Below are 57,860 nucleotides of genomic sequence, written 5' to 3' on the forward strand. Positions count from 1 at the left end.
GATATGATGTGACATGATGCATCCTGGATCTATGGGGGATTACATGAAGACAGAATAGATGCCTACTGTCTCAGTGATGCTCATAACGTATATGCCAAGTACCTTGAAGAATTAAGTGAATTAATGATGTTTACAAAGCAATGGGTGGTCACACAAGACTGGCGGTAACCTGGCAGTATTTTCTGAAAGTATTTTAAATCATTTTAATCATTAAACCATTGCACATGGTCTATTTCTATTAAGTCCATTGTTATATAAGTTGATGAAACATGACTGCTGTGCAAAATTTGACACAAACCATAGTATTAAATAGGCAGATGACCAAGCAGTTCTGGGGCTCATCCAGAACTATGATGATGAAATCTACAGAGAAGAGGTGGAACATCTCATAGACTAGTGCCGCAACAACAATTTGACCCTGAATGTCATTTATTCATCACATCAACATTTATTGTATTTACACCCTCTTACCCACTTGTTTTTTTACTTTCAAACTATATACATTCTCAGCTGTTATCTACACTACACAGCTGTTATCTACACTACAGTGAGCATGAAATTGAAATTTCATGCTCACTGCATCCCTGAAGTGCTGTTTAAATGACAAAAAGGAATCTTCAATCTTAGGGTTGAGAAATTGTGTTCAAATCCTAATAAAAGTCTCACCCTCTGTTAAACCCCCTTTTAGATTTGTTAGAGGTTTAGCCATGAAACCAAAAAGACAACAAAAAGTGATATCACTTCTTTCTCCAGGCAATAGACCAGGTGTTTCTTTAAAGCGTTTACTGCCAGACCTGAACCGGAAAAGCATGTAGACTTCACATCAATATCATCTGGTTCATCATATTAAAAAGCTTCATTTAATCCTACGGCTGCCTTAAGAGAAATGTCTAATCATTATGAGCAGCAATTACGTAAAAAAAACAACAACATTTATTTACTCTCTCAGCATGACCCAGACAAATACTTTATATTATTTTGAAATAAAAAATAAATAACATGTAAGTACTGTGTATTGAGCTGTAACAACACTTAACAAGTTCCAGATAAGTTGAAAGAATTACAAGCTAGAAGACTGAAATCTGTCAAAGTAACACGATACAAGCTGCATGAACGCGGGAAACTTGAAAAGTAGAAAACACTGTAGTTAAAATAAACTTTAAAAAAGTTGGAGCCATCTCTCTAATGGGTTTCCCTGATAATTATGCTGCTGTTGCCACGTAGCTGAGCCAACAAGTCTCTGAATCCACTCGCCTTTTTTAACGTTTTCTCAGTGGGGGGGACCTCTGCTGACCCAGTGTTTTCCATGGGGACAGTGGATGGAACCAAATCAGAAGTAAGACACCTATCTATTTCTTTATCGCTACAGTCCTCAAAACCACTTCTGCTGCTGTGACTACTGGCTCCATGATGACTCCTGACATCCTTACAGGTGGCACTGAGGTGTTGAAGGTAAGTGGTGCTGTGGAGACGCCGCTGTTTGGCAGCACGAGAACCCTGAGAATCATTTCTTGTCCTCTTCCTCCTCGTGTTTGTCTTTTTCTCCTGTTTCATTGGCACTTTGACACAGCGGCTGAGGTTCCTGACACAAAAACACATCACACACAAGTCATGTTTGATGTCAATAGGACGACTGCTTTGCAGCAAAAAGTGTAAGATGAATTACCTTCGTAAAAAAATGTGCGGCCTTGAGCAGGATGATGACTCTCCCACATGTTGTTGGCTTTGCTTCACACCTTTCATGACCTTGAGTCTTTTGTTAACCAGCTGTATAAGGATCACAAGCTTCCTGAGAAAATAGGGATGTGTGGTTGCTTGACTACTGTTTTTGCACCTTAAAAAGCTAGAAATCTCACACACACGCACACTTACCCTCTTGCCTTTGGCAACCTTCTCGGTTTCCACTTTTTGATCAGGGCCCACTGGTCACATGTTAGGGAGTCGGGATCTAAAAAAACAAAACAAAAAAAAAACAAAAAAACAAAAGAGTTAAGATATGCAATCTGACAATATCTGATGGCTAATTATAAATCAGTAGATGTAAAATCCACCATTTCTTGTATTGTATTCAATAATACATGACTTGTATGTGCATAAAAAAAGTATTTGCATAAAAAGTGCAATGCTGGTCAGGAGACATGCAGTGAGGCCAGCTCAGTCAATCTGCAGCACATCACAGTCTATAGTGGTTTTTGTTTAGAATGAAATCTCAAAATCTCAAAGGCTTTTGTGGCTTTGCATTGATAAATACAGAGATATCTAGGTGCTTAAAAAAAACCAAAACATACATTCATACATAAACTTCACTACATCTCAGAAGTCACATTACACATTACTGTCCAGTATGTGACAATGAAAAATTTTTTAGACAGGTAGTCAAAAATGCCCTGATATTAAATATCTATGGTGGCACTAAACATCAATACACTGTATCTACAAACCCAATTCCCCCAAAAGTTGGGAAAAGTTGGGTAAGAACATAAATAAAAACAGAATGCCATGATTTGCAATCTCATATTCCATTTCATGGAAAATATTAGGTCATTTCGAATTTGCTAGCAGCAACACATTTCAAAAAAGTTGGGGGGCAGTAAAAGTCTGGAAAAGTGATTGCTACAATAAAAACAAAACAAAAAGGAGGAGGTTGACAACTATTAGTTCAATTGGCAACAGATCAGGAACATGACTGGGTATAAAAGCAGAATTTCAGAGAGGCAGAGCCTCTGGAATGTAAAGATGGGCAGAGGTTCACCAATCTGTGACAAACTGCACGTAACAATTGTTGAACAATTTCAGAAAAATGTTCCTTAACGTGAAATTGTGAAGATCCCACCATCTACAATATGTAATAATATCAAAAGATTCAGAGAATCAGCAGGAATCTCTATGCACAAGGTCAAAACTTGATGCGTGTGCTCTTTGGGACCTCAGGCGGCACTGCATTAAAAACAGGCCTGATTCCATACTGGACATCATTGCACCGTCTCAGCAACACTTCCAGAAATCACTGTCTGTGGACACAGTTCACTGTACATTACACAAATGTTAGTTAAAGCTGTATCATGCAAAAAAAGAAGTCCTATGTGAACACGATCCAGAAACGTTGCTGTGTTCTCTGGGTCAAAGCTCATTTAAAATGGTCTGAGGCAAAATGGAAAACTGTTCAATGATCAGATTAACTAAAATTTGAAATTTGTTTTTTGAAACCATGGACACTGTGTGCTGCAGACTAAAGAGGAGAAGGACCATCCAGCTCGTTATCAAAAGCCTTCATCTCTGATGGTGTAGGGGTGCATTAGTGCCTCTGGCGTGGGCAGCTTACACATCTGCAAAGGCACCATCAATGCTGAATAGGTTTTAGAGCAACACGTGCTCCCATCCAGATAACATCTCTTTCAGTCTTGCACATTTCAGCAAGACAACACTAAACCACAAACTGTATCCATCACAACAGCATGGCTTCACAGGAGAAAGTCCGTGTGATGAACTGGTCTGCCTGCAGCACAGACCTTTCACCAATAGAAAGCATATAGCACATCATAATACAAAAAATTCAGCAACAAAGGCCCAGGACTGTTCAGCAGCTTGAATGACTCTGTTTCAACATCTAATATATTGTTTATGAAGTGAATAAAATATGGGTTGATGAAATTGGCAAATTATAGCATTCTGTTTTTATTTACGTTTTGCACATTGTCCCAACTTGTTTAGCATTGGGGTTGTATGTAGTTGAGATCCACTGTCACTTCTTTTATCATGTCATAACATCATCGTGTATTTTTGTATTTATAACATTTCATATTTTTAATACTATAATGGAGTTAACTCACCATTGTCTAAGAGTTTGTTTTTGGTCGTTGCCTTCATCCTCCTTGCCTTCTGATAGAGCTTCTGACAGGCTGAGCATCTGACTTGTGAGGATGTGGAGTGATATGAGAGGGAGGGACCAGAAGCTATGCTGCTGGTGACAGAAACACAGTCTTCATCTGACTCGTCCACTCCTTTATCAGCTACCTCTACAAACCTTCCTTCATCTTCTTCGACTACAAGCTCTGCTTCATGTGTGGTGTCAATGAACTCAATTATGTCACAGTTTCTTCCATCTGTATTTTCTATGCCATCGGCACCCTTGGACTTCCTCAGCGCTGTCCCCTGTCTCTTACCCTTGAACTTGCGCTGGATAACATCTTCATCTGGGCTGGGATTTCTCTCAGGGCTCTTCTTGGGGCCCTTTGGTTGTCTGGAGGAGCGTCTGGTATACATGGGACTTATCCACTTCAGACTATACTTAAATAACCTGTGACAGAGAGTAACAGTGACTAAGTGTAGTGAACCATCTATACTCTACACAGTTCATGTGGCCTTACTTGTAATATTGTACTGTTGTGGAAACCAAACTCCAAGCCATCTGCCTGCTGTCAGTTTCAGTCCTGTGAATTTAAAGTCAACAAATAAACTCAAATGAAATAAATGAAAACAATGGAAAGGAAACAGGAGGAATATGACAGCAATCTAGATATGTGAGCAAAACTGTATTTTGCCTTCAGCCCACTGAGCTGCACTAAAAGTCAAAATTACGCTTAAATACAATTAAAAACGTCCTAAACACCGCCTTAAACTGATTAGCTTTTTTGATTGTACCGATGCATATTCCCAAACTATTTAATTGTCAGGGACTAGGACTGGTAATTCACGTCTGAAGAAACTCGATACGAAACTGTCTACAGTTTGTAAAATAACATAACTAATCTCGTTGTGCTGGGTTTGCGATCTCCGCTGACCGTCATTCAGGATAGAAACTAGGCTACGCTAAACTTAAAACTTACGTGATCTCAGATCGTTCACAGCTTGTCACTGTCTAAGCAGCTTTATTTCGGTACCTAACGTTAAGAGGTAAAACCACAACAGTTAACGTTAACAAAGACCGCGCACTTACTTTCTAACATAATGGCTCGTGCCCACAAAACTCACGGAGAGAATGCATGTTGATGGCCTCGAGGAACCAACATCAAAATGCGCGCGCAGTAAGTGTCTGTTCTTCTTCTACTGTTTTTTTTTTTGTTTGTTTGTTTTTGTTTTGTTTTTTTGGCTTCCACAAAAATGTCCACCAGCGCCACCGTATGGAATGAATCATCTAAATGTGAATCACGAGGACCAAACGTTGAAACGCCACATCCAGATCGTGTTTTGATTAGTGGTGGAAAAATCAATACCAAAAAGTCTTCACTAACGTTCTTCAGCTAAGCACCGATCATATCATATTCATAACGAATTCCACGGCTTTTCCTACCATCTTAACAGCGACGGGCCTCGGCTGGTAATTACAAAAAATTTGTAGTATCTGATATAAGCCTACAGTACAGTACTCAAACCTTTTTTTGAAAGTTCAGGAGTGTTTGGAGTTTAATTGGCATGGGACATATATATTTCTCAAGAAATTATTTGCAGTATCAATTACCATATTTTAAAATGCTTTACATATATAAGTATGCACATTTTTAATCAGCCTTCATAGTTACTTCAAAAAGTGGGGAATAATTGTACTACAGTCTGAATACTTGCATGTCATACACCAAATGTTTCCACATGGGCTGAAATTAACAGAAAACGGCTGCTGGTTGCTAATCAGCAAACATCTGCTGATGCATTTCAGGGCTGCTGTGACACTCCAATGCCTTTCCCTGATTTCACAAACTACATCTGAAAACTAGAGAAACAGGATTTCTAGGTATGGTCCGTATGTTACAAAAACTGTTTGTGTTAACAATTGATTTCTTAGTGAAAAAAGGATGGTTTGGTGTATCACCATGAGTTACACATGTATAACTTGCCCTACTACTACTACTCTCCTTTCGGCTTTATCCCGTGAGTTCGGGGTCGCCACAGCGGATCATTGTCCGCATGTTGATTTGGCACAGGTTTTACGCCGGATGCCCTTCCTGACGCAACCCTCCCCAATTTCTACCGGGCTTGCCCTAAATACACTAAAAACTACTTAAAGAAGACAGATTCATAACGTTCTGTCAAAACACTACCATTTCCTCCACTGAACTTTTCCCCATAAATCCAGATACAAAATCTTTTGTGGTTGGCTTACTTTTGTTTATGGATACTACAAAACTAAATTACACAATAAACTAAATCCCTGAGTCTCATATTCGTAACCTACAACTGCTAGCCATGACTACTTTGAACACAGACAACAGTAGTTCTCTCTCTGCAAAAGCAGAGAGAGAAACTTGAGGGAGGGGATGGTTTATAGGAGCATAAAGCAGAAACTTGGGCGTATTTGTCTGTTTTACCTGTACTTTGCCTCTAAAATTTCCTGTGTCAGTTTCCCTGAGTTTCTTCCTTATGTGAAAATTAAGTGTATATGGTCAGATAATGGCAAGGCGATGACAGCAAAGGCTTTCAGTGACTGCTTAGTAACTATAACTTAATCAATTATTATGTCAACCTTAGTCACCCCATCAGAATGAGACACTGAAATGGCAAGGTGCATGCCAATTGAGAGTAACCTACATAAAAAGTTGGATGTATATTTTACGTCCAAATTATATGACATCTGCAAAACATGTTACAGTACATGCTGACAGGAAGAAAACCTGATCTCTCACAGATGAAAGTGTTTGGACTAGAATGCTATTCGAATAAACAGGCTAGGAATGTAGGCTTACAGTTTTATTTAAAAGAATTAAGTGGAGCTACCAATGTGGAAAAATAGGGAATTCATTTTCTATAGCTTCCCATCAAACCTAAAAATGATTACAATTGCATTTTAGCCATGGACTTGGGGATCACTTTTGTGGTCATTATATATATTTTTTATTTGTGGCTTTATTTGTAAACAGACAACTAGGTATCCAAGTTATTTCACCTCTTTTTAAACCTACGAACACTGGTTGCATTCAAGTTGAGCCTTCTGTATGTTTGTTACCTAGGACAACCTTAAGGCATTAATGGTGATCTTCCCAGGAGTCATCGTAGATTATCTGCTGTGGCAAACCCTGAACTCAAGGGATGAGTAAATCACTGACAATCAGTGAACTCCAACTGCTAGCTGCAAGGACTTTGAACATACACAACCAGTTTTCAACAACCCAGAGGCAGGGAGAGGAGACAAAGAGTGTGGATAGTTTTTTACAATCATTCAAAGCAGAGAGTAGGGGCTGTTTGGTTGATTTCACCCTTACTTTGCTCCACCCTTTCTTATTGTTAGACTCACTTTGCTATGGACACTCAGGAAAAAAGAACAATGTGGAGAGCAGTGGTTTGTGTGCTTCTGCTGCTAAACATGGTGAATTCTGCTGTAGATAAGACAAAGGAGTCTCCGGCAGAAAACTCCAGGCCAGAGAAGGTGAAAACAGAAGATACTGAGGCCACTGATATCAGTGCTGCAAGAAACACCAGTTCTTCAGGTTTCTTGGGTAACTTGTTGGTGATACCTATGGACGGAAGCCACTGGGTGGGTATAAAGGCTATTGCGCAAGAAGTGGGTCGCCGTGGACATCGGGTCACTGTGGTCATACCAGAAATTAACATGCGGATGGGCCCTGGAAAATACTACAACACTTTGACCTATCCTGTTCCTTATGACAAGGCTCACATTGAGTCTGTGATGTCCATGCATAAGGAAAATATGAAAAAAACAGCACAGCCTTTCATGGAAAAGATTAAGACACGGTTCTCACAAATCCAGAAAATTATTGAGTTCATTCACACCACTGCAGAGAGTCTACTATTCAATGCCAGTCTCATCTCACATCTGGAACAGCAGGTGGGTGCACATAAAGAGCAATTTATTAAAATACTCTGGGCTATACTAAATTTGTGACACATTTATTGAGACAGATTTGTTGATACAGTTTCTACAACTACTACTTAAAGGCTCGTGCTGCTTTGAATTGCTTTCAAGTGGGTTTATTTTATTATGGATAACATATCTACTGATGCTGGAAAACTGATAGAAGAAGTGGTTATAGCTTTTACTACTACTCATTCAGAAAACAAGCCCCTCTGACCTATAATATTAACTGAGACATTTTACCATTTAATGTAAAATATTAGCTGATTTTGAATTTGATGGCAGCAACACACAAAAAGGTTGGCACAAATCAAAAACAAATGGAAGAGCATTTGAAAACTAATTAGGTTGACTGGCAACAGGTCAGTAACATGACTGGGTATAAAATAAACATTACAGTAATTTTAAATGTAAAGATGGGGAGAGGGTCACCAATCTGTGACAAACTGTGTGTAAACATTGTGTAACAATTTCAAAAAAAGGTTCCTCAACGTCAAATTGCGAAAAAGCGATTTGTAGAATACAAAATACAAACACAAAAACCCAGCAACTAGTCTCCTAAATTCCTCCTAAATTTACAAAGAAGAGGATATGTTACACAATGACAAGCATCACCATGTTTCCACTTTTTTGAGATATTTTGCTGCCATCAAATTTAAAATTAGCTAATGTTCTACTTTTACGTTTCCTTCATGCTTCCTGCTCTTTGGCTCTACAGGGTTTTGATGCCGTCTTGACAGACCCCATGGTGCCTACAGGTTCAATAGTAGCTCGTAAATTAGGTTAGTTTTGCCACATGTGGATCATCTGTGTGCTTGTGTGTCTGCACATTTTCTCACCTCTCATTGCTAAATTATTTCAGGTCTCCCCACTATTAATTTGCTGCGAGGTATTCCATGTTCCTTGGACATGAAGGCTGCAGGTTGTCCATCCCCACCATCATATGTGCCTCGTTTTTTCACTGGATACACACATAAAATGAACTTTATGGAGAGGCTTGTCAACACACTGGTGAGAATGAAGGACGACTATGTTTTCTGTAAAATGAAATCTACTCCAGTTCATTAAGTAAACCACTGTCACACTATCCTGCATCATCCACATAGGTAGCCCTTAGTGTCTGTCTGCTGTGCTGAACTCTACTGTACTTTATACTATAGCTAAACCTACATATACGTACCTAATACAAATAATATAAGTAATACTAGAACACAACGCAATTCAATTTCAGAGCTGATAAAATCTGACCCGCAAAAACTAATTTCTCAAGCACACAAATAACTATGCATTTTTATGGTCCTGTGTTCTCTCCACCCCACAGGTGGCTTGGCTGGAGCCACTGTTGTGCCGACTGCTGTACTGGAATTTTGACCATATAGCCTATCAGTTCTTGGAGCAGAAAGAGGGCATAGCTGAAGTGCTGTCACACTCTGATATCTGGCTGATGAGGTAAGGTTATATATTGGAACGTGGAGGATTATTGATAGTTTGGAGAACAAACATGTGGTTTGTTTTATAATAGAGAAATTAAACTACATATATATATATACTTAAATAGTGATTCTGTCTGTAAATAGGTTTGACTTCACGCTTGATTTCCCACGTCCACTTATGCCTAATTTTGTACTAGTTGGTGGCATCAACTGCAACGTGAGAAATCCTCTGCCTGAGGTAAATATTTCTGGTTTTGGAAAAAAATTACCAAATTTAAGATTTTAATTCACTTCTGCAAACTTCTTTATTCTTAACACAGGGAAACAGTGAAATGATTAGTTAAAGACAAATGAATTTAAATCCGTAAACTAGGTTTGTGTCTTTGCAGGATTTAGAGTCCTGGGTGTCAGGAGAGCATGGGTTTGTCGTATTTACACTGGGCTCTCTGGTGTCAGATATGCCGGAAGAAACATCCTCTGTCTTCCTAGAGGCCTTCAAACAGATTCCACAGAAGGTACAAATTACATATGTAAAAAGGCATATTATTCCATACAAAACATCATTATGTAAGACTCTGTATACTTTGGTAGGTGATATGGAGATATACTGGACAGGTTCCTGACAATGTTCCAGATAATGTGAAGATTATGAATTGGGTGCCTCAGAATGACCTGCTAGGTTTGTAAATGTGTCACATTTCATAACACCTGACAGAATGAGCATATGCCTTTTGAACCAACTTTGTGTGTGTGTCTGTGTTTTAGCACATCCTGGAGCTCGGGCTTTCATCACTCATGCTGGCTCACATGGTATCTTTGAGGGACTGTGTCACGCTGTTCCCATGGTGATGTTGCCACTGAATGGAGACCAGCCTGACAATGCACGGAGGTTAGCGAGCAGGGGAGCAGGAGTAATTCTGGATATTTTTTCTATTTCTAAACAAAACCTTCTCTGGGGACTGAATGAGGTCATCAATGACACTAGGTGAGGAGTGTGAAGGTCACTCACAAAGTGTGAGATAGTTTTGGGATTCGTCTTTAGTATCTGATCTAAATATTACATTCTTAAAATCTTTTGTTCTGTGTTTGTATCCAGGTATAAAGACAATGTTCTGAAGCTGTCAGCCCTCCATAAAGATCGACCACTTGATCCACTCGACCTTTCAGTGTACTGGACAGAATTTGTGATGCGCCACAAAGGAGCCAAACATCTTAAATCTGCTGTCCATGAGCTCAACTGGTTCCAGTACTACTGCCTGGATGTTATAGGTCTACTGATTACTGTAGTGCTGTTTTTTGTTATACTGACAATAAAATGCTTGAAACTATGCATCAGGAAAGTGAGCAGGAAAAACAAGCAAGACTAATTATATCAACTGTTTACTATTTACCTAAAGAACAGCCTCAAATCATAACGGTCTTTCCAGTGTAAATTATCAGTGGGATGATGTTTTTATGCTAGTATCGAGTTCCGTTTCATCAGTCCAGAGAAGAACACCATTTTCCCAGTAGCACTGTGGTGTGTCAAGGTGCTAGTATTTCCAACTTCAAGTAAACTGCAACATTTTAGTTTTTTTTTTTTTTTTTCTGAGAACAAGAATTTCCTCCATGGTGCTTTGGACAACCATGCCTATTTAGTTGTTTGCATGCAGTAGTTCACAAAAAGAGATCTAAACCAACTACAATAGTTCCTTTATGGTTTTTAGATTTTACTCTCTGGTTCTTTATCACCAAGCTCTCTGCATTGGGCCTTTTCTGGGGAGCATAAACCAACTCCATTTATAGAAAGTTTATGTAACTGTGGACTGGTGAATATCAAAATGACTCTGTAACTCTTTCTGCATTTTTGCTAATCTCTCTTTTTTTTTTTTTGAGGTATGGTTTACATCAGCTAATGGTTCTTGTAAATACCAAACTGTAGTTTTACTTCACACCTATAATTTTATTTCATTAATTGAATTTTGCCAACTCCATTTACTCCATATACCTTTTACTGGAATAATGCAAAGCATCACTTGTCCACCAGCACATTAAACATTTAAAGGGTTTGTTTAATAAAAGATCATAAGATCATAAATGTTTGTGTGTTATTAGCTTTTTTGCACATTGGATATACTTGCAAGCTCAGATCAGAAATTATAAAACATTTGTGAGGAGCAAAATTCTTTTTCCAATGAAGCATTTGGTTCAACTATGAAGACACCTGTTAGCCACTTTCTCTTCATAAATAAAGAGAACCAGGTGCTCCAATTCAGAAGAATCCCAATGACCTTTCCCATTTTGTTTCCTCACCCCTCCACCATTCCCCCACCAACAGTGTCAAGACCCTTTCAGGCTAATTATAAGGCCTCCATTACAATTTGTTCCACATCAAGGGAGTCAAAACCAATTTGTTTTGTAAACACAGTAATAATACAGATGGCATATTAATGTTAAATTGTGCATTGCTATTGTGTTAGATTCCATTTAAGTACATACAGGAGGAATGAGTGCACTCACCATTGTGTATGAGTTTTTTAAACCAGTGCTTTAATCGTGCTTGCCTTCTTCAATTGACCAATCAATCAATGATCTTTATATTTGCTGTGTTCTACAACAGCAGTAAGAAACATTGCCCTCCCATGATAAAATGCATGGCTTTGTGTATAAACCACCACATGCATTACACTTAAAACTACAAGTCTGAATTTAAGGACGTTGCTTATTACTTCCTAAAGTGGAAATAATAGGATAATAGCATATAACACTACCTGGCAAAACACTACAAATGTCTCCATTAAACTTTTCCCCAGTCCCACAGGTATCAGCTTTCACAGGCTTTCTTTAATGTATGGAGAGCAATTAATCAAATTACACAGTAACTAAATCACGGACAATTCCATATCAGTGACCTCCAACTTCTAATTGTGTGGACTTTGAACACATATGACTTTGCTTATTTATAGGGGATTTTCAACAACCCAGAGGCAGAGAGAGGAACATAAGAAAGAGAATGGTTTAAAGAAGTATTTAAAGCAAAGAATAGGGTGTGTTTGGTCCATTTTACATTTTGTCTCACCTCTTGGTTTATGCTAGATTCACTTAGCTCTAGACACTCAGGAAAAAAGAACAATGTGGAGAGCAATCGTTTGTGTGCCCCTGTTGCTAAACATGGATACACTGGTGAATTCTGCTGTAGACAAGGCAAAGCAGTCTCTGGCAGAAAACTCGAAGCCAGAGAAGAAGGTGAAAACAGTAGATGCTGGGGCTACTGACACCAGTGCTGCAAGAATCACCAGTTCTTCAGGCTCCTTGGGTAACTTGTTGGTAATACCAATGGATGGGAGCCACTGGGTGGGTATAAAGGCTATTGCCAAAGAAATGGGACACCTTGGACATCGGGTCACTGTGGTCATACCAGAAATTAACATGCGGATGGGCCCTGGAAAATACTACAACACTGTGACCTATCCTGTTCCTTATGACAAGGCTCACATTGAGTCTGTGATGTCCACACAGAAGGACTTAATGAAAAAATCAGCCCAGCCTTTCATTGAGAAGATTAAGATACAATATTCACAAATCACAATGATTGTAGACTTCATCCGTACCACGGCAGAGAGTCTACTATTCAATAGCAGTCTCATCTCACATCTGGCACAGCGGGTAGGTTTTAATAACAACAAGTAGCAACCAGCAATTTGATCTCTATACTAAATTTGTAACACATTTGTTAGGATACTTTCCACAACTTTTACTTTTTAGCTGGTTGCTGTATTAAATTGAATTGAACAGTGTCCTTTGTTTTTGGTAACATCTGTCTCAACGAACAGGGACGGTGGAAGAAGAAGTTTTGTCTATGTGACAGATATGTTACTATGATGATAGTATTATAAAGCTGATGCTGATAAATCAAAAATAATTTTACAAGCTGGTTTAAACTGAGCTTAGTTGTTTCCAATCTAGGATCACAAGAAAACTCTATATAGGAAAGAAAAGAAGAACAAATTAATGCTGCACATTTTTAGCAATATAATGGAAAACCTTTTACCTTTAAACAGTTATTTAAATGAAACCATGTCAGAATGTGTGAAATGGGAGGAGAAATGTTTCTAATGAAAATACGAAGAAATAATCCTTAGAAATTTGAATCAAGGCTGAATTATGCTTCTGTGAGCTGCACATAAGTGAATGTGTGTGGGTTACATTTGGAGATTATTGTTTATCTTTCTCTTATACTTGTAAATCACAATAAACCGAAGACATATCAGGTGTAAATTTCTGAATGGAGAGAGGGAGAATGAAAAAGACAAGAAGTGTTTATTTTAAACTTTCTGATTTGGAAGGTATAGAAGCTGGTTCTTCTTTGACTCTCTATGACTTGTGATCACCCATTACAACCCTCTCTGTAGACTCACAGTCTTCTTACATGTACCTTTGGAGAAGCATAATTCCAGCTTATTACTTATAAACTATACAATGCTTTTAAGTGGAGGTTATGCATAAAATCTTTCTTTGCGATGTATACTGAAATGTAAAATATGTGGCATGAATCAATAAATCCACTTTTTATTATCTTAAAATTTCACAAAGGTGTATCTATTTCTCTCTCTGAGCAACACAGAAAATGAATGCATGCTTATATATTCGGCAAACAGGACTTTTGGAATCATGGCTGAATTATGAAACAAAGGGCCCCTGAGCAAACACCAAAAGAGATACAAAACTATAAATAAGTGAGTGTTGACTAGAACTTAAGCGCTTCTTACCTATTTGTCGTAGATCCAACGTATGAACCAGGATAACCTCCCAGATCCAGTGATACAAGTCTGTTAGCTTTTCCAAAGTGCAGGACAAACATTTTTGGTGAGGCAGCCTTCTCTTTTTATGCTCTGAGCAGTTGGAACAGTGTGCCTTTCTAGGATCTGATCCTATTTTTCTGTGTATGTGTGTATAGGTCTCTAAATGATTTCTTTATTGTCCTTTTCTGATCACATTTTTTCACATTATGCACATTCAGTCAACTGTAAAACATTATGAATTGCACTTGTCTTATAGCTGCCAAACAGAAAAAAGAGTTTCAGACAATGAAACCAAACGTTTCGTTTGAAATAAGTGTGAAGTTTCTTGGTCTTTCTGACTTTTTATGAGCCATTCATGAGTCCGTTAGGAGAAAGGAGACGTAAATATGTTTAACAACTTCTGAGTTACTATTAAGACTCATTCTTTTTATTTTACCTACAGTATTTGTCTCTTATCCTTTCACTCTAGGGTTTTGATGCTGTCTTGACAGACCCTGCAGTGCCAACAGGTTCATTATTAGCTTACAAATTAGGTGAGTTCTGCCACATGGGGATTGTCTGTGTGTTTTTTTGTCTGAACATTGACTCTTTTTGCTAAATTACTTTCAGGTCTCCCCACTATTAATTTGCTACGAGGAATGCCATGTTCCTTGGACATGCAGGTTGCAGGCTGCCCATCCCCACCCTCCTATGTGCCTTGCTTTTTCACTGGATACACACATAAAATGAGCTTCAAGGAGAGGGTTGTCAACACACTGATCAGCAACAACAGCCACATATGCTTGGGCAATTGCATGCACGAAGGAAGGATTTGTTTTACATACAAGAAAATCTAGTCCACTTCATTAGGACAACCACCATCAGACTTTACTGTATCACTACCATGGGCAATGTAGCAGAACCTGTCAGAGTCTGTTTTTCTACTTTACTGTACTGTATTTCCTAAGCCATGATGATCTAAACGTCTACATGTATACATGCATGTCTCAAATAATATAACTTCAGTTTCAGTTTGGTTAGTTCTGTTCTGTGTGTTTCTTTCTGCCCTACAGGTGGCTTGGCTGGAGCCGCTGTTGTGCCGACTGCTGTACTGGCACTTTGACCAAATAGCCTATCAGTTCCTAGGGGAGGAGGTGGGCATAGCTCAAGTGCTGTCAGAGTCTGATATCTGGCTGATGAGGTGCAGTATGATTAAAAGTTATCAATTGATGTTTGGGTGAAAACACAAGAAGACAGTTAGTTGTATGATGAAGAAATAAGAGACAAATGAACAATAAACAAATAAGCAGGATTTATAGTTGCTAAACATAATGGCAGTGCAATTTGGAATTTCCTAGTTTTTTGCATAAATTGGACATTAAATGTAAACTGGACTACAACAAAATCACGAATATCAATCAAATACAATGTAATTATTCTAAAGAAAGTGTCCTCTAAACTAATCATTACCTAATCTTCCACAGTATTTCATAGTTACTCATCATTATTTGCTATATACACCTTAATTATTTAACTACTCATTGAGTATTCATTGATTAACAGGTTGTTCTTCAATTGTTTCTGAGTAACTACTCATGTTTTTGTGTACTGTATTGTAAAGTGTTACGTAGGTACATTTTTCAAACTTTTGACTTTAAACCGAAGTACACTAAAAGAAAAGCTTAACAGCTTGTAATATGACTGTGTTTAAACAGGATCGACTTTACACTGGAGTTCCCACGTCCTCTCATGCCTAATTTTGTACTAGTTGGTGGCATCAACTGCAATGTGAGAAATCCTCTACCAGAGGTAAATATTCCTGTTTTGGTAAAAAAAAAAATTACATTTACAGTTGGATGCAAAATGTTGCAATCCCTTCTATTAAATTACATTCCCTTGCCAGGCATTTTAATGTGAAGGGATGACAATCTAATATTAATCCTAACAAAATAATAATGCACATATATGTAATATATATATATATATATATATATATATATATATATATATATATATATATATATTTTATTTAATATTAACTAATTAATTACTGATTAGGGAGCATTTTACTAGGGGAATGTGCAATATAGATTAATTGATGAAAATAAATAGTTTTACTCTTATTGCCATTTCAACATAAAAGGATGTAAACTTTTGCACCCTACTGTTTTTGTGTTTATTTCCTCATTATTTTTAACACAGGGAAACAGTGAAATGATTAATTAAAGATAAATGAATTTAGGTCCATAAACTAGGTTTGTGTTTTTGCAGGATTTAGAGTCCTGGGTGTCTGGAGAGCATGGGTTTGTCGTGTTTACACTGGGCTCTATGGTGTCAGATATGCCAGAAGAAACATCCTCTGTCTTCCTAGAGGCTTTCAAACAGATTCCACAGAAGGTACAAATTACATATGTAAAAAGGCATATTATTCCATACAAAACATCATTAAGTAAGACTCTGTATACTTTGGTAGGTGATATGGAGATATACTGGACAGGTTCCTGACAATGTTCCAGATAATGTGAAGATTATGAATTGGGTGCCTCAGAATGACCTGCTAGGTTTGTAAATGTGTCACATTTCATAACACCTGACAGAATGAGCATATGCCTTTTGAACCAACTTTGTGTGTGTGTCTGTGTTTTAGCACATCCTGGAGCTCGGGCTTTCATCACTCATGCTGGCTCACATGGTATCTTTGAGGGACTGTGTCACGCTGTTCCCATGGTGATGTTGCCACTTATTGCAGACCAACCAGACAACTCACTGAGGTTATCAAGCAGGGGAGCAGGAGTGGTCCTGGACATTTATTCAATTTCTAAAGAAAACCTCCTTTGGGGACTGAATGAGGTCATCAATGACACCAGGTGAGGAGTTTGAAGGTCATTCATAAAGTGGGAGACAGTTTAGGCATTTGTTTTTAGTATCTGATCTAAATATTGCATTCTCAAGCGCTTTTGTTCTGTGTTTCTATTCAGGTATAAAGACAATGTTTTGAAGCTGTCAGCCCTCCATAAATATCGACCATTTGATCCACTCCACCTTTCAGTGTACTGGACAGAATTTGTGATGCGCCACAAAGGAGCCAAACATCTTAAATCTGCCGCCCCTAAACTCAACTGGCTCCAGTACTTCTGCCTGGATGTTATAGGTCTAGTGATTACTGTAGTGCTGTTTTTTGTTGTACTGACAGTAAAATGCTTGAAACAATGTTTTTGGAAGTTAAGCATAAAAAGGAAGCAGGACTAAACACCTAAAGAAGTAAACTAAACAACTTGGTCTCTCTGACAACATACACTGTCAGTAAAATACTGATGCAAAGTTGATTATGTGTAAAGGAGGGACCTGGTGTAAGAAGAATGAGCAAAGTCATGTAGTGATGAACAAGACATTTAATAAACAAAAATACAGAATATTATTAGACTCAATAATGTGAGGTTTGGGCTTGACAATGATCATTATTAGTGGCCACCCTTCTTTGGTGGGAACAGGGTGTACTCTACAGCCAGAGCAACGGCAAAGGCAGCAAAGCCCCACTTAAATCCTCTCAGCAGCACATCTGACAGAGTCACAGCACGAGCGAAGCCACCTGAATATCTCCATGCCTCATTACTGGAGAGTGACAGGAAAGAAAGGCAAGGAGCAGCTTTAGCACTCTAACTAGATACAAAGAGATGTCAGATAATCATGTACTATAGACAGAAATACTGACCGTGCCCATGGGTCCTTGAGGCCCCTGGCTGCCAGCCTCTGCTGTGTAAACTCCAGTGGTGTTCCCTCTACCTTCCACTGGCGCCAGTCTGGCATAGAGAGCTTGCTGTGGCCGTGGTCACCTCCCATGCTGAAATCAGATATAGATATAAGCAAGATGTAATTATGGTTTTAGGTAAACAACTCACTTTGTTCTTATAGTGTTATCAAAATCTGAAATACATCTACAGGTTTGAATAAAGTCAGAAATAAGCCAAATTCTGTGATGGTTCAAATCAAGTTCAAAGTAGTTTCTCTGGTGGGAGTCAGATTTCTGAACTTGTCTCCAAAATGAAGTTTTAATTTAACAATATGCCTAGTTTTGACAAGGATTGTATGTAATTTTCTATATATATATAAAAAAGGAAAATTACCAAAGAGACAGAGACACCAGCTTAGTACACATTAGAATATGTTGACATACCTTACAAACAAAAAGTGACTCAAAAAATATTATAAACAACTATTTGAGGTAGTTGTTTAGCATTTGAGCCTGTGGAAGTCAAGCACTAACGTATGACCTTCTAAAAAGAGTCAATCATAAAATGAGCTTAAATTCCATTTATAAATGATACATTGGAAAACGGTTAAAATAATCTTTGGGTTGTATGGAAACAACAAGATGCACAGTAGTTACCTGCCTATCAGTTAAAATATATTTCAATTAGAAGACACTATGTCAGTGTTGTCTATGTCAGTGTACTTTAATATGTAGTAATGTGTATCAACCATAGCTATTACAAAACAAAAGATTTTACCTTTCAGCTTAAAGGGTGACTGTACCAAATTTCAACCAGCTTCCTATGGCTTTAGTTTAGGTTGTCAATCTGCATTAATGGTTTTAAACTTCCCTCTGACTTTCCTATATTAGAATATTTTCCAATTTTGCCAGAAAAAGTCCTCCAGATGAAATCACCCGCAGGAGTTTTTCCATCATGCGTGCAGATGATGTCCTCTGGGGGAGCTTTGGAAGAGCGTGTTGACCATGATTACAAACTCCATGGAGTGAGTAACAAGATAACATAATCTGAACTAAAGGTTCCTCCAAACGATGTCATCTACAGGCATTTTTCAGCTAAAAGTAAAGAGATATTTTGATATAGGGAAGTCAATGGGAAGTTGACATTTACGTACATGTACTACCCAAACTAGATTCATGAGAAGCAAGTTCAACATATGTGAAGGTGTCCATTTGACACAAAGCTTGTGTTATCCATGACTGAAACTGAATTATTTTGTCATTATTTTCTCATTTAACTTTCCAAACATGACATAAATGATCATTGGGTATATAATTTTAATTAGGTCAAACATAAACTACATCAACTGCTCTCAATACATCCATTATATATAAACACACCGCTGTGTGACTTAGTAGAAAACGTTTCCTCAGCTAGCATGACGTTAAGCTAATACTAGCTACGCTTCCTCGTGAAGAATGCTAAATTAAACAGCAGCAATTTAAACATTTTTATGATTTAATATAGAGTTGTCACCCACTCCAAAAAGCAACACGACACACAGCTCAAATTCAGGGTTTTATGAAGAGAACATACAATACCCACTTGGTTTGTTGTGACCTCTGGTACTGAACTAAATGACTACGACAACCACAAACGTTTTATGGCAAGCTACGGCAAAGCATTCGGGACAAAATAACAACGCGCCAAAAAAAAAAGTAAAGTAAAAAGTCAAAGTAGCCATAATTAAATCTACTTAAGATGCGTGAAAAAACTACTATTAGTATCCAAATCATTAAACTTATAGTAGATTTGCGTTCAGTGACACTGTATACATTTTACAATTAATGTATCCATTATGATTTATGAACCTGTTTAGTTATCCATTAACAATAAAAATAAAGGGAAAATCATGTTTCATTATTTTAAAAAAAAAGTGTTTTGAAAAATGTTATTTTGTGTCAAAGACAATCAAAATTAAGGATTTTGATCCAACTATGCCATACATTTTACTAGCAACTTTATTAATCAGCCCACTGTAAAAAGCATTTTTTTTTTCATTCCATTCGCAGTACTTTACCCTAAAAGCCACATATTTAAAAATAATGTACTGCTCTTTTCTGCCTTGATGTGTATTTGTTTAGTCGATTTTGTTTCCATTAGTAAGGCAAATTTAGTCACCATACAACTGTTTGTCAGAAATTAATTTTCAGGAAATTAGGCATGTATTTATGTAAATAATTATATACAATCATGTACACTACTGACATGATATATTGGCCAAGTTTGCATTTATGCATTAGGCTCAGAGTGTATGTTACAAAACTATATTAAAGTTTGCTTGGTGGGTTGAGTAGCTGCTTCAGGGCTTCGAGGTTTTCCCCCTCTGGAGCCTCAGGCCATGCACTGTGGTCTGGAGACAAACACACAAAAATTTATTATGCTGCATACGGCAAAGCCTGTAGCATGTACATGCAGTATCTGTGAAATAACAAAGTGTACATACTGGGGATCTCCCACATTGTGTGGTATAGACTCTGTCCTGCATCCACCCGCAGAGTGGCTCCAGAGATGTAGGAGGCAGCAGGAGAGAGAAGGAAACACACTGCTGATGAGATCTAAAAATAGAAAAATTTAGTTTTGTATTTAGAAAAAAAATAGAGAGAAAGAGAAAGAGAAAGTAATGTTCAGTGCAGCCAATAATGTTTGTTTAAGGTAAGTTAGGGGTAGGCAAATAAAGCACTTTGTTAAGGTTAGCAAAATTTTCATTCAACATGAATTTTAGATGTACTGCCTGGAGGATCAGTTCTGATGTTGACAATGAATGTGTGTGCTAAAATTTAAAATCATGGTTCACTTACCAACTTTTTCTAGTGCATTTCAGAAAAATCACAAATCATGGGAAAAAAACTGTGTGTCTGCAATAACTTAGCATAAATACTGGAAATGTTGTTCATAGCAGTGGTGAGAACACTAGCATGCATGGTGAAAAAAAGAAGACTTTTTAGATGCAACAAAACAGCCCACAGTGCCTTTCTTCAAGGTATTGTGAGTATCCCTATACAGCTACATACCTCTTCTGGTACTCCCAGTCTCTTGGCAGGGCAAAATGGAACAGACATCTTGAAAAGATTTGGTCCAAGCTCCTTGTAATTCTCCATTGCAGTTTTGGAAAAGATTGTTCCCTGCAACCACAAACATGGACAGGCTTGAAATTACCACACAACCAAAGAACTCCAACACATGGCCGTGCACTCAGTCATGATCTGTACATACAGGTGCTATGGCGTTGACTCTGACCCCTGAGTTGGCCCACTCGATGGCCAGGCTCTTTGTTAAGTTATCCACTGCAGCCCTCGCTGCTCCTGTGTGGCTGTCAGGGGGAGGAAAAGGTTTTTCAGTGAAAAGAAAAAGACTGCCTGGGTTTGTGAATTTGCATGTGAACTTAGCGGTAAGTGGTGCTTACGCCATGCCTGGGAAGCCTTTCCACATATCAGCGATTATGTTGATGATCACACCTCCATGCTGTTTCATCCATGCAGTGTAAACTGTGTGGACAGCAACATAGTCAGAGTGAAAGCTTGAAGGCACACTGAAATGGTGTTAACCATCAGCAGCTTACCCTCTTTGCAGCAGTGAAAAGTTCCCGTCAGGTTGGTGTCTATCACTGCATTCCAGCCTTTGGAGGACATGTGCTCTGCTGGGCTGCTGAATTGACCGCCTCCGTTGTTCACCAGAAAGTCTATCCTGCCAAACTGCTTTAGCACTGATGATATAAGCGCCTTCACCTGCCAAGCGGGGAGTAGAAACATCACAATGCATTCAGGCTCAGACAAATGGCAAGAGGCAACAGAGAGTGTGTGTGACCTACCTCTTCCTCATTGCGGATGTTGCAGGCCAGAGGAGTGACGCGTGCTGGGCTGGAGGGGGGAATTTTTTGTCCCATCTCCTGGGCAGCTGTCTCCAGCCTCTCTGCCTTTCTGCTGGAGATCACTACACTGCAGCCTGATGACAAAGTTAGCCATGACATAGTTCTGACCATGCCTGTTATGACTGATGCAGTTTAAGATTTTTTGTAAGGAGAAAGAGTGGATTGCTAAATTTCACTAATTGTATTTATAATGACTGTTGGTAATTAAGTCACTGACTGCACGATGGTGAGTGATATTTCAGATGTATGAGGAAACTGTTTCTGTATTCTGATTACTGTATTTATTCAACAATAAACTGGGAACAAATGTTTGAAAGTCAAAGGTGGTATACCAACATTAGCACTATGTTGGTATACAGTGACTCGTATTTTCTCACTTATTTTTAACAGCTGGTCGGACACAAATGTGTGTGTGTCAAAGTTCGCTTGGTCCTTGTCATTCAGTTGTTTTTCACTGCAGAACGTGTGCGCTTTGAATAATGAAAACTGACTGGGCTCTCACACTCAGCATTACTCACCCAGCTCCAGAAGCTCAGCAGAGATCGCTTTACCGATTCCTGTCCCTCCACCCGTTACTATTGCAACTTTGTGGTTGAACAAGCCCGGTCTGAAAACACTGGACGCCGCCATATTTGTTACTGGATCCTGCGCCCTCTACTGGAAGCTTTCCGGATGTCAGGAGTCTATAATGTCACCATTATCCAGACTTGACACTCGGCTGGCATCCTCAGAAATTCCAGTTTTGTAGGCATTCACTGATGACACCTGTTGAAATTGATGCTAAAGCCTTCCAGTTACAGTACAGATTAAATAAACTGCTTATTCTGTAGCAGAAGTGGAAATGTTTCTTTAAGACATTAAGATATCATACTTGTAAGGTGAAATTATAGTGGTGTGTGTGTATACACATACACACCACATCATTTTAGTGTTTAAATGTATATTTAGACCTGTCTTGTAGCATGAAATTGTCATGCTGTATATATCTGCCAGTTTCGGTGTGCTGTTATATTGCAAATGTCACTGAGCTATTCTTCATGTAATTTGTGTGCATTTCCTGCAATAACTAATCATAATCCTTGCTTTGAAGAATGATTACTGGTAGTAGAGAGGTAGCTACTTGTGCCATGTATTTAACAGTGATTTTATTTTTGTCAGAGAACAAAAATGTTAAATTATTTTACCTCAGTTGTGTCAGTGACAGCACCTGGCTTTTGGCATAAAATTATGCCAAATCAAAAATATGGATTTAAAAATTGAGTTAAATAACGAGTTATATAACTGACCACACGGTGGCGCTAGAGAGCCCATACTGTAACGATATACATTTCATCATGGGGCAGCTGTACAAAGTTTCTAGCTGTACACAAGAGTGTGATTGCAATCACACTAATTAATTTGGGTTTCAAAATAGGAACCTGAGGGAAGAGAACTGTGGGTCCTCAAAGGATTTAATGCCACCTAAACTCAAACCAAGAAAACCCTATTTTTATGTTATGTCTTGTATGTACAGCTAATGATGATGTACAACTTTGTCTCCACTGAAATTTCTCACCGAGGTATGTCTGGTGATGCATCTCCTTACAGGAACAGCAGACACCTTTTCATTTTACTGCTACATTATACACCACATGTACAAAAACACAAACAAAGGATTCCGCTCCAGACTGCTTTATTTCAGAATACAAAGGCCAAGTCCAGGTTGGTTAAATTATAGAAAACAAAGTCCCAAATCCACAAGTGATCATCGCACTAGTTTACTGGTCCTTCAACTCCTTCAGTCTCCTGATTGCAGACTTGACTGTGACAGCAGAAGTTGTGCTGAGGGGGGAAAAAAAACAAAAAACAAACAAACAAAAAAAACTTTACTCAGGTCATTGTACAAGTATACCAACTTAAGATGCCTTTAAGAGTCACTGATCATTTTCTTTTTCCACAGAAGTTGGTGTAGCTTCATTTACACAAAAGTAAAACAGATTTAAACATCCATGAAGTATTTATTTGTTGAATAAAACAAATAAATCCAATCTCTGACACATTATCATGATCAGTATTTAAAAAAAAAAAAAAAAAAAAGCTCTTTTTGCTTGGCAAAGCAATCTAATCTTCATTTTCCATATTATGGGTCTGCACAGGTACGTCTTTATTTTTAAATCTAACTTCATAATGGTTGGTTTCTGGAAAGGTCATATAGCTAAACATGTCTACCAAAATTAGTGCCTAAATGATCTGAAGTAGGGATGTCCCTATGACAGTATCTGGGATTGGGTCTGATGGCACCCTTGTCCACTCACTTCAAAATCTATGGCAGCTGGAAGAGAGTGCCAATACAGTTATGTGAAACTCATCTATTTAAGTTAAAACAACTATATGGCTGACAGTGGTGTAAATAGCATACTGTTACCATTCTAAAAATTAGAATTCCACTGACAACACCCATAGATGAGGGAGAACTGCAGCATGCTGACAGCATAATGTAATTGTTGATAGTGAAGTACTAGTGTTTGATGACAAATGGAAATATTGCCCTCTTTAAATACTAACGGATACAATCAAATCCACCTCAACAGCTTCAGTATGGATGGCATTATCAGAAAAAGCTGAATTTAGGATCACAGCAAAGCAAAAACAAAACCTACTTGTATGTCCAGGCACCTCCAGCAACCGTCTTCTTGCAAGAACCACAGTGCCAGATACCGACAGCCCTCCTCTTCATCTTGGTCTGCAAGTATAAATTTAACAACATTAACAAAGTTTCAACAGCAGTTGACACAAGGATGTTGCCATCACTCGAATATCAACATCTGTAACATCTGTCCATAATGGACTGCTTTCTACATATTTTAATTGATTAGTTACATCAGTCTTGGTGTTCCTTTGGGTTTTCCTTACCTTGCCACAGAAAGAGCAGGTGTATTTAGCATGCTGGGAGATTTCGATTTTCTTCACCATCTTCCTCAGCGACGCACCGTAACGGGTGCCATATTTACCAACGATCCCCACCTTCTTGGTGCGCTTGGCCTGTGGATTGCATTAACACATACTAATTCAATAACACAAACTGCAATCAATGCAATGTACACAAGTAAGCCAGAACATCTGATACAATGGGTTAAAACTGACCCCAGAACTGCTACTATAGGGGTTGATAAACCTGTCTAAGCAATTTTCTTTCAAATATTCATATAGTTCCCATAGACATGTACCAAGATAACGAGGTTCCAATAACATTATGACTACCAAGCAGATGGGGAAATTCACCATAACTACACCTATATTATACAGACTTTACACCAATGAGCTGCAAAAGACGTAACACCAGCGTGAATAAATTCTTCTCAGCTGTAATGTGAATAGCTAACCAGCACTAGCTTCCTTATAACTGCTAGCCACTTTGCTATTTTCAGCCAATTTCATAACTGTGACCGAGTTTAGATATGACAAATTCTGGTTACGACAAGCAACATGCCACCTAAATATATGAACCAACACCGTCTTTGGGATCTAGAAACCAAAGGCAAGCTGAAATGCCTAGCCCGCCCGGCGCTTGGATTCAGGGAACACAGTAATAGTGGCAGCCATTTCTGTATCATCGGGACATGGAAACATCGTTTTAGCTATCGACAAAATCTCTAAGTTGACACAAATGAGAGTCAGGTCTGGCAAAAAAACGACACCGAAGAATGTAGGAATCTGTATTTATACAATTAACAACACCGAAAACGTTAGATTAACATGGATTAGAAAGGGGACAATCGCAGCTCACCATCGTTTCAGTGGAGACGTAGGTCCAAAGAGGGATTGCTTAACGCGCAGGCGCGATTTACCCACTCGATTCCGCTGCATTATGGGAGTTTGAGTTTTCGCAAACTGCATTTAATTACACATTGCAGTAACATTTGGAACATCAGTACAGCCTTTTGTTGCAGATTTTAAATATCCACAAATCATTATAAACTCAAAATTATATAGGACATTTAATTACCCGTAACTAAGGACGCTTCGATTAAAATGCGCATGCGTGTTCATATGGCGGACGTCAACATCCTGGTGTGCTGCACTAAAATGTTTGTATTCGTAGGTTGTCATAATGCGGCAATACGGTTTGTAAATATATAGCGCATTACACTATTATTTCTCGTCGGATACATTAGATGATGTGCTATGAAGCTAACACGGAAATTGGTTCTCGCTAAGGCTAAGGCCTCGGACTTGGAAAGCGTGAAGAAACTGAACTGCTGGTAAGTTCTTCAGCCCATCACAAATATCGTGAACCGTTTTACCGTTTGCTGATTCGTGTCGTATCTGGTATTTTTGGTAACGTTTTGTTTATCATTTTGCAGGGGATGCGACCTAACTGATGTGAGTAATTCAAGATTCACTGGAAATCGTATTTGTCCCGACACTGAATCCGCTGTTTATTTTTAAATGTATCTTGTGATTGGTTTGATTTAAATTGTATGCACATAAATGTTCCTCTTTCTTACCAGATTTCTATCTTTACTCAAATGCCCAACATTAAGGTGCTGACACTAAGGTTGGTATATGTTACTCTTTGCAGTTTATCTCTGCTACACACACTATATACAGCCATGTCAGTGACAACATTGAGATTATGTTTCATTTGCATGGAACCATTTAAGATGAGCAATGAATCCTGACTGCAATGTTTCTCCTTTTCTCTCTCTGTAGTGTCAACAGCATCTCATCTCTTGCTCCTCTGGCTGGCTGCCTGTATCTGAGTGAGCTCTACCTGAGAAGGAACATGATTCCCTCACTCTCTGAGCTCTTCCATCTGCGCACACTGACACGACTCAGAGTGCTCTGGTTGGCTGAGAATCCCTGTTGTGGAACTGACTCCAGCCAGTATCGTCTCACTGTACTTCGATGCCTTCCTCGCCTTCAAAAGCTGGACAACCAGGGTGAGATCACGATGTCCTATTTGGGAAAGAGTGAAAAATAGAAAAGTAGTGCTAATCAGCAAAGCATTCTTTCCTCATGTGTCATTTTAGTTGCTGATTTGGAGATGCTTCATCAGCCAACATTGCCAAGTTCTCATGAAATTGTAAATGTTTAATTTACCATCGTATCTTGAAACGTGGAGGGTTGATTCATGACCTTGGAAATATATGCTGAAAAGCAGCAAAGCAGATAATGTACAGCAGTTAACACATGTATAATATATTCTGTGTGCAGTAGTGACAGAGGATGAGATTGCACTAGCTGTCATGGAGGGTGAAGTGGTCACCACTCCACCTGGTAGCACCCAAAACCAGATTTCCACTAATGGACTCCCAGATGCAGAAATAGAGAATGACCCGCTTAACTATAACATGGTGGAGACCAAGTAAGCTTTACAAAATAGACACCAACACTCATAAAACATTGACACATTAAGATAAAACATTTGTCTTTTTTCTTTTCAGTAAAATTAGAGAAGAGTTGGGGATGAAGCCCCTCTCCAGAGACAAGTTCCCCTCTCTTTCTTCACCATCAGCAAGAGACAGCAGATCATCTATGAGAAAGGTAATTTATTGCAGGCCATAATTTCCTAAGAAGGACTTCAAATGTTCTATACACGTCAGCTATTAGCTAATCACTGTGTACTTTACAGTCACACACACTTGATGCAATTCTGCTGCTGCTAAGAGATTTGGATGAAGAGGAGCTTCGCATCGTACACACAACTACGCAGAACAGACTACAAACCTACACTATGGACTTAGAAACACTAAGAGATTCACTGCAGACAGAAAACTGACAACATTCAACACTGAAATGTTTTACAGCATGCAATTAGGGCCAAACCTCTCACTTCTCCATTTTCAAACCCAAACATCACTATAGGGATTTAACACTCCCTTTAATTTTATTTATTATTATTTAATAATAATAATTAGCAACATTTTTCGTTTTGACATGTGGTTGGATAGTCTTTGCTTTGAATTTTTGATAGCAGCATGCCTTACTGCCTTGTAAGAACAAAAAAAATGTAAGTTTTGCTACTGTAAATGTAAATCTATTTCTGTAATTAAAGACAAGAAAACGCTACATTTACTCAGATTTTAATTACACATTTACTAGCTGAAAACATTCATACTGGCAAATAGTGTGAATGTCACAGTTCTACAAAGGCGTTTAGGACAAGTCATAACATTTCATGGAAAAGGTTTTAAATCACTATTTAAACTGTGCAGAGCATGTAAGGTAGGATCAGGTGTTATGTTCATCATATTTAAGTGGAACTTTACAGTGTATAGATGCTTGAAAGGTGGAGATTAAGTCTGGAATTATATTTAGCTGAAGTTTAAAGTCTTCTCTTGTCAATCACCCTCCTCATTCTCCAGGAAATCCATCAATGTGCTAGCCTCCACAGCAACAATCAGGTACTCCACTCCATCTGCACCCTGGAGAATTGTGGAAATAAATGTAAGTGGGAGACATTAAAGTCTACATAGACTTAAGCCAGGGTATCAGTTAAGAAAACAGAAATTAAACAGAAGTCCACCTTGCGTGTCCGTATGAGTTTGTGGTCTCTGAACTCAGTCAGCTGAGTCCTCAGTGTGAGGTCAGAGTTGACCAAGAATGCCTCTCGACAACGCTGGTAGAAATCTTGGAATGACAACCCTACCGAAAGTGAAAGGCAAATAATGCAGTCTTTAAGTATTTCAGTGATACTGTTGGGGACAATCTGTCCAGAAGCTTAGAAATATCTGTACACCTGTATATGAAGGGTTGTCTTTGTTTTCCAGTTGAAATTTCACCAGCAGTTTGAAAATTCCTCTACAGAAAAAAGAAACAACACTTTCATGAACTCACCAAACCAAGACAATAAACAAACACAAACTACTGGTCAACAAGCAAGAAAAAAATCCAGCTAGAAGAATAAAATTAATAAAAATAAAAATATTACTAATTGTCATTGTGAAGCAGGGGCTGGTGCACAAGTAGAAAAGGTGGATCAGGTTGTGGACAGACCTGCCCAGGAAGGGGAGGGCAGAGGAGCTGCAGGCCTCTTTAACATTTGAGTACATCAGGTCCAGTGCCTTCTCCCTCCCTGGGGTGACAATCCACAAACTGTGTGAAGGTGGAGAAGGTCTTGGCGATGGTTGCATAATTAAAGGCAACTGAGATCTAATAGGGTGTCAGGGTGTCAGGATGTCGGGTCTGGAGTCTGGCTGCAACTGAATGTATGAAGTCCCTCTGCCTCATATAGACGGCGATCAATATGGCGTGTGAGAAGTCTCTGGGGGTATAGTACGGACTGAGGCTCACCGCCGACAATTCAATGTCCGGGCAACAGACTCTTTCTTTTACAGTTACATGACCAGTATGACATCCCCTGTTGTTGATGTAAATGAGCACCCCAGCCCCTTCCCTTCGATCCGCCTGCACTGTACTGCATTAAATACTGATTCATGTGTCGGGCATACGGTCCAGCACCCACGTCTCCGTGAAACACATTAGTCTACACTCTCGAGAGATATGTTCCTTCCTCACCAGTGCAGTCAACTCGTCCACCTAGTTCTCCAGAGACCTCACCTTGCCCATATTTAGAGATGGCCATGCGACTTAAATCTTCCAACCCGCGCTCGCCTTCCTTTTTTTCCCACCCCTCCACGGCCTCTCGCCGCTTTCCTCCTTATTTAGTTCGAGATGTTTAAATTCCGAAGGAAACTTAAATTCACGGTGCCGGTCTGCTACAACCCTATCACTTGTCCCCGACAGCAAACAAAACAGGGGCTCCAGCTCCATACAGCTGTTGCGAGCTAGTCACAGTTTAAAGCAGGAAAAGTTACGCGATGATAACAAACAAAGATTAAAACTCCCTCAAACCGCACGATCAGAGAGGGTAAGCTTTACTCAACAGACTGGATAATTCACTATACTAAAATACCACTAACATATGAAAGAGGAGGAAAAAAAATCAAAAGAAAAAGGAGCAACTGCAACAGGCAGCGGCCCGTGTCTGTGATACCTTGCATTGGGTGTCAAGCTGCGAAGCACGTGTGTGAGGGAGGACAGAGCAAGAGTGCCAGTCTGCTGCACCAGAAGAGAGTTTTCATATGATGTCTCCTCTGCGTAGTGCTCGTAGGTCACACACTCCCACCACAGCCAGTTAAACTGGCTTTGCTTAAACTGGTCCCACACTGGGAACACAGAGAAACTCCGCTTCAAGGATTTATTTAGATATGGAAGGTCAGCTTTAAAAAGTTATAGTCATCAAAATAATTAACGCTTCCTCCAAACACCCACCCAAAGGGGCGTTGATGTGGTCTAAGGAAGCCACCAAGTGCAGGTTGGGGAGGGATGCCAGCTGCCCCAGAGCACTCTGGGTTTTCTCTCCTCGCAGCATTGGTCCATCAATGTTATGAATTACCAGGTACACATGAATATCTTGGCCTGGGAGGACACGTTTAATTTTAAACCATAGAATTTAAACGTAAAACTTAAGATAATTACAATTCACAAACATACTCACTGTCTTTAAGCTTCTGAGAGATGAACTGGATCTGGTCTGATGGTGTTCGGAAACTTCCTTGGTGCTCTAGAACATCACATGTCAGAGCATTTAAGATCTGCAATAAGAGCAAATATATAAATAGATCAACATTGTTCCAGTTTATTTAATATTTCAAGTGATAGAGAGGTGTAAATTTTAAAATTATGGGGCACATCTATACTGACTGATTTAAGAGTAATTGAAGGGAAAAATCCATTGACCACAAGGTGAATTTCTTCAGACAAGTAAGAAACACGGAAGTCCTCAAGCAGAGCTTTTTTGCTGCCCAAGCCATAGACCAGCACACTAAAGCCCAACCTACACACAAACACACACAGATACTTTTTGTTTACCAGTACTAGTATGCTGTAACACGCAAAAGCTACCAAATAGCATTAGCAAACCACACTCACTGTAACTGTAACATCCATTTGCTGAAGTGCTCTCTGTGTTTCCCGTTGAGCTGCTGGATCTCTTTTGAGTAGCAGGAAGGCTTTCCTTCTAAGAGACGCACCAATGTGTCCTGAAAATAAAGACAAACATGACCTCACAGGTGGTGAAAAGGCAACAAGTGTAATACATTAAAATCAATGGCTGTTATTTACTGACCCTGTCAAGCTTTGGGGTGTGTAAACGTTCAAGAGTGCGGTCCGATGTCAAAACTTTGGAACTACCATGAGCTTCGAAATACTCCTCAACCATACTGGGCTGGTTGAGGGGTTCAGATGTGCTCTTGCTCCTCTTAGCAGGTGTCTTATAGAGAGCTGCAGATAAACCTTTACTAGGTGTTCTTGGGGTCTTTGAGTTCTCCTTGTCTTCTTTCTTGTCTTCCTTCTTTACTTTCCCCTCTTCCTCCATACCATCTTCATCATCATCCTCCTCTCCAGAGTCTGAGGGTGACAGCTCACTATCGCTGTCTGACCGCAAGTTCGGAGCTGAAACAGCCAACAGTTTTAAGATCATAGCTGTTTCTAATCTTATATAATTGAACCTATTGTAAGTTGTTAGACATACTTGTCATTCTCTTCCTGAGCCTGTGTGGTGTTGTAGAGACAAACTGGACCTTTTTGCTCTGATGTACAAAAACCAGAGTAAACATTGAGATTAGAAGCATTGCAGTTTTACAAAACTTTTTTTAAAATGTTGTCAACAGTAAAAAAAGTAATTTTAAAATTTCAAACAACTTGTATTCCCACCCTCCGTGGTGTCCTGTTTTCACCTCCGTGGTCTAGTTAGAGAAGAGAGAAAAAAACCTCAACTGTGTGGACAAAATAAACAATAAATATTAAATATTAATATCAAAATAATTAAATAAATGTAAATTTTACTGCGGCCCGTTCGGGTGGGAGTGGAGGGTTCAACGTTGGGGGTTGATTTGAAGGTCACGCTTTTTCCAGGTGTCCGTGCCAGCTCATTTGCTAAATACACAAAACATGGTACTCTATTATCCAAGTTAATAATCTTCTAATTAATTTTGCTAATGGTACAGAAAGGAAGAACATGAGTTGATCTATGAGTGAGTTGTAGGGGGCTCTCACCTATTTGAGCCATGCTGTGACCACGCTTGACTTTCTGAAATGTGAAAATGGAGGATCCAGCAACTCTGGACATATCCTCCTCATCTTCTGTGAAACCAAGTCAGCAAAAGGAGCCACCAATTTTAAAAAAAGTTTAATATCATTAGCAGTTCTCAGCAGATCTTAAACTTCAACCACTGACCGTTTTATATTATGATGGTTAACACAGTGTATATGAGCTCTGTATGTTTTCACTGAGTTTTATTGGGTGGACAAAATATCCTATCAATATCTATCAATGTAACAGATTTTAAGTCAACAGCAGTACAAACTGCAGGATCCAAAATGACCATATAGCCAAATCAAAACCTTTACAGAAATTACTTATAACTAAGTTTCATTGAACACTGAAAGAGCAAAAACCATTCTCTCACCTTCTACATGGTCTGTTCCTAAAGCTTGGATATAATCCTGCTCATCAAAGATTCCATTTTCATCCGCACCATATTCTGCATGCTCGGTTGCCCGTCGTCCAGCTGGGCTCTTAAACGTTACCATCTTTTGAACAGACCCGCCGCTGTTCTGTACACCTTATAGAGTTGCAACACAAACAGGAGACAGAGACGTCACACACCTGCCCATAAACAAAATCAAGAGGAGTAAAGATCATATTGCTCGCACCCTCCTGTTTGTCCACGATGTGCTCCACAACATCTCCATCCCCAATGAACTTCACTTCCAACACACTCATGGCAGTAGCTAGTTGACAAACACAACACAGAAAAATGTCTCTCGGTCAACGCCGTGTGCTTTATGGCTAACGACGTGTGTAAATCCAGAATCCCTGGCGGAGTTGCCCGTCAGTATACACAATGAGCAGAAACAAACTGCGGCTGAACACTGAACTAAAGTGGAAATGTAAGAAATTGCATCTGATCTTAAGTAACTTACTTGATATTTTCAATATCACCCGATAAAGATATAAGCAAATATGTTAGAAACGTAGAACTAAACCCTGTGATAATGTGACAACTTTCCGCGCCATCCTCCTGAAGTGTTTAAACCACGTGACAAGTGAAAGGTCAAATGGAAACCAATCAGAACGTTCGTTGCAGTGAAAACACGATTTCCCACAATGCTCTTCACATAACAGCACGCGATCTATTGGGTGCTGCTAATTATTACACCCAAGAATGAGCTTTTATCAATAACAATGCCACTGCAAACACAAATAACAACAATTATTATAATTACAATAGAATATATAATATTAATAACATAAAAGTATTTTTATAATTGAATTAGTCATATCTTTGCTGTTGGTAATATATAAGTGGCCTATATAAGTTGCCATTTACCATTTAATACACATCTTTAGTGCTACACACAAAAATTAATTGTAGAGGTGACTATAAAATGTATATATAACATTTAGGATTTATTGTAATATCTGGACTACATGCATCCGCCCAAAGCCTGCTGCAATTAACTGCTGCCTTGAAGCATACGTCTTTTTCAAATTCTGACACAAATTGATACTGAAGAAGTGATGAAGGGGTAACACAGTCCTACATATCTTTTTCATTTAAAAGTATACAATTTATAGTTTATGTGATATGTACATTCTTTTTTTCATACCACTTTAGAGAAAATGTGACACATCAAAAAGTATTATGTGTTATTTCAGCATCAGTATTTCTGTAATATCTCTGAACTTTCAATTTGGAATGATATGCGAAGGATATGCTTCTTTGCCCCAGAAAAATAGAAATATACAGTAAATAATCTTCAATCACAGCCATCCAATTTATTCCATGCTTATAATAACAAACTCATGATCAAGTGAGGGGTTGGACAGCTGATCACCACCCACGTGTGGGTATCCACTTCCCCACCAGACGGCCCTCAGAGTGCACATGGTACACAGGATGCATCGCAGCTGTTGCACAAGACTGCAGAAATTAGCAGAAACATTGAGATAAGACAATGAGAGATAAGGAGACACACAATAAATGTTACACATGACTGAGCTTAACAATAAACAGCACTTACATGGTAGGGGATCAGTGTGAGCAGAGTGCCTAGAGGGAATTTGCTGTAATCCAGTGGTCCTGAAATGGGCTCCACTCTGCCATGCTCCTGAGTCATAGATACAAGCCTGGAGGGAAAAGTCTTTCATCAAGTAACTTCAGTCACAATTGAGTTTAGTATTGAGAATTAATGCGAAAGTAGATACTCATTACTTGAGGTTTGAGTGTCCTTCAATTACAGCATTTCCAGTGGGAAGTTTTCCAGCTCCATCCAAACTGAGAGGAGAAATGGTAGGAAGAATTTATGAAAGGGTCAAATTTAAATTCTGCAAATACAAAACTAAGCAGACAAAGCCACCTGATTCCAGTCCATCCACAGTCAATGAGGAGTTGGTTCCTGTGAGGACTGTGCCCAATGACCCTTGTCAAAACCCGCACAGCCACATCCTCCAGACTGCAGGAGCCGATCAAAGACTGCTGCACATCTAAAATATATCAGATATACTTTAAAAAATCATCACCGTTCTTTGCTCCAATACAGTTACTTTTTTAACATAATGCTAATTTCAACTGTGTATCTACATCCACCCACACACCATAGAAGACGTAGTTTCCAGGATGCACCTCACTGAGCCGTGACATGTCTTTGACTGGGTGACTGCAGGAAGGAGTGGAGCCAATGCTGGACTTACAGGTGATGCCAATAGACTTCAGTCTGTCAGAAAACAAATCCAAAGAGGTTAAATAATGATCATATTAATATAGAATTTCCTTGGACATTGATCTAAATGCTCAGAATCACTTGCACTTTTCAGGTGTTACAACTTTCTTATTATTTTAACTTTATTGTCTGGTCTTTTACAACCATGGCCTAAAAAAAATATTTAAAGTATTGGGAAAGAAACATCTCATGAGGGAGAAATAACTTCCTCAAAAAAGAAAAAACAAAACTAACTAATAAAGTAGGGTTCCTGCTTTGTAAGTGTCAGTGTTTATGTATTTTAACCTCTGAAGCAGGTTACACATGGAATAATTTGTATGCCTTACTTTTCTATGAACTGCAAAGTCAAGCTGGTGGTTTCCTGGGCAACAGCCTGTATTTGCTCTACTCCCATGCAGTTATAAGTATTCCCACAGTGAGCATACACTCCTGTTAGCTGCACACCTTCTGCCTGCGCAATGGCTTGAGCCAATCTGAGCGCCTCCGGTTCCGAGTGCAGGACACCAGCTATGACAAAGAGCAAGCACACAATCACCAGGTGCTCAGAAGATGATGAGCAGCAGGTGCAGCAGGTGTTTTGTGGTTTCCCTGTCGGTTTACCTCTCCCATTGCCACAGTCAAGTTTCAGCCAGATGTGCCACAGTCGACCATCTTTTAGTGGTCTCTTTTTTAGCTGCTCCAGAGCATCAGGATGATCCAATAAAATCTGGAAGAGCTCCAGTCTCTCTGACAAGACTGCACAACGCTCCACCTAGACACACACACACATGCAAAATTGAGTCAATAATTAATTAAATTTAAGATACTAAGCTTTGATAAGTAAGGTAAAGGTAAAATAATGATGTAGAATCTATTTGCAGTTAGGAGATAAATCAGCTAAACCATTTTCCATTAGACATAGCCTACTGTTAAGAGCACACAAAGCAAAATTAAACAAATAAAAAACATTCGTCAGTCAATTTTTTTGGTCAAGATCTTAATGAAGCTACAATCGACAGCTTATTTAAATGATATGCAGTTGTGAGAAGCTCCCCCATCACTTTTGTTACAGCAGGCATATTTACCTGTCATACACAGTGTTATTGTTTACACCAAGGGTCACTTAATAAACAATGTTATGACTCTAAAACTAAAGCAAGTAAAAGGAATTGGGCCAATCATGAATTTTATTGTTTACACTTTCTTTTCTACTTTGTGTTATAGGCAATTATATACATTTGTAGCACTCAAACATTTGGGCGATTATTAGGATTTGTTTGTTGTAATTACTTAATACTTCCACTAAAACCTTATCAAATGGAATAGAGTATGCATAAATGATGTCATCAAATCCATGGTCGGCATAGAAACAGGCCTCAGCTAGTGTGGAAACCACGATGCACCTCCGTGATCCACCTGTCATTATGTCTGCACACTCACTAGAAAAACAAATACACAGACAAACATCAGTATCAGAATAATCTGTGAGTTTATAATGTGTGTGTGTCTGTGTGTGTGTGTGTATGTGTGTGTGTGTACAGGGTTTTGTGGGTCTTCATGTGTGGGCGAAGCTGTACACCCAGCTTCTCAAAGCGTTCGATCATCCTCTTGGCATTTCTCTTCACTTTGTCCACATCCACCACCAGAGCAGGAGTACACAGGGCTGAGAGAGGCTCTCCCTCCATACGGGCAGCACTGCAACACACACACACACACTTTACATTTCTAATGCAATTAAACATTTGCGAATTACTGGCTTCAGTTCCAAATGTCACCATTAAAAGCTAACTTGCAGTTCCACTGTCACTGTAGTTTTATAGTGCCTCGAGTTATGTAATGTGAGGTCACAGAATTTGAACTTTGAAATCTCAAAACCAAGATGATTTTTGTTGAAGCGCTTCTTGTTTTCCAGCTGATACTGACATACAGAAATAACGTAAGTACCAAAATATAACTTAACAAAAACATTAATATAGCGTTTATGCGTAAGTAAATCAGATAAGTGAGCATTAATTGCACGGTAACATACTGTGAGGAATATTAGTGACAGATAATGTATGGAAGTAATTTTTACCAATAAAGTCGACAAACACGGCTGGAAGTGATTTGAGGTCCTCACCCAAATGCAGGACGTTGCAGTCACGTTACTTCTATGGTGTCCTTGAGCGGTCAATTCTCAGCAGCGGAATTCGTCTGTGAGCCTCCTCACTGAATGGGGTCAGATGCTAACAGGCGGCCGAAGTACACAAACTGACTACTCACGTGAAAGGATAGGAGGAGAGAATAAAGTCTTCACCCAAATTGAAGTAGGCTGGCTTTTCGAAAATGTTGCTGTACAAGTACAAGCACGCTTTTGAGACTTCTCTGTCAGTCAGACTGATTTGATATAAAAAAATATTATTTCGTATAAACAAAAAATGTTGGGACGATTTGTAAAATTTAAATAAAAACAGAATACAACGAGTTGCAAATCTCATCAACCCATAATTTACAATAGAACATAAACAACATATCAGATGTTGAAACTGAGACATTTTCCTTTGTACTTTACCAGCCTTTTGTTGCCCCCTGTTCCAACTTTTTTGAGATGTGTTGCTGCTATCAAATTCAAAATGAGCTAATATTTTACATGAAATTGTAAAATGACGCATTTTTTAACATCTGAAACATTGTTTATCTTCTATTGTGAATAAAATTTGGCTTGATGACATTTGCAAATCATTGAATTCTGTTCTTTTTTACATTTTACACATCGGCCCAACATTTTTGAATTGGGGTTGTATGATGAAAATTAAAAGAAACTACATGGCCAACATGTCCCCTTCTGCAGAATGGTGTGTATGCAACATGTGTACAACTGTAAATTTGCAAAACTTGGCAAAAGTACAGATAAATTTACTGCCAGGCCATATTCAGGACGATACAATATAATTAAATTTTATTATTAGAATTTGCATCTGCAAGTAACATGTAACTAAAGCTGTGAGTGTGTAGTGGATAAAGAAGTACAATATTTCCCTCTGAATGTTAGTAAAGTAAAATGATTAGAAAGTAACATGGGCTGTACTATTACTATTACTAAGGAATTGTGCTTTATTACATTTTGCTGCAGGTCATTTCTTTGAAATGTCACAACTATGGAAAACAACCATATACTGTATCAGCCTCTTTATTGCAGGTAGTTTATGATGATTAAAGTTCAGATTAGACAATTAGTCTGAATTATGTAATGCTAGATGGTCAGAGTAGAATTCATTGCTTGTCATGTCTCTGTACAACAGAAAAGTACTAATTGTACATAATACACTGATGTAATAAAGCAATTAGCAATTACAAGCAATTACATTTTTTCTTAAGGACTCAATATAATTTGATACTAATACCAATTAATCTCAGAGAAATGTATTCTGTATTTTTAAAATGTTATGTTGTTTATGCTATCCTTCTTTCCACTTTGTTGTGTAGCATACAGTTATTTTATGAAAATTTCCACATAGATCAAAACCATACTAACACATCAGACATAAGCCTATAATAAATGCTGTATTTTGCAAAGAGAAACATAATTAGGGTCACCACATTCCACTTTATTTGGAATTCATGTACAGAAATGGTACTTTTATGTATGTGTCTTTAACTACAGCATAGGTATGTGCTTGTATGCGTGAGTCTTATTTGGGTTAATGTGGAGCTTTTATGTGTGATTTTGTTTCCCTGGAGAAGACGTCTACATGTTTTATCACCTGAACAAACTACAGTAATTACAGCATAGCATGATGTAAACGAACCAGTAACATGGCTTTGACGTTTTGTTTTCTTTAGCACCTTTAATGTGAATAGTGTGACTTTGTGAATAGAGACAGAGAGAAAGTTTTCCACAAACTTAAAATCAGCACAAAACAAAAACAAAATAAAACCCCACAATTTTTAGTACAAATTCAACAATCACACCCCTCTCTAATGGAAAACGTATGTGTGCCTTCGGTGGGATGTTGTGTCCATTGATTTAGAACCAATTGAAAAACCAAGTTACAAATCTTATCATATGCATTTCTTTACGTGTTGGGCCTACATGGATTGTTTAGACATTTATAGTGACTCTTCACCCATATAAACAACATATGTAGCTGTCTCAGTGCTTACATCCATCATTCATAATGATAATGATCACAGAGGTGTTGGTGTCTCTGTGTGTGTTTAAGTGTACACTGAAGGAAGGTCCTTCTTCCATTCTGGAGATTCAAATTCTATGGTGTAGAGCATTGGAGTTCCTCACTAGCATATCCAGCGGATAAAGCGCTTAAAGAATGAGGGGTTGTTCAGCACAGTGTAGTCATCTCCTCTAAAGATGGCCGACCTGTCTCCTAGTGACACCTTACGCAGCACATCTTCATCCGTGTCACTTCCTATGGCGATCACGGTGGGAACACCTTCTACTCGTCTCATGGCACTTATGCCCTCATCCAGCTGCTCAGTGGAAGTGATGCCATCAGTGATGAACACAAAGGACAGCTCAGCATTGCGACGGCTCAAGCGGATTGCCTACAAAAACATGCAATGTTAAGTTTAATATTTTAAGAAATAATTTTTTTTTTTGCTTTCTTGCAAAGAAAGTGTGTGTTAATATAAAGATTAAAGCTACAATATGGAACTTAAAATAGCAGTAGCATGTGACTCTAAATTAATCCACTCTGCTCCACCCAGCCTTCCCTATCCCTTCTCTACTATGTTCTTCTACTGTCTTGCTATGCTATACCATGCTTTGCACAGCCCTTCAGGTACTAGTCATTATTCAGTTACATTATAGCACCTCTTCACAATAAGATAAGTTTAGGCACATAATTCTACTAACTAATTTTTTTAAGTTACTTATTGTACCTATAAGACAACACATTATTAGATATTTAGTTTAGATTTGCATAAAAACAGATAAAAAAAATCTGATCAAATGTGTCAATTAAAGGTCATTTGAGATCATTTGTTGTCTCTGCTACCTGTGTTTTACTAAACAAAGTTAGTCAACTCCAGGATCCAGTTCAAGACGCATCAGTACTTTAAAATCTTACCAATTAACATGGTAAATGTCACTTGGTTAATCTACAAAAAATATAATTAAAAATGAACTGACAGTTGTTTTTTGGGCTTATGTGCAACACTATATGGGTTGAAATGTGCTATATGGGGTGGAATGTTTTTGCTATAAATCAGGCTACCTGTCTACAATAATGGTTAGTATAGCTATACTAACTCTTGGTTAGAAGTCTTGTTGTCATACTGAACTTGCCATGCAACCAGCGGAGACTCAAGAGAAGCCACAGTGTCTCTAAGAATTACCTGTGCATGTAAAACCTGATTAAACTGAAACTCATCATTTTAACACTTACATTTTCCCATGGTTTAAGCAAACATGATGCATTGTTTTACTTAGTGAGTTTTTTAAAAAGACTGGTTGGTGAATTTGTATGTTTTGAACAGAGCCAGGCTAAGCCAATTGCTTATTATCTGTAGCTTAATATTTAAACTATTTAAAAATATTAAACTTTTCATTTTCTCTTGTCAAAGAAGTCAATTTTTAAACATTGAAAATGGGGTGAAATGTTTTTGCTATTAATCAGGCTACCTGTCTACAATAATGGTTAATAAAACAGTAGGTCCAAGTGTGTGTTTATTATACCTTTTCCAACACCACATTGTTAACAGTATGGATGATGGCACTGCCCAGAGCTGAAGAGGAGTCCATGTAAGGCACAGCTGCCAGCTTATCAAAGATCACCGTGCGATTGTGTGTGAATGTGAATTCCACTCTCTGTTCTGTAGGACTGCCGTACTGCACCAATGAAATGCGGGAATTCCTGTCATCTGTGCTGCTGCTGGCCATGGTAAGTGTATTAACCACATTCCCTATGAACTCTTTGGCCCTGCGGTGGTTCTCCAGTCCCATTCTCTCAGAACCATCCAATAGGAAGACCAGATCCACTGGCCTCTGAACGCAGCCAATCACAGCAGGCTCTGAAACACAGAAGAATTTGTAAAGTTTTAATTCAAACATGCTGTTCAGTGGACTACAGCTGGAACACAGATGCTTAAAGTAAAAGCCAGCAGAACGTATTCTGTACATGCTGTTTTTCCATACATGCTAGTTGCAGTCCAGCTATGTTATATCTATACACATTATCAATAGCTGCCTCACCAGGAAAGCACTGTTTTAGTTTGCTCTACAGTTTTATTGGCTCCAACATAATAATATGAAAATAGGATTACAATGTCATTTTACAAAACAGCACAGTTCACAACAGTAAATTGCAGTCACAGAGCTAATTTGATACCATAATACTGAATTAAGGCTGCCCTATAGACATTTCCCCTATAGACTTTACAAGGATAACCACATGCAAAAAACATGCCAATCACAACATACAATACTCCCTTGGTTTTTGGTGAGGACCTCTGACTCATATAGTTTACTGTGATATGTATAAAACCAGAGATTTTCCACATGTAATGGCCTTTTCATCAAGATGAGTCATTCACACAGGACACTAAAAAAGTTAAGGCTGTAACCATGGCTATGTGCAAAACAGCAAAAAAAAGGAGGGAAAATAAAAGACAGAATAATTCGGCAAGCTTATGATTCACAGTGGAAATAAGGCTTCATCGGAGCCACATTATACAGAAGCAACATTAATCTGCCTCCAATAAATGGATAACATCCAGTTCCCATTTTAACGGAAAAAAATGATATTTATCATATGACTATCAGATACTTTTTTGAGACAGAGTGGTATTGCAGAATTATTTTTTGATGAGAGGGAGTATCATGCATCAACATTTAGAATTGAAAGCTTATGAAAGCTTATGACAGGTCCAGCTTCATATCATGCAATTTTTGCGCATCATTCAAGGTATATTATTGCACTTGTAGAGTTAAAAAATGCCCATGGTTTTGATAACATTGATTGTATGTCCAGCAGGAAGCTTATTAATTGTTGGCATCCATAATAGCGAGGTAGCACGGTTAACATATTAGCATTAGCAGAATCCTATAGCTTTCTCTGGGTCCCCCATAATGTCTCCATAGACAAATTTGAAGGAGAGGATGAACAGCTGTGTCCACTGCTGCCTGTCTGCTCCCTGGGCGAGTTTGGCTCTCTGGGCTGCATATGCCATGGTTGCCACACCAACCCCGTACTGGAGGTCACTCAGGCTATTCACCAGGTTGGCCACACCCTCCAAAGAGGTGGGAACCAATGAGGGGCTGCCTTCCTCAGCCAGTGGCTCCCAGGGGGCAGGGGCTTCCCCCGCACTGATGCCCCCTCCTGCAACAAGTGGGCGGAATGACATTGTGGGCAGGGTCCCACAGATTTGACGCATCAATAGAGCCAAAAAGGATGCTGCATGAGCATGGCGTTTCACAGTTTGATCATCTTTATTGACTTAATTGCCACAGTAACTGCACCTTAGCAAAAGTGGGGTAAGTTAACAACAGAAATATTGAACTTAGTTTAAGCTTCGAGAAATTTACTCTTTAGCATAATGAACGGCATCAGCATGCTTCAACCCCACTCTAAGTTATGTGCAAAGTCACAGAGCACAGCTAATGTCTGATACCATGGGTGAAAAACTGTACAAGTGGGTAGAATAGTGCACACTGACACAGATATTTCCCTATTCATGGCACTGCATTAAAATAAAAAACAAGTTGTGTGATGGATGAAAAAAGAGCTTAGGAAAGAAGTCCTGTCTGCTTATTTACCTTCACACTTAAAAAATGCTGTGTGAAATGACAATGTTTAATGATTGTGAGTGTTACATAAATTCCCCACCTTTTCAGACCTTTACCCCAATTTATTGAGAATCTCACAAACAGTTTGTTAAAATCATGCTGGCACCTAATAGTATTGGTCACCCACCCCAACATTTTGAGACCATCTTACCTGATTTACAAGGGAGATCAGGGCATACGATGATAGGATCTAAGGCAAAGGTAGAGACCGTGTTAGAGACCAAACCCACACACCTGTTTACAGTCAAATATATGAACACCTAGCCTACAATATATGTGATTCCACAGTGTGAGTTTACCAGGGCAGAGTACGTTCTCAATGTTGTCTATGAATTCCTCGGCTACCAGGTCCGCAAAGCGCCTCATGCCCATCACCCTGCCTTTGTCATCGCAGGCTATGCTCTTCAGAATCTCATTCTCCTCAATCTGGTCAAACATATCTCCAATACCAATGGCATTCACATCAATGCCAGAATGACTGTTCACAAGCACCAGGACACAAAAGTGTAGGCAATGAGATAAATAACTTTTCTTTCCAACAAATTATAATTATAATTGTGAAATACAATCAAATTGTCAAGCACCTGCAGAGGTAACGGAGGAGTGAATCATCATCTCTGGGGTCAAAGCGTCCATCAGTGATGACCACAACGGTGACATTGGCTTTGGCTCTGCGGCTATCCCTGATGAGGTTATCGTAGGCAAACTTCAGAGCAGATGGAGTCCACGTTCCTCCAGCAATCCACTCCAAACGCTTTACTGCTTCCTGAGTGGTGGAGAAGGCATATGAGTGATATGTGCAGCAGGGCATGATATAAGTTCATATATATAAATTACCAACTTTTTTCCTTCTTTTTCCTTTAAGTCCCATGCTCTACTAGAGGCCTGGGAGCTTAAGGGTCCAATTGGGCTTTCTACATCTGTCACTATAGCATTCTTCTTCGGTCCAGTTGGTTAGCCAACCAATTTGTCAGTCTATATCGGGAAATCCCACAGGATCTTAGCTTGGCCAGCTGTTGAGCCGTATCCTATTTTGTCATTGGGTCTTTCAACCTATACTCAGCACAGGTGTTTCTGTATACTATGCCAGCCACTTGGTTTGTTCTGTGAATTGTTCAAAGCTTTCTTGTCCTGATATCAGTGACCTTCATCTCCGCTTTTAACTAGCTTGATATGACAGTGTATTGATAGTGATAGTGTATTTAGGGATCAGCAGGGGGTAGGGGTTGATAGCCCGAACCTTGTTCTTCCCATTCTACTAACTTTTCAGTGTTTGCTTTATTCTGTGTAGATATGTGGCAGTTGGAGCTCTTGTTGTGGCCTCTTCATGGTTTCCATTTGCCTGCAGGATCTTCAACATCTATTTTGTTGTTTTGTTCCACTAGTACAGTTCCCTCAGCTTTAATCATCTTCCCTCTCCTTGTTACCACTGGCCTGGTACTTGTCCAGTCTGAATGACATTCCATTGTCCTGCCTGTAAGTCCTAGTGGTGTTGATTAGTACGTTGATGTCTTGTTCACTCCTGCCACAAGTTAATGTCATCTTAGTACAGGAGGTGGGTGATGGTTGGTTCATTTCTTAGTTATTATCTGTAACCATTTTTTGTGAAAACTTGGCTGAAGGGGTTCAGCCTTATACAGAACAGCACCGAGGACAGAGTATCTCCTTGGAAAATGCTACACTTGATGGTGACTTATGTAGTTGGCTTGAAGTTGGCCTTTAAGGTTATTTTCCACAGCCCCATTAGGTTCTCAATGAAGTAATTTGTATTGATACTGTATAATTCCAAGCATTCCAGGAACCAAGTGTAAGGCATTGAGTCATAGGCTTTCTTGTATCCAATCAAGGCAGTGCACAAGTTGGTATGTCTGGTACATTGCTCCTCTGGTGTTGCTACCAATTCTTTTCTAAACCCGTCTCATGTATTGTCCCACATGCCTGCTCATCTTAGCAGCTATGATGCCTGACAGGTTATTGGGCAGTAGATATATAGGTAAGTCCCTTTGGATAAAAGCGTCTGCTAAATTATTAAATATAAATGTAAATGGGACAGCTCCCTTTTGGGGGCCCTTTAGGGTCTGAACAGTCCATCCTTTGGTTAACTATTTGGGGTGGGTTCCATCTATTAGTAGCTATTTTATTTGTGCTGCAAGGCTATTGGAGTGAAGTTAGCCCGCTTTTGAAGTTAGGCGTGCATCATGTTTGGTGCTATCCAGGTTACTGGATCTTGTTCAGGGAGGTTGCTGTGTTTTGCTCTCAGGTCCATAAGCCAGTAGGTATTGTTGTTATGTGATGCCATCTTCTCCCGTATCCTTTTTTCAGTCTTGTCAAGTCTCACTGCGGCTAAGAGATTATCTTTAAATGGGAATTGACAGTGGGGAAAATCTAGTTTAGTCTCTTGGCTTCTGTGTTAGGGTTAGGCTTCTCTGGTGTACATCTACATGTGGGATGCCAAGGCCTGAGTCTTTGCTTGGCAGTGTCCAAGGCCTTAGCTATGAAAAATCGTGTTGTACTTCTTAAGTAACCCATTTTTTATCACACCTTTCTGCAATTCAATATCAGCCCCTGCATCCCAGCTTATGATATATTTTGAGACAGAGAGACATGCACATATGCAATGGTAAGGATTTCCATCTGCCTTATGCGTGCAGACAGCATGTGATCAAAGTTATACATTTAGAAGCATCTGGACAAAAGACACAAAAGGGCAGTCTGTGTTATATCCTAAAAATTAACTTCAAAGCTGTTTGCATATGTGTTTATGTATGTCTGTGTGAGAGACCTTAAAAGCAGACAGCGAATCAATCTTAGGGTCATTAAGCTGGATGGCCTGGAAGGTCCCGCTGTGACTGTACTGAACAACTCCCACCCTTGTGCCTGCAGACAGAAGTAACAATGTTTTAATGTGCCAAATTTTGCAGCCATTTTAAAACATTTAAAACATTTGCAGACTCGGATCAAACTAACTCTGACATTGTTTAACAAGAAAGAGAACAAGTATATGATCTTATTTGCACCCTCACCTGTCTCTGATTTGGGATCCTTAGCAATAGATCCCAGTCTGTTGATAGTGTTGATGACAAAGTTCTTCTCCAGGGTGAAGTTGGTAAGACCCACTGATTCTGAGCTGTCAATCACAAACACAATGTCCAGGGCTCCACAGCGTTTCTCACAGTCTGCAGACAAAAACACAGAATTTAATGATATGACAGCCTGTCACAGTGTGTTCAGATCATGAACACTATGTTAAACCCACCACAACAGCCACATGTCTCCCTGATGTAGTTCATCACATCACATTCCTGTATGAATAGACAAAATGCATGAATATATCCATCATATCCTCCATGTGTTTTTGTTAGTTTTCCAGAAATAAAACAGTAGGAGGTATTCTTACAGTGAGGCCAGGATTTCCCTCTGGACCTGGATCTCCCTGTCAAGGAATGGAAAAATATAAATTCACATTCTTGCTCTCAGCTTTTGTCTGGTTTGGTATTTACAGTGGATAATGCTAAACACCTTTCAAGTAAACAAATGAACACATCAGCCTACGTTGGATTTCCTAGCTGGCTACAACTAGGTTTTTGACAATTTCCTTAATCTACACTGTATCAATAAGTGGAAGAGTCAAGTCCTTAAACCCTTGCACCAGATAAGAAAAACTTATCTTATCTAAGGGGGAAAATGTGCATGGTTTAATTAATATTAATACTTACATCAGGTCCATCCTCTCCTCTTGGTCCTCTTCTGCCAGGTTCACCTGGAGGCCCTGGCTCACCCTGTCATAAGCAAAGAAATTATGAACAAGTAACAAAACACAACACTTCCACAAGCAAACATCCACCTACAGTGAGTTACTTACTGGTTCTCCTGGCTTTCCTTTGTTTCCAGGATCGCCCTTTTGACCACAGTCTCCTCTGCTGCCACGAGGTCCACGGTTACCCTTCTCTCCTCTGTCACCCTGCAGAACAGTGAAGGAAAGTTTTGTTGTTTTGTTTAATATGTCCTTGTAAGTGTGTGATTGCAACTAGCTAGACGCAGAGCATGGGTATCTTACCGATGATCCTCTTGATCCTGGATAACTAAAGCCAGGTCTTCCACGGTCTCCCTGTATAAAAATAAAACTGTCATGACCAATCTAAAGAATGGAAAAGGAAGATGCTATCACATGTATCCAAACACATATACTCACCTTAGGTCCAGCCGAGCCAGGCTCTCCTCTTGGTCCAGCTTCACCAGGGTCACCTCTGGTGCCCTACAATAAAACAAGTATTGAAACCACGTAGATAAGGCATGTTTGATATGATGCCCAAACTCTACCTGTAACCTACATTTCTTCCAGGCTCTCCTGATGCCCCTGCTGGTCCCCTTGGTCCTGGCAGGCCGTTATCTCCCTGTTAAGTGTAGATAAAGTTGAAAATGTGCAAAAGAAACTAATGAGTGGTGTTCATTTCATTAAGATATGTTTATTGTATTAAAACAGCACAGATTTTTAACCTTTGCTCCTTTGTTTCCTGATTCACCTGGGAGTCCTCTCTGGCCCTCTGGACCCATTTCACCCTGAAACATACAGTTAAATTAACACTGACTTGCCAAGAGGTGAAATAATGCAATAATGCAAAATGTTAATAATAGAGACATGTCACACTTGTGCAATTGAGTAAATAAACTCCTACCTTTTCTCCTTTGATTCCATCTGGCCCTTGAGCACCCTTCTGACCATAGTCTCCTCTTCTCCCCTACCACAGAAGAAGATTTAGATAATCATCAACCAGCACAAAGACAGAAAGAGAGAAGAAAATATTATGGGTAAATCAGTGATTTCTTACTGGCTCCCCTCGTTCTCCTGGTTTTCCAGGGATTCCCTAAAAAACACAATACACTGGTTAACAACTAAATGCATGTAAATGAGAATCTGTTTGCCTGTATTTCAATTTGGGATTGTGAACTGAGTCTTACTAGGTTTCCTTTCTGTCCAGGGAAGCCAGGTGATCCAGGACTTCCTCTCTCTCCCTATGAAGAAACAGAGTATATTAGCCTTTTATCTTCAACCGTTAGACAATTTAATGTGGCCTGTTGTCCTCTGCTCTGTTCAAACACTGTCCTGTGACCCAGTTTACCTTTGGTCCAGGCTCTCCAGGTGGGCCAATGGGTCCAGGTCTTCCAGGACGCCCTGGATCCCCCTGAGGAACAGGCACAACCAATCAAAGACAATTTAACCACAAGTCAGATGGATGTTTGTGCTTTAAGTATAGACAAGACCATTTACCTTTTCTCCATCAGCTCCACCAAGACCTACTTCACCGACATCTCCAGGGTATCCATCAGGGCCCTGCAAACCACCAAAAACATACACCATATGATATACAGGTCATAGCAAAACACAATATAAACATTCTAACAATAATTAATCGTGTTTAATGTCATACTCTGTCGCCTGGGTCTCCTTTGCAGCCAGGAGCGCCAATCCTTCCAATTTTACCCTAAAGAAATAAAGGAAAACAATTTACATTATAAAGCAATTATATTCAAAAATTAATGATTTGTTTCAAAACCAAACATCCACTATTTTCAATTTTCAGAACAGAGGGATATTTTGTTCCCTAAACTGGACAACAATAATTTCAAAATGTCTTCAAAATGAAATCTTCTACATTTCCTACCTTCTGTCCATCAGTCCCATTGCGTCCTGGGATCCCACTTACACCCTAAACAATGAAGAAAAGTGGCAGTTAGAGGAAAGAATATTAGGTTTAATAGTAAAATAAAAATTATAAACAAACGAAAAAAAAATCTACCTTCTTCCCTTGAGTTCCAATTTCTCCCTGTTGGCAGACAGAAGATCATTTCATATACATTAAAACACAAGATGCATGCATCATCAAAACTTTAACATTTTGTATTATCATTCATCTATAAAAATCAGAAATTTAAAAAAAGCCATGCATTAATGAACCAGATCCACACAAACAGAAACTTATATCCCACCTTTTCGCCTTTAAGACCTGGTTCTCCCTACAGATAGGAGAAAAAGAAAGAAATTTGCTTTATAACAATGTTGTCACAAATAAAATTAACACATTTCAAACTGCAGTGATGTAATAGACAAGTGGAAGTGCAGTATCTTACTTTGATACCAGGCTGACCAATAGGACCCTCAATACCAGGATCTCCTGGGCGACCTTTTTCTCCTTTCTGACCTGCTTCGCCATTGTCTCCTTTGGCTCCCTACAGACAAAGGGAGAAAATGTATGTGGGGATTAATGTAAGGTGCAAATTCTGAAAGGGTGTGCACGCGGGTGTGCACGTGTGTGTGTGTGTGTGTGTGTGTGGCTCACTTTTTGCCCTCTGTGACCTTTTGGACCATGGGGACCTGGTCTCTCCAGACAGGACTCTTTGTAGCACTGTGAATTACAAGAAATGGAGAGGAATAATCAGAAATAAACATTTGAAGCAACAATTTTAATGTGTTTGATCATCAGTTGTGTTTACTGTCTTACCTCCACGTATGACAGATGTTTCTGTGAAGATAACAGAAAAAAGGTGTTAACGAAATAGTCAAGTTCTATGTTTTATATGTGCATGTGTGTGGGCCTGTGCATTACCATTGTCTTGATTATGTGGTCGATGGTGTCATACTGTAAGAGGGCTTTGCCCGTGCTCAGATCTACAGCCATGTAGTTCCTCCTGTAGACTGTCGATGGAGAGTTGGCAATCTCCCTCAACCCTGTCTCGTCAACGTTCCTTGATGCCGCCACAACAAAAATATGGATTTTCTCATCACGAGCCCTCTCTGCGGCTACTTTTATGCCACCACATGGTTTTCCAGTAACATGGCCATCTGTGATAACCACGGCAAACCGGATGGCGTTGGCACTGGAGGGTGCAGCCAGCATCTGCTGGGTCATGTTGGTGAGAGCGCAGTCGATGTAGGTGCCCTTACCCAGGTACCGGATGCTTTTGACACCCTGTAAACAGTGATGAGGGTAACATGTTTTTCATGAAGTCTGGTTTGCCCAAAGCCAATAATAAATTAACTGATACACTGTCATGTGAATACAGGCAACAGCAGGTTAACTCAGCTTGGTATAAAGACCGGAAACAACATAATTCTGTCCAAACAAAACACACAAAAGCCCCAGGTGTAAAAACAATATTTTGCCTTTTTGTAGTGGTATGACCAGGTGAATGTATTGGTAGAGTGCAGTTGTAAGGTAAACAAAATGCTGCAAAGAAGTTGCTGCTCTCAGTCCAGACATGGAGCGCAGCAAAGACCACTGTAAACTGCAGTATTGCCTTTTGTTCACTGGAATTTCTATAGAATAAACTTTATCTAGACTCCCCGTTATTTTACTGTGTGTGAGCCCTGAACAGAATCCAATCAAGAACTGAATGTGTAATGCAATTGAATTAAACATGTTAATCTATGAGATACCATAAAACATTTCTGTGCAAAAAAGTCATTTTTTCACTTCAATTATTTCTGTACTAAAACCTTTTTTTTCACTTGTTTTGAATTTCTGCCCTCAAGCAGTTTTATCAAATCTTGGTTATTGTATCAAATTTTATTTGGTATGGTCACATAGGACCATGCCCATTGGAAAGAAGTACATACATTTAAGAGGATGCAACAATTCCCTCCATTTAGACCACAGTTTTTCATAACACGTTTCCTGTAAAAAAAAGTTACCAAACATGTCTAATTCAGCATTTAATGACTTGGTAATTACACAAAAAACACAAGTGTAACGTAAACAAGCTATGTCTTTCTGCTTAGATGGGATTTGCATCACAATGGCATCCTGCCACTTCACTAGTATTGATGCTGACTGCCTAACAGGAAACAGGCAAAACAACTTTATTTTCAACTAGTCTGATGATGAATCTTGCATTTAACTTCAACCCTTATAGTCCCTTATAGTATATGTGTGTTTGTGCATGTTGGTGCATCACTTACATTGATAAAATTGTTCTTGGATCCAATGTTGCTGAACACTTTCTGTGTCTGGGAAAAGTGCAGTCCACCGATGTTCCAGGTGATCTGCACAGCACCTTTAATCTCTTCATCAGCTAAACGGTTTGCAAACTCCTCAGTGAATTGCTACAACAAGACACAACATATTATACCACATCTCTAACACAGCCTCGTTGGTCATTTACAAATGTTGACATTATGAAACCAGACTATTTTTCATTCCAGTTCAAGTAAAAAAAACAACCTTGATGCTCTCCACAAGTGACCCAGGGGGTGGTTCCTGAAGGGCAATGGTCTCAGATGTGTCTATGGTGAAGTACACATTGATGGGACATTCATTCTTTCCTGTAAGGAACACAAAAAAAGAAAAAACATAAATAATCAATGGACCATTAGAATGCATTAAAATAAAAATAAAAAACAAATGTCTTAGCATGACATGTTACTATGGCTTTAAAGCAACAAGGATTCAATTTCATGGCACTCACTAATGCACTCTGGTGACTGGCTGTGAGTCAGGGCTCCAAAAAGAAGACAGAGAACGATGACTTCTAACCTCAGCATCTTCCTTTTCTCCTGTCTGACATATAAAAGAACAAGGCACACACCTGAGCCAGAAATCGTTTTTTATTCAAATTTATTAATGTAAAGTAAAATAGAACTCATGAGAAAAGGAAAGCTAAGACAATCAAAAATCAGGAAAATGGAAACGAGAATGTTTTTCAATTCGTTAGCATTTCGCTGCTGCAGTATATGGCAGGTAGCATTCAGCAATAGTTAATTACCAGTGTGATCAAACAGTTTCTTTCAGAAAAATGTCTTTATCTAGATTATTTGAACAAATGTCTACTGACACTGTCTTAACGACAATAAATGGTTACCCCAGAGTTATGTAATGGTCTTGAAATCATTTGGGTCACACAAGGCTCTTCCAATGGAAATGGAAACAACAGTGGCTAGAATAAGAGATTACGTGACTTATGACACAGAGTCATATTTGCCTCATGAAGAATTATTTATGTAATAAAGTGGACACACATTTGCTGCAAAACTCCAGCTGTAACCTAGAGATGTTCTACTAAAGCTATTCAGGCCATAATAATCAATAGTCTCAGAATATAAAATTTTCAAGACTAAAAACAAACCCAAAAAAAACAACAACAAGAAACTAAGTTTTCCAAACCACTTTAACCACCTTTTGAGCTATAAATATAAACACATACTGCTTTGGATTATAACAGAAAACGAACAGCGTATTGTACTGTACAGAGAGCAGGGTCCTGTTTGAATATACTAAGCCTCATATTTTGGTTTACCAAGTCTCAGTCCGCTGCTCTCCAGAGGATTTCCGGCTCTCACATTGAACCTGGGATTACTGGCTGTCGTCACTGCATTAACCCATTAGAGGGCGCACTGATCCAACTTGTGATTGGTTAACAATTTTATAAATATAAGAATATGCTTATATAGATTATTAACCTGACACATACTGCAATCATGTGTTTGCATATTATGAAATCAATTTGTAATTAAAGAAATAAGCACAAATCAACCAAGCGACTCACATTGAACATGAGACGTTGGTCCTATAAGGTATGGTGATAAGAATTGTCTATAGCAGCTGGCATCCTCATATCCAGATGACACTACAAGTTACATGTCTGAAAAAGCGTAGGGTTATTCTATTGTCTATTCCTCATCTTGTATCTATGTGCCCTCAACTGGGTCTTCTACAAATTGAGGCTCACTACAGCAAATTCTTAATCTTAGGAGGAAAAATAAAGCATACAATTGTGTACAATTGTCTTGTTCCACCACAACGCTCTTTGCTGTGGCTCCCTCTTTCGGACAGACAGAGTCGCTTATGCAGATGTTCCCACTCCTCTTCTTCAGCTCAGGACATAAGATTGAGTTGGAGCCCTTTTATCTCTCATCACTGCACTTGTATATATCGTGCAAAAGTCTGCGGAACCGACAATTCATTTTTGTTTCTTTTTTCCACGAGAAAAGCAAACAAGTTGCGTATCAAGAGTTTGTTCTCGAAGCAGTTTGGTTTGGCTCAGAAAATGCCGTTTCAGCTTATTGAAGTAAGGTTTTCGGACAAGAAAAACGAGTGAAAGACAGACAGAGACACACGGGGAAAATGAGGGGAGAAAACGAAGAGAGAAAACAGAAACAGGCACATAGTTGTGCGTAAAAAGTGCAGCTTACCCGAACTATCTCCCAACAACTTCAAAACTTCGTTATTAGTAGATCTTCTGTTGATTATCTCATCTCAACAAGAGGCGAGACCATGAATAAAATGGGGATACAGGAGGATATCGGAAATGAAGCCCTGGATGCGCGTTTACTTGCCGCAGAAGAGCTGTCCGTCCGCTCCCCTGCCCCTGTCCTGTTCTAGACACAGCCTAAGATCCCTCCTTCGGCGCACGGCGCACGGCGCACCCCCGATTCCCGCTGGTGTCCGCTTGGGGGCGCCGTGACTTCGCAGGAACTCGTGTGTGCACGCGCGTGTACAGGAGTCCTATTGTAGCACGAGAAGTTGCCAAAGCGCAGCCGGAGGTTGCAGTTTCTCAGAGACATTCGTAATGTTCTCCCAGCGTCCGGAGATGCAACAGCTTTATATTTATGTGGCCTTTACCTTAACACATGGTGCAAACCTGCGGACACACTGAGCTTTCCTGTCCCAGAGATAGAACATTTAGGTTTCCACAATTAAATCTCTTACATGTGGTTACAGTAAAACAGCACAGGATAAAGACCATACTTAATTCACATAGTCCTAAAGACACACACACAAACAAACAGCCCCCAAATGTTCTGGTTGCAATTAGTAGTCCCAGTGAGAGGAGTTTATACTTTGTGTAAACACTGACAGACTGTCGATGAGTCTGCTCAACATGTTTGTATGCATGTAGGCGCTTCAGCCACCAGTTTGCTTATTGTATGTGTTAAAATCTTTGTGGACATGGTGGGAGGTCCCCGCTTTAGACGACTGTACACATCTGCATCTTACATGCACTCTGAATGTAAAGCATTTTTTTTTTTGAATGTCATTGGAAATGCTTTGCTGGCGGCAGCTGTGGTTGAGCATCAGTGTAAAACTTGCTTGAAGTTTCTTTTGATGTGGCTATGCAGATCTGCCAGTGCATTAGCCAGCCACATTGCCACTAATGTGTTATCCAGTCAAGAACATGCAAGAAGAGGTTTTAACATCCAGATCTGTGAATTGGTAGGTTTTCAGGTTGGAGAGGGAGACTAAGAGGTTATGTAGGGTAAAGATGCTGATGTGAATGACTCAGTGATTTTTATGCACATTCCAAGAATATTACATCAAAGGTGCACTTACATGAAAGTTTCTCACTAGCCGAAAGATCAGAAGTTGATCAATGGACATAATGCATAAGCAAGTTTCAGAATCCTATTCCCCTGTTATTTTTCATTTAACTTTATTTGATAGTTTAGTAGGTTAAGCAAGAGTCAGCATTTTGCCAAGGCAACCAGTAGGAGAGGGGTTGCAATAGAAAAGAGGAGGATGAAGCCAGCTGCTGACCAGAGTTATTGCTCTAAAGCCCTTCTTCTGTCTTGGCCAGGGAAGGGTTTTTCCTTAAAAAGAGAAGAGAGCAGTGGAGCAATATGCATGTGTGTGTGTGTGTTTGGGTGTGTGCACATGACGTGTGTGTATGCGTGTGCATGTGATGGAGAGATGTGGAGGTGGGGGGACAGGCTTCTGGTCTCTCTTAAAACTCTGACTCATAGAATAGGAATGACCTCCCTCCCAAAAAAGAGTAAACTAGTCTCTGGCTCTCTGTCTTTGTCTCTTTCCCACACACATGGTCTCTTACTCTATAATTTTAAATTTTTTTTTTCCATTCACATGGACTTAAAGAGTGTTTCACTCTGGGGGTTTGTAGGGGGAAGGGGCTCTGTAAAATCAGTTCCAGAATTATAAACAGCTTAAATCTGCCAACATTGGTGCAACTTTTCTCTCACTGTTCCACAGAAGAAAATACAAAGAACAACTGGCTTTAGTTCATGTGAAAACACACACACAAACTCACACACAAACACACACATGCTGTTGCAGCATAGACAGATAAGCAAGGTGACAAGTTCAAATATCTATGCAAGTGATACATTTTTTAAAGATATTGTAAATTGCAGCTTCTGAAATGGATATAAATAGTATATTTAAGAACAAATAAACAGGATATTGCATTAAACTTATGATAAGCTAATATTTACTCCCCATTTCCTTATTTTCTTCTTTTTTGAAATTGTTTCCCCTGCTTCTCTCCAGATGTGCTCTCTGTCCAGACAAGGCAGCTGGGAGTCATTTTATCATCACACACTCACACACACAATACATGCACATGATTTATGTGCAAAACCTAGGTTGCTACCACTGAATTTCAGTGGAAATGTTGTGCTAAATTCTTTAAAATTTGGTATCAGTGAAATGTCCAAATGTTGAGGCTGCAAAAACAGGAGGAAATTGAGTCTCAGAAAAATACTACATAGACGCCAAGACAAATTTCTGAAGAACAGTCCCCCATACAGAGACACAAATGCACAACCACGCACTATACACACAAATTACACAGATGTACATGCTGTAAATTATGCACAGAAATCTGCATCTCTATGCAAGCAGACACACCCATGCACAATCTCAAACAAACAAACACACACATGCAGCAGATCTGTGGAATGCTCTGATAAGTGCAATTTTTTCTCCAGGACCCGGGAGGAAGGATTGTGACACAGGAAGAGATGTATACACACACACACACACACACACACACACACACACACACACTCAAATGTACAGAGCCAAGATTTGTTTGCTGATAGAGGTTCAGTGCATTGCTCAGGGACACTTCAACAGGCAGAAACTCACACACTTGGTTTGACTTAGGTATAATGTTCAAGTCACTGTGCTGCACAGATTTAAAGGAAATGCTTGCATTTATTTACAACATGGGCCTTATGTTCTTAAACAAAAAGCAGCTGTAGCCCAGTTGGTAAGGCAGTCGTCCATGGACCACAGCGTCAGTGGTTCGATCCCTGCTACCGGCTACATGTCAAAGTGTCCTTGGGCAAGACACTTAACCCCAAGTTGCTCCTGGTGGGTCAGGTGAGCACCTTGCATGGTGGACACTGCCATCAGTGTGTGAATGGGTGAATGGGAATCAACATTGTGTAGTGTAAGCAACCACTTACTTTACTAATAATTGTGTACAAGGTCTAAGTTTTTACTCACTGCTGAAATGAGAGGACTATGACATCTCTAAATGTCGACAGGACAGAAAATTAGCTGTCAGATGGTCAACAGTATCCGACAGGTTGTAAGCAAACTCTGTGTTAGCCATGTTTTGTAAAACACTGTTTGAATGTCAGTCACAGTGATTAGAAAAAGTATTCACCCCCTTGGAGGTTTTTACCTTTTATTGGAGGTTTTTACCTTTTATTGGTTTAGAACATTGAATCTAGGTTTATTTATTTATTTACAAAAACTCACAAAAATGACTCATGTCAAAGTGAAAATAAAACTAATCCAAATGATTACCAAATGGAAAATAAGTGATTGCTTTAGTACTAACCCCCTTTGTAACAACTTACTTTAAATCATCACTGGTGCAGTCAGTTTGGTTTCCAAAGTCACACAGCTGGTTAAAGGTAGATCACCTGATTGCAGTAAATGTATTTATTGCATTGTTGTACAATAATAGAGGCCAGTCTTACACCTGAAGGTTTCCTACATGCATGCCTTCTGGCAAACTCTAGCTGAAGTAGGAGTTCACCTTTTTCCAGTTCGCCACTCTCCCATAAAACCTTGTAGAATATGTCTCTACCGTTGTCTGTACAGTTTCTTCCACCTCAGCCCCAGTAATGTCCTTTAGAGGAGTTATCTGTGTGTTGGTGTCCTCCTCATTCTCTTTCTTGCACATTCGCTTGGTTTTTGACAATGTCCTGCTCTACGCAGATCAACATAGGCTGCATTCCTTTACCTATTATTTCTTATTGATAGAATTAAATGTACTTCAAGAGATATTCTGTCAACTTGGAAATGCTCCTGAATAAATTATTCAAAAGCAGAAGTCAGGGGATTCATCCCAGACTTCTGCTTTTTTATAACTTTTTCACAGAGTTTTTGTCTTCATGATGTACATTTTTGCCAGGATTCTAATTCACAGGGGTATTGATCTCTTGGGACTGTGAATTAACGCACTGTACAATATCAGAACTTGCCATTCATTGGTTGTTGAGATGTTTCAGGCTGGAGAAAAGTTTGTGGACAAACCAACATTGTTATCAAATAGTAGTGCAGGGGTTGATGACTTGTGCTCACGTTGCACTGGAGTCTTGGCAACCTGTTTATAATTGGTTTCAGTATGGGAGAAATCTAGGTCACTACCAGCAAATTTCACTAGAATTGTGCTGAATTATAAACAGAGAAAAAGCATCAAACACTTCTGTAGAAGCAAAGTTTTGTTTTTTACAACCTTCACATAACTGCATAAATCTGCCAACTAAAGGCATGTGTCATCCAAAGATCCAAAGAACACACATCAACAAATGTTGATATTTAAACTGTCTGACGATAGAAAATTTCTTTTAAAAAATGAAATGAAAAATGAGATTTCAAATTGGATTCTGTATATATTAAGAGGTGGTTCTAATGTTTCCCCCCCCCATTAATTTAAATTAGACAGGCCAACAAGTGGACTTTCATCTTGGTTTGTAACATTTCACTACTCATCGAAGCAGCTTCTTTAGGCTGTATGCCTTGTTAGTCACCTGGCCTGAATAGGCTGGTGGATAACAGGGGAGGTTTAGAACAGGTTGAAGTCACTGGGATGTAATGATCATGACCCCTAATATAATGGAGCTTAGAACGACTCCACTACGTACTATGACCTGAATGATAAACAATAAAGCAGAATTATCACCTTTCTGACAGTTTCAAGTGGAAACTGGAAGTGGCCACTATGTACGTGTCAGGATGAGTTTGCATTATCATCTCTTAACTTTTCCCCTATCTGAGCATTTTAATATCTCTGTAACAAAAAGAAAACACATAATGAAGTGGTCATTAATTGGAGGTCTGTTGTAGAGAGCCTATAAGTTGCCCTTGAGTTAGCATTATGTTGTTGATATGTCAGGTGTACTGGCTAGTGTTAGGCTCATTATCTTTTAAATGTATCGTAGATGTTCAGTATATAACTTAAGGTACTTTTGAAATAAACATCCCCCTCCCATATTTCTTTTATCATCATGTGTTATCTATTTTTTACTAGTTTGTTTTACATATTGTAAATATGTATTTTATATGTATTGTAAATATATATGAATCCTGATATGTATCAAATTTTGTATGCATTAGTTTTATATTCTTGTAAACTGTCTTTGTGTTTTTTTCTCTCGTATTGAAATTAATCTGTAAAACACTTTGAATAAGATGAACCTGTATAAAGGTGCGATACAAATAAAGATCTGATTGATTTTACTGAGCCTTGATTTTAGACTCTAATCTAAATACTTGAAACTTGAGCCATACTTGTGCTTTGATCTTTTCTTTCTCTTTTCTTTCTTTCATACTCCATCTGTTACTAATTGGATAAGAGATGGCACAGTGTTTTATTGAAATATAGGTTAACTTTTTAATGATGTAAACAGTTTACTGATGATGCAACATGCAGTGGGCATTTAC

At 39.1% G+C, this 57,860-nt stretch overlaps 10 protein-coding genes across 16 annotated transcripts; 3 read left to right on the forward strand and 7 right to left on the reverse strand.

Moving 5' to 3' along the window:
- Positions 1-432: 432 nt before the first annotated feature.
- On the reverse strand, positions 433-5,050 carry si:ch211-227n13.3 (uncharacterized). The gene is made up of 6 exons (XM_067475147.1): positions 4,937-5,050; positions 4,368-4,430; positions 3,831-4,297; positions 1,873-1,948; positions 1,667-1,789; positions 433-1,582 (listed from the first exon to the last, which is right to left on the reverse strand). Exons 2-6 carry the CDS (start codon positions 4,406-4,408, stop codon positions 1,183-1,185), a joined length of 1,107 nt encoding a protein of 368 aa, XP_067331248.1. The 5' UTR covers positions 4,409-4,430; positions 4,937-5,050; the 3' UTR covers positions 433-1,182.
- Positions 5,051-7,074: 2,024 nt separating this feature from the next.
- On the forward strand, positions 7,075-11,326 carry LOC137098662 (UDP-glucuronosyltransferase 1A1-like). 2 transcript variants are annotated; one of them, XM_067475145.1, is made up of 9 exons: positions 7,075-7,777; positions 8,523-8,586; positions 8,667-8,815; positions 9,126-9,253; positions 9,382-9,475; positions 9,627-9,752; positions 9,829-9,916; positions 10,003-10,222; positions 10,334-11,324. In XM_067475145.1, exons 1-9 carry the CDS (start codon positions 7,232-7,234, stop codon positions 10,602-10,604), a joined length of 1,686 nt encoding a protein of 561 aa, XP_067331246.1. In that variant the 5' UTR covers positions 7,075-7,231; the 3' UTR covers positions 10,605-11,324. The 2 variants fall into 2 exon arrangements, with proteins under 2 accessions (XP_067331246.1, XP_067331247.1); XM_067475146.1 differs by lacking the exon at positions 8,523-8,586 and having other exon boundaries at positions 7,642-7,777; positions 10,334-11,326.
- Positions 11,327-12,087: 761 nt separating this feature from the next.
- On the forward strand, positions 12,088-17,263 carry LOC137098696 (UDP-glucuronosyltransferase-like). The gene is made up of 9 exons (XM_067475209.1): positions 12,088-12,882; positions 14,488-14,551; positions 14,628-14,775; positions 15,070-15,198; positions 15,713-15,806; positions 16,269-16,394; positions 16,471-16,558; positions 16,645-16,864; positions 16,976-17,263. Exons 1-9 carry the CDS (start codon positions 12,349-12,351, stop codon positions 17,244-17,246), a joined length of 1,674 nt encoding a protein of 557 aa, XP_067331310.1. The 5' UTR covers positions 12,088-12,348; the 3' UTR covers positions 17,247-17,263.
- A 111-nt stretch (positions 17,264-17,374) lies between these two features.
- On the reverse strand, positions 17,375-19,563 carry ndufb3 (NADH:ubiquinone oxidoreductase subunit B3). 3 transcript variants are annotated; one of them, XM_067475206.1, is made up of 3 exons: positions 19,313-19,563; positions 17,710-17,838; positions 17,375-17,609 (listed from the first exon to the last, which is right to left on the reverse strand). In XM_067475206.1, exons 2-3 carry the CDS (start codon positions 17,835-17,837, stop codon positions 17,459-17,461), a joined length of 279 nt encoding a protein of 92 aa, XP_067331307.1. In that variant the 5' UTR covers position 17,838; positions 19,313-19,563; the 3' UTR covers positions 17,375-17,458. The 3 variants fall into 3 exon arrangements, with proteins under 3 accessions (XP_067331307.1, XP_067331308.1, XP_067331309.1); XM_067475207.1 differs by having other exon boundaries at positions 19,309-19,563; XM_067475208.1 differs by having other exon boundaries at positions 19,304-19,563.
- Positions 19,564-19,710: 147 nt separating this feature from the next.
- On the reverse strand, positions 19,711-22,310 carry pecr (peroxisomal trans-2-enoyl-CoA reductase). The gene is made up of 8 exons (XM_067475204.1): positions 22,157-22,310; positions 21,579-21,712; positions 21,330-21,495; positions 21,174-21,255; positions 20,984-21,080; positions 20,782-20,892; positions 20,214-20,325; positions 19,711-20,120 (listed from the first exon to the last, which is right to left on the reverse strand). Exons 1-8 carry the CDS (start codon positions 22,266-22,268, stop codon positions 20,038-20,040), a joined length of 897 nt encoding a protein of 298 aa, XP_067331305.1. The 5' UTR covers positions 22,269-22,310; the 3' UTR covers positions 19,711-20,037.
- A 983-nt stretch (positions 22,311-23,293) lies between these two features.
- On the reverse strand, positions 23,294-25,537 carry rpl37a (ribosomal protein L37a). The gene is made up of 4 exons (XM_067529207.1): positions 25,405-25,537; positions 24,531-24,659; positions 24,278-24,360; positions 23,294-23,459 (listed from the first exon to the last, which is right to left on the reverse strand). The coding sequence occupies exons 1-4, from the start codon at positions 25,405-25,407 to the stop codon at positions 23,396-23,398; spliced, it is 279 nt and encodes a 92-aa protein (XP_067385308.1). The 5' UTR covers positions 25,408-25,537; the 3' UTR covers positions 23,294-23,395.
- Positions 25,538-25,658: 121 nt separating this feature from the next.
- cfap410 (cilia and flagella associated protein 410) lies at positions 25,659-27,689 on the forward strand. Its single transcript, XM_067529206.1, has 7 exons — positions 25,659-25,879; positions 25,982-26,000; positions 26,129-26,175; positions 26,331-26,560; positions 26,835-26,985; positions 27,065-27,164; positions 27,253-27,689. Exons 1-7 carry the CDS (start codon positions 25,803-25,805, stop codon positions 27,397-27,399), a joined length of 771 nt encoding a protein of 256 aa, XP_067385307.1. The 5' UTR covers positions 25,659-25,802; the 3' UTR covers positions 27,400-27,689.
- Positions 27,688-33,302, reverse strand: orc2 (origin recognition complex, subunit 2). 2 transcript variants are annotated; one of them, XM_067529202.1, is made up of 16 exons: positions 32,610-33,302; positions 32,340-32,417; positions 32,093-32,248; positions 31,680-31,766; positions 31,470-31,559; positions 31,338-31,369; positions 31,156-31,213; positions 30,751-31,076; positions 30,555-30,664; positions 30,327-30,459; positions 30,121-30,217; positions 29,895-30,041; positions 29,617-29,788; positions 28,360-28,421; positions 28,147-28,265; positions 27,688-28,045 (listed from the first exon to the last, which is right to left on the reverse strand). In XM_067529202.1, the coding sequence occupies exons 2-16, from the start codon at positions 32,407-32,409 to the stop codon at positions 27,962-27,964; spliced, it is 1,743 nt and encodes a 580-aa protein (XP_067385303.1). In that variant the 5' UTR covers positions 32,410-32,417; positions 32,610-33,302; the 3' UTR covers positions 27,688-27,961. The 2 variants fall into 2 exon arrangements, with proteins under 2 accessions (XP_067385303.1, XP_067385302.1); XM_067529201.1 differs by having other exon boundaries at positions 31,326-31,369.
- Positions 33,303-33,440: 138 nt separating this feature from the next.
- On the reverse strand, positions 33,441-36,667 carry zgc:162816 (uncharacterized protein LOC571260 homolog). 2 transcript variants are annotated; one of them, XM_067529205.1, is made up of 10 exons: positions 36,508-36,667; positions 35,928-36,083; positions 35,698-35,827; positions 35,010-35,160; positions 34,736-34,916; positions 34,285-34,403; positions 34,047-34,173; positions 33,902-33,964; positions 33,711-33,816; positions 33,441-33,610 (listed from the first exon to the last, which is right to left on the reverse strand). In XM_067529205.1, exons 2-10 carry the CDS (start codon positions 36,071-36,073, stop codon positions 33,521-33,523), a joined length of 1,113 nt encoding a protein of 370 aa, XP_067385306.1. In that variant the 5' UTR covers positions 36,074-36,083; positions 36,508-36,667; the 3' UTR covers positions 33,441-33,520. The 2 variants fall into 2 exon arrangements, with proteins under 2 accessions (XP_067385306.1, XP_067385305.1); XM_067529204.1 differs by having other exon boundaries at positions 36,463-36,622.
- Positions 36,668-37,541: 874 nt separating this feature from the next.
- Positions 37,542-52,566, reverse strand: col6a2 (collagen, type VI, alpha 2). 2 transcript variants are annotated; one of them, XM_067529199.1, is made up of 32 exons: positions 52,358-52,560; positions 50,635-50,726; positions 50,391-50,491; positions 50,129-50,272; positions 48,777-49,139; positions 48,672-48,692; positions 48,510-48,575; positions 48,301-48,399; positions 48,160-48,186; positions 47,970-47,996; positions 47,835-47,879; positions 47,601-47,654; positions 47,441-47,503; positions 47,292-47,354; positions 47,131-47,184; positions 47,001-47,036; positions 46,848-46,910; positions 46,669-46,731; positions 46,503-46,565; positions 46,364-46,426; positions 46,229-46,279; positions 46,034-46,132; positions 45,888-45,950; positions 45,569-45,604; positions 45,428-45,473; positions 45,195-45,347; positions 44,954-45,048; positions 42,756-42,937; positions 42,471-42,649; positions 42,323-42,361; positions 40,063-40,397; positions 37,542-38,930 (listed from the first exon to the last, which is right to left on the reverse strand). In XM_067529199.1, the coding sequence occupies exons 2-32, from the start codon at positions 50,708-50,710 to the stop codon at positions 38,664-38,666; spliced, it is 3,036 nt and encodes a 1,011-aa protein (XP_067385300.1). In that variant the 5' UTR covers positions 50,711-50,726; positions 52,358-52,560; the 3' UTR covers positions 37,542-38,663. The 2 variants fall into 2 exon arrangements, with proteins under 2 accessions (XP_067385300.1, XP_067385301.1); XM_067529200.1 differs by lacking the exons at positions 37,542-38,930; positions 40,063-40,397 and adding an exon at positions 40,605-41,704 and having other exon boundaries at positions 52,358-52,566.
- Positions 52,567-57,860: the final 5,294 nt, after the last annotated feature.

The sequence above is a fragment of the Channa argus genome, chromosome 14 (genome assembly GCF_033026475.1).
Source record: "Channa argus isolate prfri chromosome 14, Channa argus male v1.0, whole genome shotgun sequence".
Lineage (NCBI taxonomy): Eukaryota > Metazoa > Chordata > Actinopteri > Anabantiformes > Channidae > Channa > Channa argus.

Excerpts from the sequence above, each read along its gene's own strand:
- zgc:162816 (XM_067529205.1), bottom strand. The coding sequence starts at position 36,073 with ATGGAGGGAGAGCCTCTCTCAGCCCTGTGTACTCCTGCTCTGGTGGTG. Across the intron at positions 34,917-35,009 it reads TGACTGTGGCAATGGGAGAG|CTGGTGTCCTGCACTCGGAA; the intron begins GTAAACCGACAG and ends TCTTTGTCATAG. Across the intron at positions 33,965-34,046 it reads TGTGGATGGACTGGAATCAG|TTTGGATGGAGCTGGAAAAC; the intron begins GTGGCTTTGTCT and ends TTCTCCTCTCAG.
- ndufb3 (XM_067475206.1), bottom strand. The coding sequence starts at position 17,837 with ATGGGAGGTGACCACGGCCACAGCAAGCTCTCTATGCCAGACTGGCGC. Across the intron at positions 17,610-17,709 it reads CTCAAGGACCCATGGGCACG|TAATGAGGCATGGAGATATT; the intron begins GTCAGTATTTCT and ends GTCACTCTCCAG.
- pecr (XM_067475204.1), bottom strand. The coding sequence starts at position 22,268 with ATGGCGGCGTCCAGTGTTTTCAGACCGGGCTTGTTCAACCACAAAGTT. Across the intron at positions 20,893-20,983 it reads GAGTCAACGCCATAGCACCT|GGAACAATCTTTTCCAAAAC; the intron begins GTATGTACAGAT and ends TTGTGGTTGCAG. Across the intron at positions 20,326-20,781 it reads GACTGGGAGTACCAGAAGAG|ATCTCATCAGCAGTGTGTTT; the intron begins GTATGTAGCTGT and ends TTCTATTTTTAG.
- LOC137098662 (XM_067475145.1), top strand. The coding sequence starts at position 7,232 with ATGGACACTCAGGAAAAAAGAACAATGTGGAGAGCAGTGGTTTGTGTG. Across the intron at positions 8,816-9,125 it reads AGAGGCTTGTCAACACACTG|GTGGCTTGGCTGGAGCCACT; the intron begins GTGAGAATGAAG and ends TCCACCCCACAG. Across the intron at positions 9,254-9,381 it reads TCTGATATCTGGCTGATGAG|GTTTGACTTCACGCTTGATT; the intron begins GTAAGGTTATAT and ends GTCTGTAAATAG.
- LOC137098696 (XM_067475209.1), top strand. The coding sequence starts at position 12,349 with ATGTGGAGAGCAATCGTTTGTGTGCCCCTGTTGCTAAACATGGATACA. Across the intron at positions 16,559-16,644 it reads GCCTCAGAATGACCTGCTAG|CACATCCTGGAGCTCGGGCT; the intron begins GTTTGTAAATGT and ends TCTGTGTTTTAG. Across the intron at positions 16,865-16,975 it reads GAGGTCATCAATGACACCAG|GTATAAAGACAATGTTTTGA; the intron begins GTGAGGAGTTTG and ends GTTTCTATTCAG.
- rpl37a (XM_067529207.1), bottom strand. Across the intron at positions 24,361-24,530 it reads CCTGCTCTTTCTGTGGCAAG|ACCAAGATGAAGAGGAGGGC; the intron begins GTAAGGAAAACC and ends TTATACTTGCAG. Across the intron at positions 23,460-24,277 it reads GGAGGTGCCTGGACATACAA|CACAACTTCTGCTGTCACAG; the intron begins GTAGGTTTTGTT and ends TTCCCCCCTCAG.
- col6a2 (XM_067529199.1), bottom strand. The coding sequence starts at position 50,710 with ATGCTGAGGTTAGAAGTCATCGTTCTCTGTCTTCTTTTTGGAGCCCTG. Across the intron at positions 48,693-48,776 it reads ACCACATAATCAAGACAATG|AAACATCTGTCATACGTGGA; the intron begins GTAATGCACAGG and ends TTATCTTCACAG. Across the intron at positions 38,931-40,062 it reads ACAATGTGGTGTTGGAAAAG|GCAATCCGCTTGAGCCGTCG; the intron begins GTATAATAAACA and ends ATGTTTTTGTAG.
- si:ch211-227n13.3 (XM_067475147.1), bottom strand. The coding sequence starts at position 4,408 with ATGGCTTGGAGTTTGGTTTCCACAACAGTACAATATTACAA. Across the intron at positions 4,298-4,367 it reads ACAACAGTACAATATTACAA|GTTATTTAAGTATAGTCTGA; the intron begins GTAAGGCCACAT and ends TCTCTGTCACAG. Across the intron at positions 1,790-1,872 it reads AGGTTGCCAAAGGCAAGAGG|GAAGCTTGTGATCCTTATAC; the intron begins GTAAGTGTGCGT and ends CTATTTTCTCAG.
- cfap410 (XM_067529206.1), top strand. The coding sequence starts at position 25,803 with ATGAAGCTAACACGGAAATTGGTTCTCGCTAAGGCTAAGGCCTCGGAC. Across the intron at positions 26,176-26,330 it reads ATTAAGGTGCTGACACTAAG|TGTCAACAGCATCTCATCTC; the intron begins GTTGGTATATGT and ends CTCTCTCTGTAG. Across the intron at positions 26,986-27,064 it reads TATAACATGGTGGAGACCAA|TAAAATTAGAGAAGAGTTGG; the intron begins GTAAGCTTTACA and ends TTTTCTTTTCAG.
- orc2 (XM_067529201.1), bottom strand. The coding sequence starts at position 32,409 with ATGAGTGTGTTGGAAGTGAAGTTCATTGGGGATGGAGATGTTGTGGAG. Across the intron at positions 31,767-32,092 it reads AGGAACAGACCATGTAGAAG|AAGATGAGGAGGATATGTCC; the intron begins GTGAGAGAATGG and ends TTGGTTTCACAG. Across the intron at positions 29,789-29,894 it reads CCACATCAACGCCCCTTTGG|TGTGGGACCAGTTTAAGCAA; the intron begins GTGGGTGTTTGG and ends CTGTGTTCCCAG.